At 32.1% G+C, this 72089-nt stretch overlaps 1 protein-coding gene across 1 annotated transcript; it reads right to left on the reverse strand.

The window, feature by feature from the left end:
• Positions 1-21702: 21702 nt before the first annotated feature.
• On the reverse strand, positions 21703-49155 carry LOC145314621 (latrophilin Cirl-like). Its single transcript, XM_080154613.1, has 8 exons — positions 48838-49155; positions 43318-43429; positions 42459-42548; positions 30496-31646; positions 27382-27808; positions 26948-27110; positions 23480-23659; positions 21703-23318 (listed from the first exon to the last, which is right to left on the reverse strand). The coding sequence occupies exons 1-8, from the start codon at positions 48908-48910 to the stop codon at positions 21966-21968; spliced, it is 3549 nt and encodes a 1182-aa protein (XP_080010739.1). The 5' UTR covers positions 48911-49155; the 3' UTR covers positions 21703-21965.
• Between the last annotated feature and the right edge of the window lie 22934 nt (positions 49156-72089).

Consider the following 72089-nt stretch of genomic DNA (forward strand, 5'->3'; position numbering starts at 1 on the left):
GGAGCAAAGCTACTGTATACCTAGTCCGTATGTCTTCCATCCCCTCCTCTATATTCTTATGATAGATACTCCTAGTTTCAAAACTGGGTTATTATAATAAGGTTCTAGGATTGAAGCTAATCTATACCTAGTCTGTATGTCTTCCATCCCCTCCTCTATATTCTTATGATAGATACTCCTAGTTTCAAAACTGGGTTATTATAATAAGGTTCTTGGAGCAAAGCTACTGTATACCTAGTCCGTATGTCTTCCATCCCCTAATCTATATTCTTATGATAGATACTTCTAGTTTTAAAACTAGGTTATTATAATAAGGTTCTTGGAGCAAAGCTACTCTATACCTAGTCCGTATGTCTTCCATACCCTCCTCTATATTCTTATGATAGATACTCCTAGTTTCAAAACTGGGTTATTATAATAAGGTTCTAGGATTGAAGCTAATCTATACCTAGTCTGTATGTCTTCCATCCCCTAATCTATATTCTTATGATAGATACTCCTAGTTTCAAAACTGGGTTATTATAATAAGGTTCTTGGAGCAAAGCTACTGTATACCTAGTCCGTACGGCTTCCATCCCCTAATCTATATTCTTATGATAGATACTCCTAGTTTCAAAACTGGGTTATTATAATAAGGTTCTTGGAGCAAAGCTACTGTATACCTAGTCTGTATGTCTTCCATCCCCTTATCTATATTCTTATGATAGATACTCCTAGTTTCAAAACTAGGTTATTATAATAAGGTTCTTGGAGCAAAGCTACTATATACCTAGTCCGTATGTCTTCTATCCCCTAATCTATATTCTTATGATAGATACTCCTAGTTTCAAAACTAGGTTATTATAATAAGGTTCTTGGAGCGAAGATACTGTATACCAAGTCCGTATGTCTTCCATCCCCTCCTCTATATTCTTATGATAGATACTACTAGTTTCAAAACTAGGTTATTATAATAAGGTTCTGGGAGCGAAGATACTCTATACATAGCCTATGTTGAACCTTAATCAAGAATAGAACGATAAATTACCATTAGTATAATTGTTTACCCTTGTGTAGATTAAAATCTTTGGTGTAAAAGTTTTGAAACTGAAGTTTTTTTTACAACCAAATAATTATCTAATGAAGTCTCAAAGAATTAAGTCAAGTAATGATTATGTCCAGTATGATTCACAGTTCAATCTCCCCTCTCTCCCTTGCTCTTAGAAGCACAGCTGCTACATTACCAAATACTGTTAGCCCGTACATCCGATTAAAAACTACACACTTTTAAACAAGTACCTAATCTTTAAAAATTTGATTTAAAAAGATAAGCTTCTGAAATTTAATTTGAAAGATTCCCTAGAGCAATAACCTCATCTACCATTTAACAAACTTAGTCTGTTTCATTGTTTATGGATATTGTCATCCTTGTTCAATTATGAATGTTCAATGGTTTAAAAGTGTAGATAGACAGGCCAAAAAAATGATTAAATGGCCAACATGTAAAAAAAGGGTTTAGGGACGTTACTCATACAAAATGATGGATATACAGAAATTTTTTTAATATGTACGTTTACAGTAGCGAGGCTACTCAATAATTTTTGAGGATTGCAGTCTGTAATGCAATACAAATTAAGTTAATGGGACTATCTAATAGTTTTTTTTTTAAATGAACTAATAGCCTTTCTGGTAATTTTAGTTTTAATTTGCTTTAATATAGTTCCTCATTGTAAAAGGATTTCTTGTGAGTATTTTATTATATTTTTATATTTTCTACCAATACTTTGTTTATCATTCTTAGAGATGTATGTACTGTATATCAATATAACGAAGCAGTTTGTGGTGAGTATAAAAAAATGACGTCATACAATACAAATTACCAATAAAAGACCAATATAAATTTTAATTGACCATTGGTAATATCATGTATATATACTGGCCTATAATTGGTCATTTGTATTAAATTAATTGTATGACGTCATTAGTTATAGGCACTATAAGCAGCTTCTATATATCCGTTTAGTGCTGCTTCTACACTTTTATTGTAGGAGGGCTTCATTTTTTAAAAGACATTTCAAAACTAAAATTTAGTTAATTTTGTTTGTGAATATCGAATAGGCAAAAACAGAATTCAATCTACTTTTACAAGCAATATAAACAAAATTATGTTGGTTTTCTGATAGAAAAGGGTATGATAACATACAGGGATATTAAGGGATAAGACAATGGACAAAAAAATGTATAAAACCCCAAACTAATGATAAAGAAAATTACCACTTCTATTGATTAAACATTATTGGTGGAATATTTTGGAAACGTTAGTTTGCTCTGACCAATCAAGTAGTTTTTAATTAAACAAATAAGAGAACATGCCTGTAAAAGTTTGGGTACCAGTGTAATTAACATTCAAAAGTCCCCTTCTTTTTTGATGATATGTGAGTCAAGTAAGATGAAACAAATCAATCTACAATTCTTTCCTCCCCCCAATAAGAATAGAGGGAAGGATGAAATATAAATTTTTCCCGAGTGTTCTATCCCTATCTAATTTAAGGTATTTACATTTAAGGTGTGTGTTCACTTTCGCAAATGTAGAATATTATTACAACCGAACAAAAAATGTATGATATCATTACAACTGCACAAAATAACACTTTATCTTTTATTCACTGAAAATAAAAAGCTTCCCTCTAATATCTTACTATATGAAATCTTCTTAGAAAAAAACTTAAGGACCGATTTAGGGAAGATGCATATGGCTTATGGGCATGGTTTTAGGCTATTTTACTGCCTTATATCCCTTTTATGATAGGCACATATTATTGATCATAGACGGAATGGAAAGAACACCTCTATGAAAATTATGTTGGTTTTTAATAGAAAAGGGTATGTCCTGGCCTGACCATAAGTATTACATTAAAACATACATATAATCATTATTAAACAAAACAATTTTAGGGATGCTTCACATAAGTTATAGGGTGGTTTTAGGCTTTTTATTTTTAGGGGGTTGAAATTTTAATGCCTTCCCTCTTCAAAAAGCTAGGAACGGGACATAGTAGCTAGTATTAATTATAAGAGGAATGGAAAGAACTCCTCTTTAAAATTATGTTGTTTTTAATAGAAAAGGGTATGTCCTGGCCTGGCCATAAGTATTACATAAAAACATATAATCATTATTAAACAAGGACAATTAAATCCATAAACAGCACACCACAAACATGCCTATGTAAATCTAGATAACGTAAAAACAGTAAATTGTTGGAAGTAAAAATATTTCAAGATCAGGCAAAAACTCATTTATTTCAACAAAAAAATTTAAATCCTATTACATAATATAGAAATTTAAAACTACTAAACTGATTGGGTTCACTTTTATAGGGAAATTTTAATTAGGTTCTTGATGGTTCCAGGATTTAATTGGATTTAAGACTTTTTTCACAAAATTGATGGAGAGACTGCTTGCTGTCGGGAACAAACCGCGTCACACCAACTGCGTTAAAAATAGTGCCTACTGCTGCTATGTCTGGCACGTGTCAAGTGATACTAAGAGGAATATCAGTAAATACCTTAGCCCTTAAACAGGATCAGATTATTACCATGCCAAGTTCGGATTTCCAGACAAAAGTCATGCAATCAAAGGATTGGATGTTACGGGCCTCTAGCGGCAAGTAAAACGTTTTCTTTTCAATTTTTTTCTGGATTTTGACAATTTCTCTTGGGAGCGCGGTAGTACCCTCACCCAAAATAGTTCTAAACCTGTCCAGGACTAAAGAGGAGATACACTTTAAAGGAGAACTGTTTAGGTTCAGCGGTTAACAAGAATCTCTGTTACACATAGAGCTCATTTTACTAGCAGCTACGCCCCTAGAGGCCTCTAAGGGCACTTAGGTGTGAGGGAAAAAGTCGACCCATACTTTTTCAATTTAAGATTTTAAAAAAGTAAAATAATTTTTTTTTTGAAGGGAAGTCATGTTTTCTTGGGAAGGTGTAGATACCCTCCCTGAAAATAGTTATAAACCTTCCTTGGACCTATACAAAGCATATGAAAAGGAGAACCATTTAGGTTTAGCGGTTAGTGAGATCCTTTGGCCAGACAAAAAGCTTACTACTTTTTATAATACTAGCAGCTTCGCCCCTAGCCTCTAGGGCTTTGTCCCAAGAGGTTTGATCGAACCAATTTTTCGTATTTTAGATTTGTTTTTAAATTTCTTTTGGGGAGGGGGTGTGGTAGTCGACCCCACTATTTTAATTTTAGTTTTTAAAAGAAAAATTTGGGGGGGTATTTTTCATTTTTCGGGGGGTTGGGGGTGTCCCACCCCCCAAGAAAATAGTTATAAACCTTCCTGGGACCTATGAGAAGCTACCCTGTAAAGTAGAACCCGATCGGTTCAGCGGTTAGCGAGATCCTTCGCTACAAACAAATATACAGACAAACAAACATCGTTCTACTTTGTATTATAGACTAGCGGCTACGCCCCTAAAAGCCTCTAAGGGCACTGGTAGGAGGGCGAAAAGTCGACCTCATCCCAGTTAAATTTGAGTTTTAAAAGAGTTCTAAAATATATTTTTTGTGGGGAGGATGGCGAAGACACCCTCTCCAAAAATAGTTTAAAACCTTCCCAGGGCCTATAAGAAGCTTCACTGTAAAGGAGAACAATATTGGTTAAGGGGTTAGCGAGATCCTTCGGGACAGACAAAAAACACTTACTACTTTATATAATAGGATTATTATAGAAAATCAAACGAATCCTTGTCTGCCATATTCTCTTTATTTTCAGCCCTTTACATTCAATTATAGTTGTAAAAAGGAATATATATTTATATTTTTTTTTTTTTTGGGGGGGGGGGGTTGAAACCTTACATTACCCCAATCCATAAGCGAAGCATTTGGTAAGATATTGTTTCTAACTGTTCACTCCATCTAACCATTGGATTTTCATACAACTATTGCGGTGTGTTGATTTGTCAAATAACCGCTAACAAATAATTATGCCGAAAACTTTACAATAGGCAACTTCTATGGTGATGGATACTAATTAAACTCTTTCGCAGTATATATAAAATGTACTAAAATTTATAAAGACCTCATTATATTTAAAATATAAATATAACTCTTTAAAAAAATATCTTTGTTAAATTAAATTTTATATATAGATAAGTAATGTTTTTTTTATAAATTTACAAAAAAAAAAGGCATAATTATAAATAATACTAAAAAATATAAGACGCCTAGTGTTGATTTTTAAAACTAAATTACAATTTATTAAATTTATAGGTAGTCATCTCAAACAAATAATAATTACCTTGATTTTTTAAGGTTAGGGAGGGGGAGGGAAAATAGAAAAAGAGAGGGGGGGATAAAGATAATTTATAAAAAATAAAGGGGCGGGACGAGAGGGGGGATTAAAAATGGGCGTTAATAAGTTGAAAGGATTTAATTATACAAATGTAGGGACACAGAGATGGGTCAACTTAAAGTAATGGCAGTTTCACTTGAAGGGAGGGGACAATGGGATGTTTATTACATTAGTCCCCGAAGTTTTATAATAACGTTTTTGTTAACAACTTTTGGGGACTTTAGTGAGTTTTAATTATTTGATTCATTAAGTTGAGTGTTTAAACGTTTTAATCACTAATTATACTTTACAGAAGGGGTAATTTTGTGTATCATCATGGGGAAGTACATCGATTTATCGGCTATTGTCTCATCCCTTTAAAATTTAGATCTCTGCAGTTTCCCTCATATTACAAATGATCCATAAACAAACTTTTTGAAAATCCAATTGTGATTTCTTATTTTGTGTGTAATAATTGGTGATGTACATCAATTTAGATCCCTGGGATAAAACATTATGGGCGATTATTTCTAAGACTTCCAAAATATGTTTTTTTAAGGAGGGGGGGGGGGGTCGACTACGCCCCATTTTTATGGGATTGGGTTTAGCTCAAGGACTAGAAACGATGGCATTATGGGAACCGGTTCTACCCCCTACCTTATTCTCTTCCCCACTTTTCGTCATGTTGGAAGGGTGACGCAAATTTAAGATCCCAGATTTCATGATTTGAAAAAAAATTACTTTATATTATAGCGAATTAAATAATCTTGCAAGCATCGTCTTTATCTTATAGTAAAAAATAGTAAATCAAATAGCTAAAACTGAGATATCAAATTTGCGTTACCCTTCCAATATGACGCATGACCGCTACGACCGCAAGACGTTGCATTACTTTTTCCACTATCCATTTTTAATTTTGGTTTTAAAAGGAAAATTTATTTGGGGCAAAATATCACAAAATAGTAAAAACAATAATCTTTGTCTGTCCTGATGTACTACATATTCTTACTTGATAATATACAAAATTTATCTTGAAATTAAGGTCAATTAATTCAAAATTATCTGCAGTACTAAAACAAACACAAATTTATACATAACTGCAAAATCTATTCTAAAGATCGTCCTAACATTACATTTACTGAGTATATCAGGAGTTTCCTTCTTGTAATATATATCTTTTTATTTAATTATTGTGTAGCTGATGCGCTATTTTTTGATAATATTTTCATATTTAATTCACTTGATTTAAAGAATATGGATTGCTAGGACAATTAGGTATAATATTATAAGCGAAGCATCTCCGTAATTAAGTTTAAAAATCTAAGTAGGTTTATAAGCTTCCTATATTTATAGTATTTTTGTTCAAACTTCCAAATAAAATTTAAAATCATAACCTTTGTTAATGTTCGTTTATTTGCCTTTCTGTTATTTAGAGCATTGTTTTAATGGATGTTGCCATCCTTTTTACATTTAGAATACCACTAGGGTAATTCAGTAAGGGAGTAGACATTGGAATATTATTTATACTAGTAACCAAAGTTTTACAATGACGTTTTCCTATTATTTGCTAAAAACTTTTGGTACTTTTATTTAATTTTGAAAAGTTGTTTCATAAAGTTGAGTAACCAAACATTTCAACTAATTGTTTTAATTTGAAGAAGGGGAAACTTTGTTTTTTATCAATGGGATGAACATCAATTTATGGGCCATTGTCTTATCCCTTTATATCCCTGAGGGTAATTTGTGTTTAGTTTTGTTTCTATTATATAATCTATCTGCAATGAGTTGTTCATACATTCAAACTAAATTAATTATATCTATAAGTAGCGCAGAAACAATTATCCATTAATACTTGAGATTTAAACAGAACTGTTATCTATAATGCAGAAAATTTGTAGATAGAATGTTCACTTCCACAAACGCAAGAAAAAGCTATTAGCACTTATTTACATGGAAAAGTAGACTTTGATACAGTAATCATATTAAAAATCAGGGACAAGGAACCAGCTATTTGAAAAACAATTTAAAGAGAATATTTTCCTTCTCCCCACGTCCCTATTTTGGCCCTTTTCTTACCCAGTTCCCTATAGTTACAACACAAAACAAATTTTACGCCAACTTTGCGTTATTAAAATATACAAAGAGGGAAGTCATTTTCTAGTAAATCCCGTAAAGGTGTGTGTTATAAGGCCTAAAAATAGTAGTAGAACGATAAGGTGCTCTATATATTTGTATTCCCTATTGAATAGAACAATAGGGAATTTTTTTTTTTTTTTTATAACCGTACCTGGAATATCTTTAAAAAATAAGAAATTTCTATCAAACGCTTTGTTTGGCTCAAACTGACAAAAATTTAAAAAAAATATAATTATAATAATAATGTTTTCTATAGGTACAAGGTAAAGGTTAAGAACAATCTATACCATTAAACAAAGGAAGAATCCATTCTTTACAGGTTGATTTATTCAAGGTGACAAAAATTAGTTTTATGTTTGTGGAATTTCATGTTTGTTTGTTTTGAAGTAGAAGGTTTCAATGTGCATTGTTTCATTTCAATTTCACTACAGCGAACAACTACATTTTAGAACATTTTTTTCTGTAAATTAAACTTTCATTATCAAAAAACTAACTTGTTTTTCAACTATATTTTGGTCAATCTTTATTATAAAAAAAATATTCTGGCTTTAAAATAGGATTTGAAACTAAAAATGACATACTACACAACAAGCAAAGAAAGAATATGACATGCAACCTCCACTTTGAATCTCTTACCTTCTTATATAGATTGTAAATCCAGAGTGACCACTCAAAATTTACAAATATATAGTACATTTATAGTACATAAAAATTTTCATATAGTACCATATAGTACACAAAATTTAAACTAATATAGTACCATATAGTACCAAAATTTTAACTAATTATGTAGTAATACCATATAGTACCAAATATTAAGAATAGTACCTATATATCTTATTAAATAAAGTAGTAAGGGTTTTATGTCTGAAGCTTAAGATCTCATTAACTACTGAACAATTGGGTAAGAAATTTTAGGTAAGCTTCACTGAGGTCGTATGTAGGTTTTGGGCTATTTAATTTTCATAATTATGTCCTGGGATGTCCTAGAATCTAGGTACTTAGCTGCTAGTCAATAATACAAAGAAGCTTGATGTCTGTCCATCTAAAGATTAAGAATTTTGTAACTGCTGAACTGAATGGGCACTACTCTCCAGGGAATATACATACTGGTCATATAGTGGTTTTAAGCAATTTTTGTGGGGTTGGTTAATCCTAACCCCCTCAAAACAAAAAGAAAATGATATCCCCCACTGAATTTTTTCTTGTAAGTAAAAAGTAATTGCTGAACCAATTGGGCTCTACTCTTCAGAGAATATTTGTACTGTTCATGTGGTGGTTTTGAGCCTAGTGTGGGGCGAAGCCGCAGAGAAAAAAAAACAAATAAAGGGGATAGGAAATCCCCCTTAACAACCCCCCCCCCCCCGAAAAAAAAAAAATTTCACCCAAAAAATGGGATATTCCTAGTATTTTAAACAAAAATAGTTTTCCTTAAAACTGAGGACTTTTTAAAATGAAATAATAAGGTTTTTGTAAAATAATGAGGAAGCATTAAACAATTTTTTTAATTGGTGGAAGAACCGAACACTAGAAGACTTTTTTTCAAATATGTCCTAAAAATGGACATTTATTGCGTAATAAAGGGACTTTGAACGAGAAAATTTCTCATCAGATTATCAAAGTATGTCCAAGATTGTGGAAAAATTTCCGGACTATATAAATGTGCGGTTACTTGTTTTTTTTTCCTTCTATAGCTAACACTAAACTTTTGACATAGTTCTCTATTTTTCACAACAGTTAAGCTGACTTTTAATACAATCCTTGCTTTAAACCAATGTATAGTTACTTAGAAATTGATAAAATAAGCAATTATTTTTATTGAATACCAAATACAATAACAAAGCTAGAAACAGGTTTTTTTTATTAGTATCCAAGTAACTTTAGATGGCCCACCTCTAATTAAAAAGGGGGGAGGCGGATGTGCCACTTTTTGAAACCAAAACTAAAAGTCAAAGGAACTCAACTAAAAAAAGAGTTACAGGTCTGAGATTTTGCATGGCAGTTGCTTTATAGGGTTACAATATGGAACAGTGAAGAAACGTCGGCACATTCGCCGAAAACCGCCGAGAAATTGCAAAAAAAATTCGGCGGGAAACGGCGGTTTTCGGCGGTTGCGCCGCCGTTTCCTCACAGTTCCATATTGTACCTCTATAAAGCAACTGCCATGCAAAATCTCAGACCTGTAACTCTTTTTTTAGTTGAGTTCCTTTGTTGACTTTTAGTTTTGGTTTCAAAAAGTGGCACATCCGCCTCCCCCCTTTGTAAATAATAAAGGTGCAATATTTATTTATAAACAGTCTGATAAAAGTGTAAACGTTTTTGGTTGATCAGTGTAGTGAAATGTGCTTAGAAAATGTTAAGATTTGATAATCAGATGAGAAATTTTTATGTCCACACTCCCTTTAAAGATGTCGTACACAAAGGTATTACTTAAAATTTACAGTGAGGATCTAAACCTATACATTTTAACGACTCAGAATTACCAATTTTTTTTATAATTCAATGGGCGTGCTGTTCCAACCAGTTCCTTTCATGATATAATGACTATTGATACTCAAAAAAGTGTTCTGGTTGCTTTTGTTCAGCAATATGTCAGTTTTGATTTTCATAAAAAAGGGAAGGGTTCCCTCTGGAGGAGAAAATTTTTTCTTCTTTCAAAGTATGGCTTTATTTACCTTCCTGAAGAGTAGATTAAGAATCAAAAAATGGTTTATAAAAATATTGACCCTTGAAAAGTTATCCTTAAATAACTCAAAATCTGCTGCCAAACGGCTGAACGTACAGATCATGCCCGCACACTGTTTTAAGCGGCATAAGAAGGCCTACAAATAATCTGGAATAGCCATAAATCAATAATGCATAATTATCTCGCAGTGCTGAGAAATGCGCGAAAAAGACCTATTTTACGCGTTTTTTCTTCAGTGAAGCTTTCCCTGTGCATATGGATCTTGGCTATTCCAGATTATTTGTAGGCCTTCATAGGCCGCTTAAAATGGTGTGCGGATATGATCTGAACATTCAGCCGTTTGGCAGCTAGCAGCTTTTAAAATTCATAGATTTTTAGAATTATTGCTTACCAGCAATATTTTACCGTGAACTGCAGTAGATCCTACTCTTCAAAGCAAATTCAGGAAGGTGTATAAAGCCATAACAAAAATTCTTTTTTTTTATGAAAATCAAATTGACATATTGCTGAAAAAAGCTACCAGTGTCAATTGTCATTATATCATAAAAGAAATGGGTTAAAATAGTGCGCCAATTTTTTTTGCATTTTGAGTCGGTCTACTATACATACACCTCCAAGGTCCTACCCTAACCCAGCAGGGCATTCTTTACTTAACCTAACTTGGTCATCTAGCAATATACAGGAAAAGCACTAATTAGAAATTTAGTCTATGTATTCAGCCACTTCAGCAATCATAAAAATATGAAGAACAAAAAGAGTTTTATATTTTATAAGAAATAATAAAAATCATTGAAGCAAAAAAATATATGATCAAAGTGATTTTAAGAGCCATTGCATATTTCAAAGCTTATAATTTTACTTTACATACCCAAATCACTACTCTCTTTATTATTATGTATTAGAGCTGAAAGTACATTGTAATATTACAAACAATATTATAATACTTTGGTTGGTAATAAGTTTTAAAATGATATTAAAAAAATTTCATTTAGTACCAAAATTTTAACTCATATAGTACATATAGTACCTAGTTTGTCATATAGTACAAAATTTTGACTATATAGTACATAAAGTACATATAGTACACAGTGGTCACCCTGTATATCTGAATGTTTTCAAAATTGTCTGTATGTAACTTGTTGTGTTGGTTTGTTTCACTAAGTCATTGTATTAATGATTTGTTAAAGTTTCATTTTAATGTTCACTGCTCGTACAACCTGTAAAGAATGGCTTCTTCCTTTATTTAATGGTATAGATTGTTCTTAACCTTTACCTTGTACCTATAGAAAACATTATTATTATAATTATATATTTTTTTAATTTTTGTCAGTTTGAGCCAAACAAAGCGTTTGATAGAAATTTCTTATGATAGATATTCTAGGTACGGTTATCAAAAAAAAAAAAAATTTTCTCTATTGTTCTATTCAATAGGGAATACCACTATATAGAGCACCTTATCGTTCTACTACTAATTTTAGGCCTTATAACACACACCTTTACGGGATTTACTAGAAAATGACTTCCCTCTTTTTATCAATTTCAAATAAAAATAATTTGGTGAATCACAGCCCCTAATTAAAAATAGTTTGATATAATTGGTAAAATAATATCTAGAAAAGATATGATAAATTACAAAAAATCATTATAAAATTTTGAGAAATTGGCTGAAAAATAAATTTTTCAAAAGTTAAATTGTATGAACACTTTTGCAATGAAGAAGCTAAGAGTTAAACAATTAGGTCGCATTGTCTTAATAGGGTTGCCAAATTTTTAAAACTTTTTTTTCTCTATTAATGATCGATTAATTGGCGCAGCATCTCTGAGAATATGGTGTGACAGTCCGTCTGTAATAATGCAATTACGTAGCGAAGCTACTCTATAATTCACTTTGTCCGTCCGTCAGTCAGTCAGTCCGTCAGTCCGTAACGCTAGGGGGGAAATGGGATTTACTCAGCTCCTATAAAAGATAGAATGCTGAATTTTTTTGACAACATTCCCATTATTAAGGAGCACAATTGACTATAAAACATCATTTGTGGTCGGACCGATTTTTAGCAGGTTTTAGGCTATTTTTATATTTTTCACATTTTTCTCCATATCTTCAGTGTTTATGGTCCGATTTTCAAAATTTTTTCAGTTACAGATATCAAAATTAAATTTCCTGTCGTTTAAAGAAACAATCATGAAGGCCATACTGCCTTTTTAGCAGGTTTTAGGCTATTTTTATATTTTTCACATTTTTCTCCATATCTTCAGTGTATGGTCCGATTTTCAAAATTTTTTCAGTTATAGATATCAAAATTAAATTTTCCGTCTTTGAAAGAAGACAACCATGACGGCCAGACTGCCTTTTCAGCAGGTTTTAGGCTGTTTTTTCATATTTTTAACATTTTTCTCCATATCTTCAGTAGGGTGGGTCGATTTTGGAATTTCACATTAGTAGACATTGGCAAGGGTTACTGGGCCAATATAAAACACTGTAAAACTCGAAAGAGGTTTTTTAATCCAAAAACAACGGGCGCGCGGGGGGTTGAAAATGTGCCCGCCCCCTTATAAAACCAAAAATTGAAATTCCTTCAAACACAGGCATGTTGCATATCAAAATGACCGCATTGAAATGCTGATTACAGATCTGAAAACTGTTTTGAAAAATATTGATTCAGTCTGAAATGATTTTCAAATAACCTACTAAAATGAACAATTTTGACTAATCAGCTGTTTTTAGGTACTTAATGAGATCTTATTCGAACTAGGAGCAATATTTTTCAAAACGAATTTTAGATTAGTAATCAGCATTTCAATGTGGTCATTTTGATATGCAACATGCCTGTGTTTGAAGGAATTTAAATTTTTGGTTTTATAAGGAGGTGGGTACTATTTATACCCCCCGCGCGCCGGCAGCCATAAGAGCCAAGTCACTTTGAAACTTGAATGGGGATTATCATACATATATATGACTTCCACAACTGCCTTTTTGGCAGGTTTTAGGCTATTTATAAATATATTTAACACTTTTTTCCATATCTTTAGTGTATATGGTCCGATTTTCCAAATTTTTAAAGTTTTTAAGGATTTAAAAAATAAATTTTTTGTCGTTTTAAGAAAATAACCATGGCGGCCAGACTGCCTTTTATCAGGTTTTTGGCTATTTTTATATGTTTTACATATTTCCCAAGATCTTTGTTTATTTTGATCCAATTTTCAAACTTTTATGGGATATCTGTATCAAAATAATTTTTCCCATTGTTATGAGCATCTTTAATATAATTTACTTTGACCATCGTCATCATACAAAATAAAACAAGGTTTTATATTTATTTTATCCAATAAATCTATTCTTGATTTTAGTAAAAACCTTTTAAATCTACCTGTACGTATTCCCATCTACGATTTTTTGTGCTTCGCTACTTTTGGATGTTGTCATCCTTGTAATTTATCAGTCAATTTTTAAAATAGTGAATTATTTGAATTAAACAATATAAAAATAACATTTATACATTACTTAAAGCTTTGAAAATTTTAACAAGGACAATTATCAGACAAGTATCATTAAGTTTATCAAAAACTAGCGTATGCGCTTCTAGCATCTAGTGGCTTTGCATTAAAAGTGGTAAGAATTGGAACAAATAAATAGCCCAAACCATCTATTTATAAAATAGCCTAAAACCATCCTAGGACCTATGAGAAGTTTCTTTATACATGCTAAACCATTCAGTTCAGAAGATATCGAAATCTTAAGCTAGAGACAAAAAAAACCTTGCTACTTTGTATAATAGAATTGATCACATATTTTAAAATTAGTCAATAAATAAGGAAGACATTAAAATATTTGAACTTACTAAAACCAAAGTAACATATAGAGTAGTTTCGCTACTAATACAAAAATTAAGATTATTTAAAACCATTATTTTGATTAATTTGATGTTATTTAACGTATTTTTGACTTCATAAGAGCATTTGTTTTATTTATTTTAATTTAACATTTCCTATTAAATGGATTATTTTATTTATTAGCAGAGAGATAGAGAGGGGACAATGGGCTGTTTATTACACTAGTCCCAAAAGTTTTATAATAATGTTCTCTTATTCGTTGGCTTAACAAATTTGGGAACTTTTACTGAATTATGATTGATTGGTTAATTTATTTGAGTGTTCAAACGTTTTAACCATTAATCTTACGTTACATAATAGGTAATTTTGTGTATCATCATTGGTATGTACATGAATTTATTGACCATTGTCTTTTCCCTTTAGATCCCTGATTTATTAATAAAGCTGCTTTATAACTCCTTTTTCCTTTTACAGAAGGGCTCTTAATTTATTTGGATGCTGTTAGAGATACTCTATTTTTGTCGCGTTATGATTCCTCTACTCAATAACTCAATTTGTATGTCCGTTTAGGTATTATTCTTTGTTTTGATGCCTCGCTACTTGAATAATTTGTCATCCTTGCTTTTGTTAAAAATTTAAATCCTACATAATAATTCATAAAAACAGAGATTAACATGAAAATCTTTTTTTCTAAATAAAAGAAATGAATATAAAAAAAAATAATAGAATATGTATTTTGTATATAGAAAATCTTATTATAAATCTTATTCTTTATCTTAATTTTCTTTGTAAAAGGAATGAATAAAATAATGAATATTATTTTATGTATTTAATTAAAGCTATTGTTTTAATCCTTGTAATAAAGTAACAGGATGTTTGTCTGTTTGTCTGTACTGAAGGATCTCGCTAACCACTGAACCGATTGGGTTCTTCTTTACAGGGTAACTTCTCATAGGTCCTGGGAAGGTTCATAACTCTTTGGGGGGAGGGTACCACTACCCTCCCAAGAGAAATCGCCACTAGAAAAAAAGTACCATCCCCCCAAAAAAAATAATTTAATTTTTTTAACTAAAAATAAAAATGAGGGGCGTCAGCCCCCCCCCCCCCCCAAAAAAAAAATCTAAAATAAAATCCCAAATAAAACAAATGGTTATCAAATTCAACTCCCCCCGCCTCAAGTGCCTCTAGAAATATAAAAGAAGTAGGGTGTGTTTCAGTTTGTGCTAAAAAAAACTTATAAACACTGGACGATTAGATTCATCTTTAATGGTTGGGTGAATATTGTCTAAACAAATTTCTTTCTTTCTAAGATCAAAAATGAATTGGCTAAGGGAGAAACATGCCAAAGAATTTATGATACCTGTCTAACTTAACTAAAAACTAAAACACTTGTCTTTATAAAATAAAAAAAGTTATTAGTCTAAAAAGTGCAAAATAAGCTACCTTACCTTTCATATATAATTTCTTAATTTCGTTGTCCCAAATAAGTTGAGAACATAATTTATTTTTGGTAATTTCTTTCTTTATAAGTGGAGCACTTTTCTCCCGTTCCTTGATTATAAATCTTTAAAAAATATGAGTATTACTTTTTTTCATTATGCTTTATTTAAAGTACTAGCGGCTTCGCCCCTAGCCTCTAGGGGCTTTGCCCACAGAGGTAATTTAAAAAAAAAATTGGAGCTGCTCCAGTATCAAATTCAAAATTTAAAAAAATGGGGGGGGGTAGGTGTATCGCACCCCCCAAGAAAATAGCTTAAAACCACCACAGGACCAATAGGTATATTCCCTGAAGAGTAGAATCCGATCGGTTCAGCGGTTACCGAGATCTTAAGGGACAGACGGACGGACAGACGGACAGACAGACAGACGGACGGACAGACATACATCAAGCTACTTTGTATTATAGATATCAAACTTGTTGATGTTATCTTATCAACAAAAAACACCAGTCATGACGTTAATAATAGGATGACTAATATCACTAGAAAGTTTAGTGTTGGTCACAATGTTTACGTTAATATCAGGAAAATTAGATATTATAACAAAATGTCAGAAATTAACTCTTTACATTCAATGTCAATTTGTTACCAATGGCAAATAATTTTTTATTAAAAGCGGAACTTTTCTGTAATTAGGGTCGGTCCGTCCGTCCGTATGTCTGTCCGAGATAGTTAGCTTTTATTCGTTAATTTAGGCATGCTATAATTGTCCTATCGATTTCAAACTTTGCATGGTGATTCCTGTAGTAGTTAGGTACGACTTAGAAAGCGTAGCAACTCTATAATCGTTACCAGAATGTCCGTACGTCCATTTTAAACATGTTGATTTTTTACTTTTTTAATAACAAATTTTTATGTGATAAAATCATCCGATCGATCTGATTTTTTGATTACTGATTCCTATTACAATAAGGTACAAAGTATGAGCGAAGCATCTCTATAATCAAGTATTACAAAAGTCAGTATGTCCTTAAGAAGTTTTGCAACAAATTTACGTATAATTTTGTCAAACCTTATATTTTCATATTTTGTATATTCAGTTCTGACACTCAACAATAGTTAATGTTCGTCTGTCATATCGTTTCAGAGCTTCGCTTTTATGGATGTTGTCATCCTTGGTTGATAATGATTAGAAGTGTAGGGTTTGTATCTAAACTTTATTGCGTCATACTAGTGACGTAAAAAATGGTACCTTCTCCTGCTATGTAATTTGCATCACAACTATAGTAAGAGTAGTGGAAATGTCTGAGCCCATAAACAGGTAAAACTTATAGACTTCCGATCGAAGGTCGTGCTATCAAAGAGTTGGTTACATCGAGAAATACTATATTCAATTGGTTCAATTGCAATTTAAGTGAAATCACCTATTTTTTGCCCAAGAAAATGCAAATGAAAACTTTATAGTTTGGCACTTATTACGAAACTTGCTTGAAAACAGGGACTTAATATCCAACGAAAAGTTAACCAAAAACAAACTATTCAAACTAACATTTATATTAAGGACTTAAAATTGTAATATTAGTATTAATTACTTTAAGAGAAAATGCATCCCTAATACAGCCGTTGATTTATCAACGAATTTTAGTTTAAATTCCAGAAAAAAAAACAAAATATATGCAGAATATTTTAAAAGCATTTTTATTCCTTTTCTTAAAAAGCAAGAGACAAAAAGGCTTTGCCGTTAAAAGTCCAATATGATATGATGTTCATACAAAATAAAGACAATATTAGCAAAGTATGGAAACATATGAAAGTTGTTTGATCACAACAAAATATATTAGGTTCACAGACTCCAATTATTGCCGATAACTAAGTCTTTGATGGCAAAGTCTTTGTCTGTGAGTCCTAATTATTTTTGACAATATTAAAAATGTGCAATTTTTTACTTATACCTTTCAAACAAAATACGGACTTTATCAGGGTAGGAGGTGACATTAGCTTTGACTGTAAATCATACTTGTGCCCAAAGTTAAAAAATCAAGGTTCCTCGATTCTTAGCTTAAAGACTTTGGCGACTTTTATTAAATCTTGGTTGGTATGTAAAGTCTAGCTTTTTTCCAAACTTAATAAATGTAAATGATTTTATTCTACAGAGGGGGTAACTTGATTTATCAAATTTTGGCTCATTTTCTTTTTCCTGGACTTGAATAGGCTTTATACTTAAGCTGCTAGTTGTCTGTTTTACAAGGACACTCGGCCAATATCATGTTCCTTTTCTTTTTCATTATATTGTCCTACAAGTGGTTTTCTAGGTCATATTTTAGACACTTTTTAATTTTATAATATAATAGTGCATTTTTAGTAGTGATGCTTCTCTATAAATTAGAGAATCAATCAATCTGTAGGTTTGTCGGTACGTATTTTAGACGGTTTTCTGCTAAATGTGACGGTGATTTTTTATATATTACGTATCAGTAAATCTTTTAGTAAGTCCTGTGATATTGAATATCGGTTATAACTATTGTATAATATAATTCAGGGAGGAAATGGACATTGAGATGTAAATTACACTGCTCCCCAAAGTTTGATAACTCCTATATCTAAATAGTTCACTTAGAAACTTTGAAGACTTTTATTATATCTTGATTTGGTTGTAAAAATCTTCAGTGTCTGAACTTTTTCACCAATATTTTAAATATACTAGATAATTTGTGTGATGTAATGAGGTGTATATTAGATTATATCAATTAAAATCTGCTAATGCTCTGCTACTTATAATAAAAGTATACTTGTCCTGTTATATAATAATATTGCAATTTCTAACACCATTTGTTATAGAGATTGCAATATCAAGTGTCCTTATCATTTATTATTAAAAGCAAATTTACTCTGCATTTAGGATAGATCTGTCCGTCTTTGGATAATTCTAACTTTACATTAGGATTCCTGTAATTCTTAGGTATATTATTGGAACAACACAACTCTTTAATCAAATTTAACTATTATATAACGTCCATTCTAGTTTTTTTAAAAATATAATTATCATATTAAGCTTATTTTTGAAATCGTGATTACCAAGACGAAAAAGAATACTAGTTTGAATTAGGTTTAAAATATAAGCACAACCATTAATTTAAGACATATCTACGACATATTAATATGATATAATCAATATTATGTGTGGTTTAACTATTTCAGACTTTTTGAGTTTACTTTTAACGATGTTTTCATCCTTGTATTAGTTACCTTTGATATTAACCTACTTATATACCAGGACAAGGACAATTATGTCCATAAAAAAGCTAAACAAACTAGCTATAAAGATTGCAATGTCAAGAGTCCTTATAATTCTTAATTGGTCACCAATTGGCCTACAAATATATCAAAGGTGCACCATTTTGTCCATTAGTTAGAGATTACATATGTGTTGAAACAAGAATGACAACATCTATAAGTAGTAAGAGATATAAGTTTTCCGGAATTGTAATGTAGGGAGTAGATTTGAAATCTGCATCAAATTTTAAGGATTTTTTTTTTAAATTCGTTTTTTGTATAATTCTTTATCTAAAAGCGGAAATACAAATTAAGTTAATTAATTTTGGCATCCGTGATTGGTGGATTTAAAAAATCTGCGCTCTGATTGGATGTCGTACATCATTCAACCAATTAGAGCGCAGGTAGTTTAAAATCCACCTATCCTATTGGTCAAAATTAATTAACTTAAAATGTATTTCCGCTTTTAGATAAAGAATTTTACAAAAAACGAATTTTATAAAAAATCCTTAAAATTTTATGCAGATTTCAAATCTACTCCCTACATAAAAATTCCGGAAAACTTATATCTCTTAATAAGTAGCGATAATATGCCCAAAAAATCAAAAAATCCTTTAAGAGACTTTTTTGGGTCATTTGTAGTATGAACGGACAATACAATGTATATTTAGACTAGACGCGCACATCTTTAATAGCAGCCAAGAAAATCACAATTATCCCATTGCGCAACGGACTAACGAACAAAAGAAAGTGAATTATAGAGTAGCTTAGTTATAAATAAAAAAAAACTTGCTCTTATTCTATAGGCCATATAGGTTTGACAGACACCTTACTACTTTTAGCAAAATGTGTTATTGTTTGTAACTAGCGGCCACGCCCCTTTCATCTAAGGGATCTGTATTCGAAAGGCAAAGAGGGGTTTTACAAATAAAAAGCTTTAAACCATCTTAAGACTTAAATCTGAAAATAAGATAGCCGAAAACCAACCCAGGGCCTATATGAACCTGCCATAAAATGGAGAACTCAATCGGTGCAGTAGTTATCAAAATCTTAAGCTACAAACAAAAAAGCCTTACTACTTAAATATATATTATTATATGTATATACACATTTAATTTTTTAACTATTTATTGGTGGAATACATATTTTTCTCTATAAAAATAGATCATCAGTTCCAATTAAGATGTATAAAATAAGAGTTAAAAAGATAAATGTCCATGCATTTTGAATCCTTTTTAAAGACTAAATGAGAAAGAAGTGTTAGAAAATTGTGCCCCCTGCGGGGTTTTTTTTTACTGCCTATATCCTCTTGGGGTTGGGGGGGAATTAGCATCTTTATATAAAAAGGGGGAGGTGTTTAAAGGGAATCTTTAAATAGACAAAAATAGGTCATATTTATCATTTGCAGTTTTACAAATTAATACATATTATATAAAAAATAGTAGAATGGATGTTAAATATAATTGTTTGTTAAGACCCGAGGCTTCCTAGAAATAATTTCTTGACGAATATAAAAACTTCGTTGGCCTAATTTTAATGCATTCTTTAATGTTTGCAAAATATTACACCAAATTTCTAGTAAACGAATAGATTACGATTTTTTAGTAGCGCAGCTACCCTTTAGATATTTGTAAGTTCATCAAATAAAAAGATCACTATGAATTTCTTGTTTTATTGGCATTATTTAATTTTGTCTACATTTGTGTTACATGTATCAATATTAAACCCTTGCAAGATTTTGATTAGTAACAAAAATAGCCTAAAACCTGTAAGATGTTTGTAGTTTCCCTATAATGGGAATGGGGAAATCTTAACATATAGTCAAAAACCCTTTCTTTATATAGAAGCGTATAAACTTTCAGTGTTCTATGAAAAAGAAAATGTTAAGCTTTCCATTGCATTGATTAGAATAATTTAGCTGTTTTAAATCCTAACTTAACTAGAGCAAATGTTTCTCAGAATACAACCAACACTTTTTTATATTTTGGAGTAGCTAATCTACAGCTAAGGTATTTCCATAATATATCTTATCTGGACTTTTAAAAAGCTTCATTGTTACGGAGAACCCTATCAGTTCAGCGATTAACAATATCCTCCGCTATAGACAGACACACATTCTGTTACTTGTACTACTTATAGACTTATTTGTCTCTGATAAGTAAAAACATCCATAAAAGCGAAGCTCTAAATTCAGAAGGAAGGACAAACGAACATTAACTCATGTAGAGTGTCAGAACTTAAAAAGCAAAACATTCATTTGCAAGTCTAAACAAAATTGTACATAAATGTGTTACACAATAACGTGTATACTATACATGATACTTTTATGATTTGATTATAGAGATGCCTCGCTTATAATATTGAACATTGTACTAGGAATCATTATTTCAAATAATAGTGTTTAAATCATACATAGAATTGTTGTCAAAAATTTTTAATTCAGCACGCATTTTGATAGACGTACAGACTTTCTGGTAACGATTATAGAGTTGCTACGCTTCCTAAATCGTACCTAACTGTTAAAGGAATCATCATGCTAAGTTTGATTTTGATGGACAAAAGGACGCACAGACGGACCTATCCTAATTATAGAATAGCATCGCTGTTTATAAGAATAACAAAATACATTTTTTCTTACAATCTTTATTTGATGAAATATCACAGAAAAATTAAGACATACAAGAGTGTTTTTTTTCAAAGTTACAGGGTTATCAACATTTTTAACTATTATACATTTATTTTTATTAAAAAACAACATTAAAATTTTGAATTCTATCTTTTAAATATCCAAAAAGTATACCCTGCACTTTAAAAAACCTCAAAAAAATATTTTAATACAAAAACTAACATAGTTTGATTTTTAAGCAAAATTTTATTTTTAATGCTAAAACTTAAAAGAAAGCCTTTAAAAGTAATAAGTTTAATTACATAAAAAAATGGTAAATTTTTACCTTATATTATATGTAATTCAAGCTAATTTTCTTGCTCCCGTTAAAATTAATATACAAATTATAAATTTCCATTTAAATATGATGAATTTTTTATTTTAATAATTATAATTGTAAATCACAGCCGTTTAAAATCAGAAAAACTGATAAAACTAATAGACAAGTAGTTTTAATCTACCCGCCTTCCATTTAATAATGATTTATTTGAAAGATTTAAGTCACTTTTTGCAGTGTTTTTTTAATTTTTTTCACATTTTTTTCTGTCCAACGTTCATGAATGTATTTCTCACTTTTTAGTATAAATTTTCACCGCCAGTCGTCGCCAGAGCAAAAATCTCTAAACCTCCCTCTCTGAGTGACTAGTTGAAGAGGGGGTTGAGGCGCCACCGCCGCTTTTGTTCCTACCGCCGGTTTGCTGCTGCTTCTGGTCAATATGACTCTGAATTTTGGCCATGATATACTCGGATGACTTGACCGACACGGGAATGCGGCGGAGGTCCGGAATTTGAACCTGCTGCTGCAGATGTTCCTGCGCAGGGGCATGCTCTGGCACATGCGCGGCTGGCGGCCCATTTGGGGGCGGCCTACGGAGACGTGTCCGCGTGGAAAATCCGCTAACATGGCTGCCCAACTGATCCTGCGACGAGGCAGTCATCAAAACCGGTTTTTGTTGCAGGCTGTTGAAGCGCTGCGGCGAAAACTGAATGAGGTTGACTGAATTGTGCTCCGGAAGTGTTGTCAAGCTGCTGTTGACAAACTGTTGTTGCAACAGCATTGTTTGATGCTGTTGGGAGGTTGTTGGCAATAGCGGGCGGCTGTCGCTGAACCTGCTGGAAGATTGTCGGCTGCGGTCGGACATAATCTTGCTGCCGTCCTCCTCGCTGAAGTCTGATAAATTATGCATGTCATTGTTGGTGTCAGTATCACTGTTGCCACTGCCCTGTTGTTGTTGTTGTTGTTGTTGCTGCGCTTGTTGTGGCTGTGCTTGTTGTTGTCCTTGTTGATGACTCTGCACTAGCTGATGCTGCTGATGGTGGTTTTGTACTAGTAGATCCGGCTGGAATCGGCCCAGCGGCCGTTTGGGGTCAATCTCCCAGTAAACGTGTCCGTGCGGGGAGACGGCGCGGAAAACAACCTCAGACGGAGGAAGCATTTCGGTTTCTGTCTCGACATCACCGCCGGCGGCTGAATCTGACCGCACGCTTGAGTCAGTTGTGCCGCCATTGCTGCCACGATGATGACAAGGTCCCGGATGGCCTCCAAGACAATTTTTCTTCTTTTTCAAAGTATTTGTCAGTTGGCTGAGCTGTGGGCTCATGCCGCCAATCACCGCCGAGCCGTTGCTGCTTATAACCGAGGCAGCGGTGGAAGTTGGCGCTTGTTGGGGCATTGCAACTTGATAAATATGATTTGAGGCGCCGTTACCGCCGTTTAGGATATCCTCTTTGCTGGCGCTCATACCGTTACCGCCGCCTTTAAGCATCATCCTGTTGATATTATCCACTAAACTTGTGCTATAGGGGTTTAACGTAATATGGGTGCCTGGTAGCGGGTAGAAGACACCGTTACGCCCGTTCACAGGCAGAGTGGCGGCGTTACTACCCATGGGTTCGAATCCCTCGTACTGGCTGCTGTTTGAGTAGCTGGTCACTGGGGTTAAGGTGCCGTTGTTCAGGATATACTGAGATACCTAAAAAAAAGAAAATTGTAAATTAATCACTTTAAATGACAAGTTCATAAAAATTGTCTTTATGTTAAAATAAATTTACACAGTATATTACTTTCTTTATTCCTCTACCCTTTCATTTAAGACCCTTTATCTAGAAGTCCTAATTATAAATACTAACTTACCCTTGCTTGATCAGGGAGGGCAGAGCCTAATCCTGGCGGTCCAGTGACTCCAGTCTTCTGCAGGTGGTGCAGCTGTTGGTTGTTGTGGTCCACCCCCTGGAAAAAGCTCTGGCTCTTGTCCAGTTTCATAGTCTTCTTTTCTTTAGAGTTACACAACGCTTTCTTCACATGTCCACGCCACTAAAAATAAAGATTTTATTAGATACACAAAATTAACCCTTTTATAGATTACAAATAGTTGTTGAAACGTTTGAACACTCAACTTAATAAACCAACCAATCAAATTTCAGTAAAAGTCCCAAAAGTTGTTAAGCTAACGAACAAGAAAACGTTAATATAAAACTTTGGGGACTAGTGTAATAAACAGAATTGTCCCCTCTCTCTTTGGTAAATATGACATTAAGAAACTTTATTTAAATTCCATCAACCAAGGCCTGTATTTAATTAACTGCATATTGATAAATGCTTAGCTAAGTTATAAGGCCAGCTGTGCCTTTAGAGGACTAAATAAATATTTATAGTGCATCCTCTTCTATATATAGATAGGATAGGGATATATAATATCATATACAAGGTAAATTAATTTCATAAACAGCGCAGCAATTACAAGCTAACAAATTTGAAGATATATAAGGTTTAATAATGTTTCAATGCTTTGGCAGGTATTATCAGTAAATCACTTAATATGATATTTTCATTGTCCCAATCCCTAAATATAGGCTTTGAATGCATTTCAGGGATAAGGGTATATGTAATTAACTACCAAAAAATAGCTTAAAACCTGCCATGGATCTATACAAAGCTTCAAAATAGAAGACCTTAGTTGCTTTATGATTGGTTTAAATCTGTAAATGTTTTATAATTATTTAATTTTGTCATTATCCCTCCCTAAACCCTGAAAATGAAAGTTATCTGAGGGACAGAAAGAAAATAATCAAATTAACCCAGAAAATATACACAGGCTCACTTTACTAAATTGTATTAACTGTTGCTATGTCAGGCGAATGACAAAAATAACAAGATTACAGCGTTGCCATGAAGATTAAATACCAAAAGACAAAGGTAGTGCAATAAAAGTGTTAAGAATTAAAGAATTAAGCAAAATTGTCAGTCATTTTACAAAGTAGTTGTACATTTTAGTAAAGATACTCTATAATCATCCTTTTACACAAGGTTAAGCTTTTCTGATATACTATAAAAGTTTTGGTTTTCCAAGATAATTTTATTAAGATTTTAGCTTCAGATAAGTTTATATCATTTATTACAGTTTTGCAACGTTTATTTTTAGAAAACTTTAATAATATACTATAATTTTCTACTATCTATTAGCTAGGTATCTAAGTGCAGTTTTAATGCCAAAAAAACTGCCCAAAAAGACAACTATTTATAACAACATATTGTCTGGTTATGTAATCTAAAAGGTATTGTATACAAAAAGTTTAATATTATTGTTTTTATCGACTTTTCGTAACAAAGCCTTTTGGTTTTTCTGACTTTTTTTAAGGACAAAGCTACTCTTTAATCAGTTTATGTTAGTAGGTATGTTCGTCACAGTAAGATAACAATTGTCATTCAACAGACCACATAAACATACACACACACTCACACACCCACACACACAGATTTAAATTTTACAATATTTTACTACTTAACTTTTACATTTACAGACAATGCAATAAGATTAAATTTCTCTAATAATTACAATATATAAAAGTTTATTGTTATTTTTTAATACAAAAATGTTGCTTTTGAACAAAATTATTCTTGTTTCTTAATTGTATTGTATATCTTTAATAGGAGCTAAGAAATAAGATTTCCTATTTGTTGTGCTTAACTAATAAAAAGTTACACACTTTTGGGGACAGAGATAATTGTTAGGAAAAATAAATATTAGATCACAAGGATCTTATTGGATAAGACAGTAGTTAATAAGTTGATGATGATAAACATAATTACCCCTTCTGTGTATCAAAATTATTGTTTAGATATCACTAATTTACACCAACCAATCAATATTTAATATAGATAGATACCCAAAGTTTTTATGCAAACGAATGAGTTAATAAAACTTTGGGTACCAGACAATAAAGCTAATTGTCTGTCAGACTGTTTGTCTCTGTCCTGTAAAGTTTCAGACAGATAGACAAGACATACATTCTCTTGGTTGGTAACTTTTTACCCCAGTGGCAACACATAAAAGAAATAATTGGCGTGCACAGACTTTGGGTGGGGTAAAGAGGTTCCATATACCCCCTTTTTAAAAAAAAATGATTAAATAAGCAAGAACTCTAATAAAACAGCATAAAACCTGCCCTGAAGTCGAACTGTTTCTTAATTTTACTGGACTCAGATTCAAATTCTTTTTTGTTACTTATTAAGTTTAATATCTATTACAATCATTTACCCCCCCCCCCCCCCCCCCAATTATTGCTAAGTACGCCCTTAATGGTTTTTGGGGGATCAACTTTATTTTGTTGTAAAGGATAAGAGAGAGAATATAGCTCAGAGACACAGGGAATGGAAGAAAAAAATAATAGTTCCCAAATTTAGAAAATACAAAGTCATGCCTCTTAATAAATGAAACATGAATAAATGGCGGATATTTTTTGAGGGAATAATAATTTATCCTCCCATGACCTCTCCCTGAATCCCTGAAGGAAATCCTTTTCTTTATCAGAGAAAACTGAAAGTGCCTCACTAATGCGAGAGAGAGAGAATAAATAAAAGTGGTGCTTCAATTTTGAAAAAAAATAAAATTAGCTAAGTTATTGTTTTTTTAAATTTCTATTGCTTTTTGAAATTTTGATAAGCTGTTTTTCATTGCTAAACTAAATGAATAAAACCTATTTATGGTTTATATTTTTTTTAATTTTTGTCATTTTTTAAAAAATTGAGGACGCCCCTTAAATTATCTATAAAAGCAAAACACTCTATTTTCTTTATTTTTATAAAACAAAAAGATTTTTTTCAATGGGAAACAATCAAAAGTAATGACAAAAAGAAGTGTACAAAGAAATAATCAATTTTCAGATAAAAAGAAGCCAAAAAAAGATATCTTTGTAAATGAGGCTATTAGTTTTATATCCGGAGAAATGCTTATTATTGTACAATATCCTATTAACCTTACAAGTTTTAAAGTAAACAAAATCGAAGCACAAAGAAATCATAGATGGACATATGGACAAAGTGTGTCATAGAACAGATTTTCAGTGGTCATAAAAAAGAGAGAATAGGCGACTATTAAATAGTATAAAATCACAAAACCTTTCCAAATAATAAATGTTTTTGTCTTTCGTATGACCGACAAACTAACGGACCAAGTAAATAATTAGGTTTGTGCTCTTTTGTAAAAATCAGCAGTATTGTCTTAAATAGCAGCCGAGAAAATCACCATAGCGGAGGGACTGAAGGCCAAACAAAGTGAATTATAGAGAATCTTCTCTACGAATAAGAAAAAAGCCAACATACCTTCATAGCCAGAACAATGAGTATGAGCAGGACCCCAACAGCAACAGACGCGGCAATGATCTCCACGTGGAAGTCAGGTAGTTGTACCACAGTCGTCACAGGATCCTCCTCCATCAGCAGGGCATAACTGGTCAACTGGTGGCATTCACACACAGTTCGAGTTCTAACAAAAAAGGAATAAATTTAAAACTGTATTTTTTTTATTCGAAATTACCACTTTTATAGATTATAATGAGTGGTTAATACGTTTGGACACTCAACTAAATGAACCAACCAATCAAAATTTATTAAAGTCCCCAAAGGTGTTAAACCAAGGAATAAGAAAGCGTCATCATAAAACTTTGGGGACTGGTGTAACAAATAGCCGATTGTCCGCTCTAGCTGTGATTTTACAGAATTTTAAATTTCATTTTTTGAGAAAATAATATGCATACCTGTTATAAGTAACAACCCTGCAGGCGCCATCCGTCCAATCTCCGGCATCCCTATCCCAAGCCATGCAGACTGGCCGGCCCATCCCCTCACTCCTCGTATGGACCAGGGTAACAAGCACAGGCTGGTGCAGGGCGGCGCCGCGCCCATCCGCCAGCGTTGCGCTCACAATACGGCTGTTCAACACCTTGCCGAACCGGGGCGGGAAGTAATCAGCGACTATCGTCTCCAGCTGTTTGTATGAGAAGAATATGATCTTGACTAGCCCGGCGGGGCGCGTGTTGCGCGCCCGCGCGTAATGCTGGCGCAGTGTGGCCCCAGGGATGAAGATTGTGTCCTCTATCTGGCCGAATGGTTCCTCATAATTGTGGATGGGGAGCAGGGTTCCGTTCCTCACAAATCTTGTGTCCAAGATTGAAATTGACATCACTGAAAATTAAAAAAATCATTATTAAGACGAAATATATCATTTTTACAGCTGTATCATACATAGATAGCACGAGCGAAAACTGCGCATTAAACTACAAAATTACCTAGAATTGAGGTTGTAATAAAAAATAAAAACTGCTTAAAATTGTTGAGAAAAATGACATGTTACATTTTAGTTGCAATGATACAGGGATTGTACAATAGAAGATAAATTATTATTTCTCCAAGACACAAGTCACGATGTTCTTTGTTTGTGGTGCTCGAAATAATTTAAGGGAAAGATAAATTATCTTTCATGGCCATATCCCGGTATCCATGTATTTTTTATTTGATTTATGTTGTGAGTGCTTAATGGTTAATGTTTTATAGCTTCCTCTAGTTTTCATTCACTATATTTCACTTTTTATCTCCTTTTTATATTATTTTTTTCTCTCTTTCTTAGCATAGAGATAAACTTTTGCTTAGGCGAACCAGTGTCAAAAACCTTCTAAATTTATTCTACTATTCTATTTTCAGCCAAGTTCATAATGACAAAGCAGGGATTGGAGGGATATGGTATTGAAGAAATAATAAAACTATAAATAATTGATATATTATTACTTGGATGTTGCATCAGTTTTTCATGTACTCTGATAAAGTAATACTCTCTGCTGGCTAAAATAACGATACCCATCATCGACCCCATTTACCCATACCTTCCCCCCCCATACTGGATGAACAAACTGACCAATAACTAAGGTCTATATTAACAAACTAAATTGACGACAAATTTTCCCCTGTAAATATATCCAAGTATATGCTATATCCATACTATAAACATTATCTCATTCAATTATGAAAGGCATGTTTTAATTTTCTGCAGTTGCCCTTTCCCTACCTCCCTGGATGACAGCAAATTTGAATACAAATGGTAAGCTGTTTGGAAGTGGGAATTGTTAGGCAAGAAAAATTTTTACTTTTCTGCCTAAATAAACTTAGTTCTAGGGAATTAGGGTTGTTCCAGATTTTAAGCCTACATCCAATTTTCTAACAAAAATTTTTAGGTTTTAAACTCACTTTGGGTGAAGATTTATAAATCTTTTATTGCTACGTCTTGTATATTTTAATGTATAAATAAAAATCAAATTTTTTCTAGTACAAAATAAGGTTTTTGATAAATACTTTTTTATTGTAAATTTTTAAAACAACCCTAGTTTATGTTTTCATTAGTGATGGGAATCCGAATCCGGAATCCGAATCCGGAATCCGGAATCCGCCCAATTTTCGGCCAATTTTGGAATCCGAATCCGGATCCGGAATCCGTTTTTTATAGCGGATTCCGGATTCTAAATTGGTAGGCTAAAATTACCGTCTTTTTTCTTACAACTCCCTCTGATAGAAGGCAAAGATAAAAAAAAATTTCTACATAACAAATTTTAATAATTACTAATGTGATGTAAATGTTTTAGTTATGCTGGAAGTCAACACTTTAAACAAATCAAGGCTTCAACCAAGTAACATAGTGATAAATTAACGAAAAAAGCTATCCCTCTGTGACGGACGGCCTTTTAAAATACTGCTAGAATCCGGAATCCGAATCCGGAATCCGTCAAAAATAAGAATCCGGAATCCGCAAGAATCCGTCACTTTTTTTGACGGATTCCTTCAGAATCCGGAATCCGAATCCGGCCCAAAAATTCGACGGATTCCCATCCCTAGTTTTCATACTATTATGCAAAATAAGTGTTTTTTCATAACTGAAAAAATAAAATTATCTAAAATTTAGAAAATCTCCTTAAAAATATTGAAAAAATCCTCGAAAAGTAATTGTAAGCGTTTTTAATAGATTTTGTTAATACTCTTTGTTGTTCTTATATTAACACTAATAATACCACTGAGTTCAATCTAAGAGTCTGTAACACAAAATCTCTAAAACAGCAAATTTATCTGTATTGTGCGAATGGTTTTAGCTTGAAAGTCAAACCTTTTATTCTCTTTCCCTCCCAAGTAGAATTCAAATTTATTGACAGGGGAAAACAAAAGCAATGTTCTTGAGCAGGGTAGCCAAATTTGATAGTTCAAAATCCCCAAAATGGTAAATTAATCTTCTTTCATAGCATTTCTATATATCCTAATTTTACTTTAAAGGATCTATTTTGGGAACATTAAATTTAATTATCTGCCATCGACCTTGCCTTACATTCTGACAACATAATTTTTCGTCAAAATGAGGAAATTTACTTTAGAATTCGGCAGCCATGGCCAGAAAAGGAATATTTATATTTAAATGGCCTGATATTTTTACTTTTATGCCATTTAAGACTTTATAAATTTGCATAAAGCCATAGTCGAGCTATTGTGTACCACGTTGTTTATGTACATTATTTTTACATTATTGTGTATATTTGTTGTTCCTCTGTTAGACTTGGAATCATTTTGTTGACATAATTTATATCGACTACATTACATTTGTCGAATTAATGACTAACTTTAAGCATGGCTTCTTAATGTATAATATTATTTAATTTTTGTATGTCGCTATAATAATAACACAAAAGACTAACAGGGGATGTGTACAATTGTAATAACTTGTGTATTCTCAAAAAGTAGGTCGAAACAACAAAAGGAATACTAAATAGCAAGAAAAAGCAGAAAAGAAAATTAAAGAAAGATAATTAGAAGAGAAAAAGAAAGAAAAATCAACTTACATATATTATAGGATGATTCCATAAGTACTTGGGGTTGACTAGTGACATCAGCAAAGATTAGGGCATTGTCCTCCATCCCCTGCAGGACACCAGCGGCTATCTTCATCCTCTGCCCCTCATCCAAGTCAGTCCAGGCCTCCAGGTTGCGCGGATCCAACAGGTTGGAGCCAGAGCGGACAATGTTTAATAAGATCTCTTGAACCGTGGCCTCTTTACGGTACATGGTGTCCTTTTGTTGTTGCAACAAATATTGGATGCGGTTGGCGACCGTTTTCATAACAGCAGCGGCGGAATCAATATCGCCGCCGTATAACTTTTTGCTCCCGGTTAAATGTGCAAGGGATGAGGCGATAACGGTTTCAGGGTCGGACTGGCGGAGTTTAACTTCTAGGTTGGTTATGGCGGCTGATTTGCAGTCGCTCATGTCGGGTTGGGCGGTGTCCCATTGGGCGGCACCGCCGTACAGCTCAAGAGGACCGGAAGGACGGCGGGCGCAAGACCAACGGGCCAGGCCGGTGGCACCATTAGGACAAGGTTGGACCTCCATGGAACCCCGTTTAGTATACTTCCAAACAAGGTTTCTGGCCTTTGTCGACGGACAATAGTCGGTTAATAATCCCGGCGGGACATTTACGTCACTGTCTTTCAGTGGCGGCATCCATAGTTCCTCATTGATCACAGTATTTTCTTGTTCAACCGCCGCGGCGGTTGATGGTTCATTGATGGATATTTTTTGTGCGACCACCGATGTTATCCTAGTGGTAGGAATTGTTGACGGCTCTTGAGTGGTTGTTGTCGTAGTTTCTGTTGTTGTAGTCGTTGAAATCGGCGTCGTTATAGGAATCCTTCTCGGCGTGGATGTAGTAGTTGCGACAAGAATGGGAATGCGGGAATTCGCTCCGCCAGAAATACTTCTACTGCCGCCGCTGTTGACATTAATAGGTTGAGCGGAAAGTTTCAAATTACTGGCAACCCCCTGCTGCAGCCAACCCTCGCTAGAATTATGCTCGTACCAGTCGGCTGGATTGTTGGTCCCGCTCCCAGAGCCGACACACTGGTAGTGGATCTCCAGGTACTTGCGGGTGCCTGGACAGCTGTCGTCAAACAGCTGGCTGCTCACTGGAACTGTGCAGCTGTTTAAATTGTCACATCTGAAAATAATAAGAAATTGTTAGCAATTTTATCTATAAAGACAGACAGACTGACATGATTAAAAAGCAGCTTCACTGCTAAAAACACAAATATTACCAAAATTAAATTACTGATATTACCAGTCCCGCGATAATAAATGCTTTTTCATTAAAAATTTAGAACGTCTATATCAAATATTTATAATAGACGTATTTTAGAATAATCAATAAGCTTTTTTAGTATTAAAACTGAACTTTAACATTTATTTTAATCTTTAGAATATGCAAAAGCCTTTTATGGCACTCTAAAATGGCAAAAATTTACACATATTTAACCAAAAACCGGTCTATGAATAGTCTAAACTCATAACTCTGCTAATATTTGATATAGTTAGTACTGTGGAAGAAAAACATCATTTATTATTAATCCACCAAAGAGTCTTTTTCAATGAATAAACACTAAAGTTTAGAAAATTAGGGTTTGAATCCCATAGAACTATTCAAACATATTTCTATTAATTATTAGCCCAAATAGAAAATGAAGCACGTAACCTTTTGGAAGAAAAACAATCCTATTAATAAAACCGCCTAAATTTTTAACTTTCAAGTAAAGTGTGGTGTTATTGAACAAGTTTGAAACTTGGTGTCAGAAAAACAGAGGGGAAACTTTGTTAAATAAATGGTAAAAATAATTCAACTTAAATGTTCTCTTAAAATAACAAGGATGACAACATTCATAAGTCGGAATATTAGATTAAATTAAAGATTTTTTGCTTCAATATTACTAAATTAAAAAAAAATTGATACTATTTATACAGAAGCTTTGCTTAAAATTCTGTGTAAAAAACAATATCTAATTTTAAGTTTAAAAGATGTATATTCAATATTGTAGTGTCATCAAAAAATTTAAAAATGATGTATCTTTTAAAAGAAAAAAAATGTGGGTCATATTTATTTAAAATAATGTGTATTTGAGCAATTAAGATCTCAAAAACAACAAAATAAACTTGTGAAACAGTCTAATGCATTTAAATTGAAAATGTTGGTATATTTTATTGTTTCGCTACTTATACGAACAAAATTATTCTTGCCTTTCAAAATATACTATCTAAAATGCCTTTATTTTGTTATTTGTATGGTAAAAATGAAAATTGATAGAGATAGATGTAGAAAATTTGACATAAATTTATCCCATATATCATAAGTGTTTGTTCGCATTTATTGTCAAAAATTTTAAAGGCAAAAAAAGTAATATTACGTATAAAAGCGATATTTAGGCGTCAATAAATTTTCTTTAGGTGTGCCTTCCCTGAAACCCATGGAAAAAAACTTTTTACTGTAATAAAATGAAACTTTAATATGATTTTATTGACAGAATAATTTCGTTGTTAAACTTTTTTTGACAAAAAATACTCTTTTTGTTATTAAACAAGGATGACAATATCAATACTCAATAGGAAGTACATTCTTGAGATTTTTTGCAACAGAGGTTATCAACAAGAAAAGATTTTTTTTATTATTAAAATTTATAAAAAAAACTATCCCTTTTTCGTGAGTTAAATAAGAAATAGGTATAAAGTTAATATAAAGCTAATTATGACTTTATATTAATGGTTAAGGAAGTTATTTAAAAATTAAGTTTTTATCTATGACCTTAGCTTAAATAGGTTAATTAGAACATATAAGAACAGTAATTATCCAATAGACTTATGATTAATAGATGTAAATGTCCCTTTTTTCCTTTTTTATCTACATATTTAGGCTACAAAGACAGAATTGCGTAATTTTTAGATAAAGGGTAAGATTTTTAAAACTTTATTTTCATTTATTTTATTATTATCTGAAGAAATTCTATTCTAATTTTAACTCTATTGTTCAATTAAGTAAAGAATTATTACCCAAAACTTTATTAAAGTTAATTTAATAATTATCAACCCAAATTTTGGGGGTATCTTTGTAAATCATTTTCAAAAACCTCCTTTTTGAGATCTCAATCCATCCTTTTTGAGGCTTTTATAGGGATCTTGGCCAAATTCAAATTGACCTTTATTATATGCCATAAAAAGTATTTAAACCTGTTCTTTTAAAGAACATAAATAAGGATTAGCTAGAACAATCATTAGAACAGGACAGAATAGTTATTCATTGCATCGTATTATAGACATCTTTCAGCGGATATTAAAATATAAACTGGTATTAGTTGTATGATTTTTATTTTAGTATTCATCGAAAATTGTCTATTATACTATAAGTATAAAATACATAATTTTTCAATATGGCTGTTCTAATCCAGTGGATATCAATCGGTTTCGAAGTCTTTTGCATTTGGCTTATACCCGTCTTTGGTTTCGTTTTAAAGACAATAAAAGTGAAAATTGTAAAATTAGGGAATAAGACCGCAGGGGGAAAAGAGTTAAAATTAGACTGAGCACAAACATTATATGCTTAATTTTTTTCATAAAAAAAGTTTTTAAAAACGGTAGAAAATTGTAAAATGTTGCATTCATACATGATTCCTATATAGATTAAATTTATAACTAAATATACTATTTCACTTCTACGCGTTTTTAGCGGTCTACAATTTATATTTCTATTGTTTTAGTGTGTGTAAAAAGAAAGAAGAGAGAGAAAAGGCTTTTTGGGTGAAGGATAGCCAGCTAATAGATACCCAGATACATAGATAGATAGATAAAAGCGTCTGGTAGCAATAAAACGTTTTTAATTTGAGTTTATTTAATGTTACTTAAATGTGGTAGCAGTCACGGATGTGAAGCGTCCATGAAAAACCGCCAAAAATGCTGTTTTTAGAGTGCCTTAAATTATCATTCTTTGACAAAAAGGCAATTTTGACGTTTTGGTAAAATATATTAGTTATAATCTTAAGAGGTAGATAGGTGATAAGTTCTCAAATATTGTAAATAAGTATACATCAATAAGACGTCAGTATTGAAGAAACATAAAAGTACATTTGTTTTGTGACCATAGCAATCTTTTTAGGTCCTAACACAGTCTAAAAATGAACAAAAAATAACTTAATGATAACAAAAAGAAGGTTTTTTTTTAATATATATGAAGTTTGTTTTTTAAATATCGTAAAAATCCAATTAAATTCTCTTTTATAATACCAATAAAAGTTGGCTTTATAGTGGGGGGGACAAAATTATTTTTAATTCTAACTTTTATTGTTTAAATTAGACTAAATATCTAAAATTTTAAACTTTTTTTTTAATTTAGATAATTGTTCTGTTTTAAATGAAATGTAGAAAAAAACAAATTAAATATGAAAATTAATTTTCCCCCATTTTTGATGCTTTTTTAATGGTAGGTTAGGTGATGTATCTAATGGTCCAAAAAGATGGTGTATGGTTACTATTTGGGGGATTTTTAGGGGGTTGGGGGAGCTTTTTTTTGTTACATATTGGAGCTATCATCATATAAAAATGACAACAGTTGGCAAATGAAAACATAAAAAGGGGGCAAAACAAGGATGAAAACATCCAAAAGAGACCAAATTAGTCTTATTATATAAGTTTTTCTTCAATACTTGTATTTGAAATTTAGTCTTTGGTAGTTAACAATTAATGAGAGTTTAAGGATATTTAACTAATTTAACGCCTTGAATAAAACATTGTTTCATTTTTATAGACTGACAGACTGTTAAATTATGAAGTAGATTCGTTCCTAAAATGGATGTTGTAAAAAGAAGGGGGGTGTGGGGCTTTTTCTGGCACACATACAAAAAAAATGACAAAATTTGTTGAAAAAACTCCCCATATTTCCCCTAATGGTTCTTTTAAAGGATTTTTAAAGCTAGCCGCTCTTTTTATATACATCATATATACCCCTGTTAAACCAAGAGGAATTTCGTTGACATATTTGTTAAATTGAATTTAATAAAAATGCCAAAAACGGACTTATTTTCGACTTAATTTTTATACTAAATGAACCAGTAACCTATGTCGATATAATAAAAGCAGCAAAAGTTCAACATGGGTTAATATAAATACAAGTAAGCTAAACATGTATAATGTATGTTTTTATATAAATTTTATTCTTTTTATTTGGTTGGTGTATAATTTATCATGCCCTTTCGGGGTTGACAGCCTAAATAAATTTTTACTTGTGAGTGTTTCCAGAAGCAAAGCTGCTCTATAATTTGTATAAGACGTCTGTACGTCCATTTAAGGCATTAAAATTAGAAAAATAAGCTGTTTAAACAGACATCTTTGGATACCTTGCTAATAAAATCTTGATATAAGTTATGGATGTTGTCATCCTTGTTTTTTCAACTAGGTTATTTATCTTTAGACATTTAAAAAAGGATTTTATTTATTTTCTTCTTTTAAATCTTTCTTTAGTAAAGGGTGTTTCTCTTATGTCATGTGTGTAATTTTTTTCAATAGAAATTTTAATCTTTTTACTTATGCTTTTTGGAGGTTACATTTTTCTGCTTTTTATTTAGGTATTAGAGTCATTTCTAATGCTTATGTACAATGCTTTAAAAGGCATAAGGGATAGAAAAGTAGATAAATAGATAGACGAAAAAAAGAAAATTACAATCAAAAGAGAGGATAATTTTTAGGGGAAGATTTATTTATCTATCATTGCCCTACCCCTGCTATCCCTGCCTACTTGACTAATGTGGGTATTATAAAGATTGGTTGGCCTGAAGGGCAGGCCCGCAAGGCACCAGTATCACAGCTGTTAATAAAGGTAGTCAACTTATCTTTTTTGGCTATAATGGAAATTATATTTTTTTAAATATTAATCAAAAAACTAAAAAAGTCTTTTTAAATAAGTAGATTAATTTGCCTTCCAAATACCCTAACATAAACTACCTCTATAAAACAACAGTTTAAAATGACCACCGTATTATAAAACTTTGATATCAAGTAGACTTAGGCTTACACTAATGTGTTGTGATTGTCTGTGTGTCTGTTTGTTTGTCTGTGTGTCTGTATGTTTGTCTGTAAGTATCAAGTATATTTGTATGTGTGTATGTGAAAGCGAGATCATTGTTGTATATTTGTATAAAAGCAAATCTAAAACAGCATTGTTAAAAAAGACAGCCTTACTTACAAATCGTGGCTTTAAATATCTTTTTACATACAGAACTTTTAAAAAGTATTTTTTTATACCATGCATTTTGGATTTTTGGATATAGTTTAATTCATTAAAGTAAATATATAACTAATTTAGACCTTACCAATTATAGAATAGCTATACTGCTTAGAATATATTTTTGTCAACCCCATTTCAGCTGTCAAGCCAGAAAAAGCAAAACCAGAGCAAAAAAGGACTTGTAATCCAAAAACTAAATGTCATTATCTAATAAGCGTTAAAAAGTAGAATAGAGTTTTAGAAATATTGCTTACTGTTGTATAATAAAATCGACGAAAATATCAGAATGTCGACAGTAAAATACATCAACGTTTTACAGGAAGATCTTTTTTGTGTGAATTCTAGTCCCTGTGGCGAGTTCTAATCCCTTGAAGGTTTACAATAGCAAATCTGTTCTGGCCAAAAAATGTATTAAGACGCCTTTTCAAGATAAGTCATATATACTTAGACCAAAAAATGTTCATAAAAAATTACGAAATTTTATTGTAAAAGGCAATTTCTTTCAAATTATAAAGACTGTTTTGCTAAAATAGAATAGTACCTATATTGTATAAACAAAATAATATAACTCCAAACCAATTTTTTACAACCCCCCCCCCTGTCAACCCCTCATTGATCAAATCAAAAAAGTTGGTGTGCCAAAAAATCTTGAATAAATGGGTAGTCGCCAAAAGGTCCTCTAATTATAGTTATAGTATAGTTTTATTATTGTTTTAAATCTTTGTATATTCTGTTTTTTTTTTTTTTTGAAAAAATGTACATGAAATATGCATAAAATTGAGTAGAAATATTGACATTATTTTACAATTTAAAAATCATGTCATTGTTTTTGCCTATTCCAAAAAATGACATAAATTTTAGTGTTAAAAAGCAATTAAAATTTAGAGTACGGAAAAATTGTTTTTATGGGGTGCGGGTTTGGAGAGGGGGTGGGGGGAGATCACCCATAATGAATATGTGTAAAAAAGATAGATAAAAATAGACAGATAGATAATATAGATAAAATTAGAGATGAGATAGAAATAGAGAAAGAGTGAGAAAAAGTTATAGATTCTCAATAAAATGATGAATATTTAAAAGATCCCCCCCTCAAGAATTTTCATTGCCCAATGCATTTTTCGCGGGGAGGGAGGGGTATCCCCCCAAAAAAATTAAAAACCACAATTAATTTTTTTTGGAATAATTTAAAAATGAACTTAATAAATCTTTATTTTTGATATTCTACAATTTATTTATCAGAATACTAATTTCTATCACTGATAAAAGTGCATAATATAAGTTAAGGTTATATTGCAATCAAAATTTCTAATTTGCTTCGCTTCACCCCTTGTTGCAAATTACCCTCTTAGTTCCCCTTACGTATTTACACTTGCTAATACCTAACCCTTTGACTAAATTAAAGTTCCTAGCATTCCGATTTTGCATAAGTTGTAATTTTTATAATTTGTTACAGTTTAATAATCATATTTTATCGAATTATGGTGGTTTCTTTTATTATTAGCCAAGATATTCACCAAATCTTTATAATATACAAAATATTTAGCAATATTTTGTTTTAAGTATAATTTTATACTTGTTATTATTTATAGATTTAATAATTTACAGTCTATTTTATTGCTAAATTTCTTAAAGTAAGCAAAAGTTTTAAATACCTTTCTTTTGATTAATAGATTTACGTGTAAAATTCATTTTTAAATTTTCTATCTTTCCATCTATATTTGGTAAAATCTATCTATGTATGTATGTCGCTAATAGACAAGCAACTTTATGGGCATGTCAAAATTAAGTGTGGCCTGATTTTTTGTCCAAAATGTCCCCGAAAAAATGCAAAAAAAAATCCACAATTTTATGAATGCAAAAAATCCACAAAATCTTTCAAAAATCATGAAAAATGCAATAACTTTTAAAGTAAATAATGAATTCTTTAGGTAATTCTTTTATATTAAAGACAAATTAGCAATTTTTGGGTATATTTTTAGTTTCTAAAACGTATGAACACCATTATACTAACAACAAACAAGGCATGATAAGTGACACTGTGTTGAAAAGGGTTCAATTATTTGCATGCTCTGGGCTCAAGAGTATTTTCAAAAGGCTTGAAAAGTCCCCAAAGTCTTATTTTAGCGTTTTTTTATTCGTTGGTTCAACAACTTTGAGGACTTTCAGTTAATTTTGATTGGTTGGTTCATTAAGTTGAGAGTTCAAACGTTTTACCCACTGATTGTAATCTACAGAAGGGATAGTTTTGTGTAAAATAATTGGAGATATACATCAATTTATCGGCTATTGTCCTATCCCTTTATATCCCAGATTTTTCACCCTTAAAGTATAAAATCCTGTCCTTTAAGTGAAGTAAAGCATTAAAAATTTTGAGAGAAAAACTAGGCACAACAAATTTTTACAATGGCAATTTTTTTCTGCCCAAATTAGCATCATTTAAAAGATGTCATACGACAATTTGTTGCCTGAAAAGTAGAGCAGCAACAAGGGGGTGAAGTTAAAAATTTTGACAATAAAAAAGTAATAAATTTAAATAAGACCAAGATATAAATTACCCCCCAAAAATAATACAATAAGAGTGAGAGAGGGACCATTTCAAGTAAATCTTGCCAGGGGCGTATTTTGTGTTTCAACTACTCTTAGTGTCATCAGGAGAGTGGGACTTGACCCCCCCCCCTTAAATCATGAAATTAACCCTTCTCCCCATTCCCCCTCACCTAAAGAAAACCACTAACCTAGTATTTACCTTTCCCAAGCTTTTAGTGTTCATACAATACACATAATATTAAGAATAATTGACTTTTTAGTACACCCCCACCCCAAAAAAATCTCCTCTTTGGCAAAATAATTTTAAGAAAGAAAAAAAACACTTTTTGAGATATTGATGATCACCAATAGATTTTTGCTATTTTGTTATGAATATCTCAGCCATTATTTGAGGTAACACCCTCTGGCAAATGACCCACTCCTGTATTATCCCTATAATTTAACCCAATTTAGCCCATGGACTTTTCAAATCCACCCCCCCCCCTAAATTCTCATCCCATCTCTCAGATAACAAACAGGGATCATAAGGGATAAGACAATTGACAATACATTGATGTATATCCCCGATGATGATAAACTAAATTACCCCTTCTGTAGATTAGAACTGTTGATTTGAAACTTTTGGAAACAAGAATCAACCAATTAATAATAATAAAAGTATCCATAGTTTTTAAGCTTTTAAAATATTGGGCACCAGTATAATTACAATGTCTAATGCCCCCTCCCTCCCTGCAGATATCACCACTTTATAGATTCACCTGAACAAACGATTTTTTTTGTAGATTTTTAAAAAGACAGCTTCATAAAAGATTTCATAAGAGTCATTTTCAGAAATAAAATCACTATCTTAAATAAAAAAGTCATGGAAAAAATCTAAAGACAGCTTTTATTAAAGTAATTGAAATAGCGAAAAAATCCCCAAAAATCTTTGGGCCAAAACATTTTATTTCTCTTTGTTCTTAAATGAAAATCAAAATTTCTATAAATTGAATAGATAAGAATTTTAATCTTCATTGTAATGGGATAATTTTATAAGCTTTTTAAATAGAATTAATTTTAATTTAATATTTTTGATAATAAATAAGTCAAAAGGCAAAAATATTTATATGTATTCTCTGTGAAGCTTCTTTATAATTTGTCAATGGTCGTACGTTCGTCAGACAGAAAACCTTTAATGACTTTAATTGCCTTGTTCATTAACGAATTTCTTTATTTTCTTTTATTTAATGTTTTTAACTCCTTTATTTTTAAAATAAATTATTCCTAATTTAAAACGTAATAACTCATTTTGGCATTAAACATATTTTTAAAGAAATGTTCTAAAAATATAGAAAAATATTCATTTTAGCAAAAATTGTAGAAAGAGAGAAAGAAAGGAGATAAAATTAAATGTAAGAATGAAAAATAAAAGTTAAGGCAAGAATCTGTTAAATTTCAAAACATAATCCCCCATCATAATAAGCTAAAACAAACAAACTGCTGTTTTGTGAGGCATGTGAAGTCTATTTTGAGAACTATTGGAATCAAATTACAAGCATATTAACTAACTCACTCGCACCCCCCATCTGGGTATCGTCACTTTTTGGGAGGAGGGGCTACAAATTTGCAAAAAAATGTCAATGTGGTTTTTCTTCATTATTTTTGATGATAAAAGGAGAAAATTAATAAAATAAACTGTAGAACATAATAAATAAAGTTTAAGTAAGTAGTATCTAAAGACATCTAGCTATTTTTAAAGTTCTTTGGTCTTTCTAGTTCTACTGTTTTAATTTTGTAGCACCATTTTAACACCAGACCCCCACACTTACACACACATACACACACACACACACACACACACACACACACACACACACACATGAACTATTTGAACTTTGAATACTTAGCGTGGAATATTATGGTGTTATTTGACCCTTAAGATCTCTGGTGTGCCTCATGTGCACCCCCCTGCTGGGAATCAAACACTGCTCCCACGGGGCCATAATAATTCCCCGACACGGGGAAAGGTCATATGAAAATAATTTTTGCTTCCCCTTTTATACTTAAACCCAAGTTCTCATAGTTTAGTACCCCCCAAGAAAATAGTTATAAACCTTCCTAAGACCTATGAGAAGCTACCCTGTTAAGGAGAACCCGATCGGTTCAGCGGTTAGCGAGATCCTTCTGTACAAACACACAGACACACAAACATCCTGTTACTTTATTATAAGGATAATTTACAATTTTTGTTCTAATTAGGTTTTATTAGAATTTTCCATTTTGTATGTGGATAGAAAGATAGAAAGCCAGATAGAAAGATAGAAAGCCAGATAGAAAGATAGCCAGACGTATAAAACAATTCCCAAGGGTCGGGTCCCGGCTATAATTTCAATTAAACACAGAATAAATTATGTTTCTTAGTATAATTAACTTTATCATGTTAATTATTTGCTTAATTATTCAATTAATGATGTATTTTATGAGAAATAAAAATAAAAGATATAGTGTAGAATATTATATATAGGCAGCTATAAAGTTGGATATACAGAAAGAAAAATGGATAGAAAGATAGAAAGTTAGATAGACAGATAGCCAATAGTTTTACGACCAGTAGACAGACACTTAACCTGACCACCTATTTTTTTTCCAATACACCTAATTTGATGTCTTCAAGATAGAAAATAACAGCTAAATTTCAGCTTAAGCAAACCTGCCACCCCACTGTCACACTATTGTTACTTTAAGACCCCCAAAACTGCCACAAAATAGCCACTTTTAATTATATAGTGTAACATCATAAACTGTATATATGCCAAGAAGCCTTTTTAGTTCTTAACAAAAGCTGGGTCTAATATATAGCTTCAAAAAGTTGACAAACCCAACAAAAGAAAGTTTGTACAAAAAAATCATGTTAGACTTTAGTGTTATCATTGCATCGTTGTTATAAATTGAATAATTATAAGAATAGCGTTAAATAAAGTTCTTAGTAATGCCCAATTACATACAAAATGTCGACAATAAAGTAAGTCAACACAATATTAAATGTTCAACACGGAATATTATTAAAGAAATAGTCTAATCACCAAATGTTTTGTTTGTTGTGCAAATAAGATCTTAGTAACGGCTAAGAAACCCAATTTTTAGGGACACTATCCTATACGTGAAAATAATGAAAAAAAAACTTACTTTTTCTTAAGAATTTGACTAGTATTTAGTGACATGCAGTTGACGCTCCAATGCGTCTGTCCATCCTCGTTACACAGGGCTATAGAAAATCTGAAAGAAAGAAAAAAGAGTAACGCATGCTGTAATAGTTATTAATGCTTTGTATTAACCTAGCTTATCAAATGGGAGGAGAAAATGCCTCAAGAATTTTCTTTTTAAAGATTTACCACCCTTTGATTGTAGGACCTTTATGTGAAAATACCAGCTATTGGTAATAATGAGTTACAACTGTTTAAAGGCATTAACCATTATATAGCAGCTATAGAAATTATTTTTACGATTTCTGTTACTTTTCAGTTTCCAAAATCTTTCTTTTAAGTACTATTTATTAAGAACTAAAATAGTATGAAATTAATACTGAACAAAAAATAAACTTTTACATAAATATATTTATTATATATTTATGCAATATTTAAGCAATGTTGACGTTAGAAATAATACAAAGGCTTCGCTATAGGATTAAAACATTATGTAAAAATTGTAAATTTATAAAATTAACAATGACAATTTTGTTCAATAACCAGCTAATTGTAAATTGACACAGGAATCTAAAGGGATAAGATAATAGCCAGTAATTGATGTACATCCACAATGATGATACATAAAATTACATCCTTTGTAGATTACAAATAGTGGTTGAAACATTTGGACACTCATCAAAATTCAATAAAAGTTCCTAATGTTGTTAAGCCAACGAATAAGAAACTGTTATTATAAATATTTGGGGACTAGTGTAATTAACAGCCTAATATCCCTTCCCTGCGAATACCATAGTTATAAAATAGCTACGCTATTTCAAAAAGAGATTTAATGACTGTACCTGCCATAATTAGCTCTGACAATCTGGATGACCTGTGACCGTTCACACTGGACGTGCAGCCTCTCTCCCTCGCAGGTGTAGCCCGTCCGTATGTTCGACACGGCATACTCACCTATGGATAAATATATTCTTGTTATTTTAGAAAAATTTCATTAGAGATAGATAGATCATTTGAAAGATACAATTGAAAAACAATAAATAGATTAATGCATGTATAATTACTGGGATCTTACACTAGATTCTCATGTTCTATAATAAAGTGAACTCTGTAGCAGCGGGCTAAAATAACGATCCCCCCATCCCCCTCATTTACACCATCCTCTTTCCTCCTACTGTATAAACGGTCCGACCAATAAATGCGGAGGAAAATTGCAACCTAAATTAATAGATTATAATTAAAACTAGTTTAATAAGAGCATTATGATATATGACAGCCTTATTTGAATATTATATAAGTAAATAGATAGATATATGGATAGATAAATGGATATTGACAACCTGATTTAAATAATTACATAGATAGATAGATAATTACAGGCTAAGGGCCACTACTGTCCGTCTGTACGTCCGTCGCGATAGAAGACAGAAAACCCCCGCAGGGTTTGATTTGTTCGCCCATCGATCATGTGAGATTTGACAATGAAAATTGCTTATTGGGGTTTGTTTTGTTTATTCGGAAGGGTTTATTAATATGACGTCTTACAATGTACACAATTTTATAAAAAAAATAGCAAAAAAAAAATCATTTATGTTTTAAATAGCTAATAAACTCATTTAAAAACAAACAACAATTTAATAATTTCTTATATTTAAAGCATAAGATTATGCAGTAATCGTTATAAACAAAGAAAAATAATAGCAATATAAATAGGAATTATTGAATTTTAAGCACATTATTAAATATCTGGGAATCATTTCTACAGCCTTTAGCTTTACATTCATAAAAGACGACCATATATCAATTTGCTATTGTGTCTTTGCTAAATTAACAATCTGCTGAATTATTCGGACACCTAATAATAATAATAATAATATGCCTAAAGCAGTGAAGGTAGTGAGGCAGAGATTAACGTCATTTGGAGTGTTTATAACATAAACAAACCCATCCTATATAATCCAGCATTTAGTTTGTTTGTTTCTCAGAAAAGGAATAATATTGGGAGATTAATTTGAATCTTTCCTCAAATTACACTGGTACCCAAAGTTTTATATTATACTTTTCTTACTTGTTGCTTAGAATCTTTGAATAATTTTTGAAAACAGTTTGTAAAATTTTGTTTATCATCATTGGGGATATTATACCTTAACCTTCTTGAATGGGGTTATGTGATAAAAATATAAAATTATATAATATTTTATATAAAAAAATAACTGTTTATATAAAGCTAGTAAACGCCAACAACTTCTAAAAACAAAGGGGACTAACCCTCTGATATAACCTATTGTTCTTTCAATCAACAGTCAAACAACGTTTTGTTTGCTATTAGAGTTATAATTAACTTTATAATTGATACTTAAAAGCTTTGGAACGGCATATAAAAGCAAGCTATCCAAAAATCACTCTTACCCCCCTCTCAAAAAAAACATTGTTTTACAGCAAAATTGCGCAATTTGTTGAAAGCCTGTTTTCCCCCTATGATTAGTCTAGAACTTGTTGGTCTATCTGTTTGTTGTGAGTATGTCTGTTGTCCATCTCAGTATGGTTATATATGTCGTCTAAAGCCCATATATGTCAATTAAAAAGCTAGATTTAAAATAAAGTTAGGCTCAAAAAAATAACAGCACTGTAAAAAAAAACATTTAAAATTTAATTTAAAATTTGAAGCAAGTCTGCAACTTTTCTGCCATCCAAAATTAACTCTAATATTTCTCTAATTGTAACAATTACAGCATACTTTTAATGATCTTTAATTAAACAATACATGTTGTCTAAATAGTTATCATTTTAATCAAGTAAATCTCAAAACTTTTTATCAATTTTTTAAGAGTGCGCCTATTATTTTTCTCTTTTTTACCAAAACAAAAAATCAAAAGGCTATAATCAAAAACCATTTTCTTAACGGTTTAATACCAACTTGAAAAAGATTTCTCTTTTCATAGATTTTTTTCATTGTTTAAAATTTTAAAGGAAGCAGTTTGCTATTGTTTACCAAAAATTTAAGATTTTGATATCAAAATCGGCTTTTTTGATAAAAGACAATATTATTTTATCATTATTTTAGAAAGCTAAGCTTTTCGCATATGTATAATGTCCGCATTGAGTAGTTGTTCAATTGAATTTAATGTTTGAAAGACGATTCCTAAAACAAAAGGGTATAATAATGCAAGAATCATCCTAATTGTTTTAAAAGTTGAGGAGTTTAGTATGATTAAAGATGAATGTTTAAAGCTATTTTTATATTTATTATTTATCATTTATTGTTTATTGCATTTCTTAATATTTATAAATCATTTTCTGTCAATGTTTTGTGACAAATTTGTCTGCTATGTTAATTATATTTCTATATCAGAACAAGGATGATATAAATAAAAATAACGGAGCAAAGTAATATTAGGGTTATTTTGTTTGTCTATTAAGATCTTGCCAACCACTAAACAGATTAAGTTCTCCATTTTAGGGAAGCTTTACATAGGTCTATAATTGGTTGTAGTCTTGGGATAGTTTTAGGCTATTTTTCTTAAACCTCCATAAAACCCACTTGGAATATAAATCCTCTGGAAGCTAGGGGTGCAGCCGCTACTAAATTATAGAGAAGATACTCAAAAACCAACATTTTTGTGTGGTGACTCAAAACCAACAAAACAAGAAATAGAGAAAAGTATTTTTAAAAATAAATAATTAATCAGAAATTTTTTTTTGAACAAGATATTACCCAGTATCAAAATTTTAGTATTTCAATCGTTATCTATCCTGAATTACTAAAATCCTAGCGACTACGACCCTAGTATTTAGGGGCTCTGTATTGGAAAAGGGTAAGGATTGAGAGAAAAAAAGGCCTAAAACCATCCAAACGGATTAAATCTATAATTAAATTGCTTAAACCCAGTCCAGGACCTATGAAAAGCTTCCATAAAAAAGAACTCAATCAAATCAGTATTTATTGAAATCATAAGTTTTAGACAAAAAAATTTACTAGGATATTCCTGAAAACCAGCCCATATCCATTAACAAATCTCTAAAATTGGCCTACATATCTCTTTAAAAGGTTTTGGTTATATTTCGGAATGTCAAGCATTTTTCTTATCTCTCACACACTCCTTAAAAACTGATACAGGGATACATCAATTGAAGATTAATTGGTCTTCTTCCTATTAAAAGAATCATGATTTTGTCTTTGTCTATAAATTGAGGGAAGCATGGAGATATGATTACTTTATCTTATTTAGTATTTCCTTTAGTTATCAGATTTGTTGGGCTTACATCTCGATATTTTCGAGCTATCGACGGACTTTTTTCACATATTAAAATTTGGGGAAAATCAATTTATTCCCCATTGTACTATCCCTGTTTCCCTGCTCCATATCTCGTATTCTTATTTCCGGATTTTTTGGGGGGCTTTTTGGGTTTGGTTTATTTATGCCACATATATTCATAATTCAAATAAATATGTTTCTTCTATCCAGTTAAACTTTTGTGCTGTACTTAAATCAACATAAGACTGTTGATATAATTCCATTATTAGAATAGCATTACAAAAAGTTTCAATTGAAGAAATATAGTGATTTTATGTGCTATCTTAGTTTAGAAATAATTCCAAAAAATAGCAACAAAAATAGAACTTTGAACTCTCATTTGATTTACAAATTGTTTTTTTAGTTCCATCGAATTAGTGAAGAATAGTTATATATTGCATCGTATTATAGACACCTTTCCTTGGATAGTAAAATAAAGAAATATAAGATTAAACAGCAAAACTGAATTATATTATATATGAATATATTATGAATTTTATTTAAATATTCGTGGAAAATTGTCAGTAATACGATGCTTTACATGATCTTTCAGTATGGCTGAGGACCGGTTATAATCCAGTGGATATTAATCGGTTTCGACGCCGTACTGGAAAATAATATTACATATTAATAGAAAATTTACATGATTGTATATACTCCCATTTGAAAACCAACCCTATCTATCATTTCTGAGGAGGGGTGTTTTTTTTACGCGGGGGGAGATGGTGGGTTTTAAATCCCCCATTTGATTTAAATTTGAATAGAAATACAGTTCTGATAACTTTTTGTTAACACATATTTAAAAATATGTAGCAGACAGGCATTTAGGAATTATTAATAAGACTAGAATTCTGCACTATAGTAAGCTTGATTAAAAGCAGATTAAGCTCAAAATAAAATGTTTACTAATTTGAAATAAAATGTCTCTTAAACCATTTTTTCTTTCAAAGGGTATTAATTTTTAAATTTATTTCACTACTTAACATAAAATATTATCTATTTTTTACAAAAAAATACGTGAAAACATCAAGTAAATGAGTAAAAATAAAACTATGAAAAATCACGAAACCTCAAATTTTCTTATCTTACAAAATATAATATAAAATTTACTATAATTAAACATCTATGAAAAGGCTGTACCGATTTGGTTATACTTTATATGTAAGCTTTATACGTGTCTTGGGTTGGTTTTAGGCTATTATTTAATGAGGTTAGATTGCGCAACTTGATGCTAGGGGCAAAGTCATTGAGATAACCTTTATGAACATAAAAAATAAATAAAAGAATCATATGAAAGTACATGGTTTGAAGCATTAAATAAATAATAAAAATGAATAAACAGACAGACAGACATATAATAGATATATGTAGATAGATAGAATTTAACTAAATTTTTAGTCATTCAAAATTTGCAAAACAAGTAAATTTAAATTTTTTAATATTTTAAACGCCGGTTCCCAAAATAAAATGTATAACAGCTCAAATAAAAGCAACTTTAGACTGTAAATTTAATGAAATTGTATGATCTTTAATATTTGTAAAAGCATATAACTATGTTGAAAGGCATGTAAAAGAAGAAATACATGCAAACTTTTAAAGTTGAAACACTATGAAAATTTGACGGATTTTTTTTTGCAAAATTTGATATTAATTTTTAATTTTGAAAGCATAGTCTATTATTTAAAACTAACGGCTGTGCCTCTAGCATTTAAGGGCTGACAAATAAGTCTAAAACCGTCCTAAGACTTAAATCTATCAATAAAATAGCCCAAAACCCTCCCTGGGCATAATTGAAAAGTTTTATTGCTAAACAATCACTAACTAGTAAAACAAAAAGACATTGCTTTTTAGAAAATTTGTATAATGGTCCTATTATCCTATAGTATCATTTGAATCGTGTAAAATTATTAGAATAGTAACTTCATATTTATTTAATCTATAATATTAAAATTACTTTAATCTATTCATTTCTGTTTTTAAAAATCTATAAAAACTCAAAAATATATTAAATTAGAAAAAAATAGGCCTGATCTATCTATTACAGGCCGAGATAATGCTATAACTTACCTTCATGTGAATTAATTTGTGTAGCAAAGGAGACTATAAAAGTTAAACACAGGTAAAAATGGAATAAATCCATTTTTAATATTTTATTTTTTAAAATAACTTTCAACTTTAATAACTTTTAAATTTCATTTTAGCTAATTCACTGCTTTAAAAAGCATTAATATTTGTTGATAATAAATATTTTATCTTCTAAAAATCACTGTTTGTTTGTTGTTTTAATCATGTTTTTTGTTTAATTCACTTTTTCAAAACCATTTTGAAAAATTTTGCAAAATTTTAGTGTATAGCTTCGCTCACTATCATGTATATTTCAATACTAAAAGAGAAGAGAAGAGCAAAGAGAAGGCGGGACGGTGCGACGGACGGACGGACGGATGGACTAAGCGGAGGGGTGTTGGGGAGACAGAGTAAAGGCAATCAAAGGGAAGTGGGGGAGGTAATCAAAGGGACATGGGGGGAAAAGATAAGAAGGGTTGGGGAAAAGATATAAAGGGTTTGGGGGAAAGATAGGGGGAAAAGTTTGGGTCTACCTGTTTTACTATTTATCTTGTTGTAACCCTTTTATTTTTATATTTCAAGGCATATAGTTTTATTGGTAGCGTAGATGGTCTATAATTTGGGTCTGTCCGTACGTCCATTGAATGTACAGACTTACGTTTATAAACCTTCGCCTTTACCACAAATATAAGATCAATATAAAAATACCTATAGCACCAAAGGAAGATAACAATTTTTGTAGATGGCATCAAATTGAAATTATTTGATGAAACCAATTGAACCTTATTCATGAGAATAAGGGATATTTTTCCAGGGGGGGGGGTGGCATTGGGCTGTTTATTACACCAGTCCCTAAAGTTTTATATTAACGTTTTCTTATTCGTTGACTTTACAACTTTGGGGACTTTCATTGAATTTTGATTGTTTGATGCATTAAGTTGAGTGTCAAAACGTTTCAACCACTAATTGTAAATTTGTAATATACAGAAAGGATCATTTTGTGTATCATTATTAGGGATGTATAATGTATATTCATTAAGATATAGGTCATTGTCTTATCCCTTTAAATCCCTGATTTTTACGCTATCAACATGCTGTTTGAGAATCTATTTCACCTGATATTAACTTCGTATCTGTAACAAATTATTTTTTTTATTTTAATTTTGATAACTAGCGTTTGCTCCCCTTTCATCTAGAGGAGGAGAGAGAGGGCAAAAAATAGCCTAAATCCACCCTATGACATAAATTTAAAAATAAAAACGCCACATCCACATCACAATCTTTACCCCATCCCCTCCCCTAATACTGGATAAACGAACTGACGATTAAATGAGATCCATATTAGCAATCTAAATTGACGATAATTTTTTCCTCTGTCAATATATCCACGTATAATTCAGAGATGGGAAAAAACCAGGTTTTTTTTAAAAAGATCAAACCAGTGTATTTGGTTTAAACCGGTTTTTATTAATAAAAAACAGGTTTTTTTGTTTTTTTTTAATAATTTTTTTGTTTTTTTTTAATAATATCCAAATTAAAGTATTCTAATTTAGTATTTTAGTATAAAGATTTAAACTATTAAAAGAATTTTGAATTAGGTATTTATGTTTTTGACTGTATTTTTTACATTATAAAAAGACTAGCGGCTAGGCCCCTAGAGGCCTCTAGGGGCACTTGAGGAGGAGAGAGTCAAATTTAATAATTGAATTTTTTATTTTATATTTTGTAAGAAAAAGTAAAAAAAAAATTTTTTTTGGGGGGGGCGAATATTTTTTATTTTTTTGGGGGGGGGTTGCCCCCCCCCCTCATTTTTAAATTTAGTTTAAAAGTTTTTTTTAAAAATTTTCGGAGGGGGGGTTGGGGGTGTCCCACCCCCAAAGAAAATAGTTATAAACCTTCCCGGGACCTATGAGAAGCTACCCTGTTAAGGAGAACCCAATCGGTTCAGCGGGTAGCGAGATCCTTTGGTACAAACATACAAACACACAAACACACATACAAACATCCTGTTACTTTATTATAAGGATATAACTGGAAAGATAGGCCTTTGTATTAAAAAAAACACATTTAAACCATCCCACCTTGGTTTTTTTTGTTTTTTTTAGCCTTTTTTTTTGGTTTAAACCACTTGATTAAAACCACGTGGTTTTTATTTTGCCATCCTTGACGTATATTCTATATCCATTTTAAATGTATATATTTTTCCCACAGTATAAATGCTAAAAAGTATAAAAAGAAGACAATATGATGTGGTGAAATGTAAATTAAATCAATAAAAAAGTTTATAGCGGTTAAAAGCTGCTTAAAAGCAGTCGGACTGCCATTGCTGTTCTATACTTGAATATGCTCTATAATGTTGGGAATGTTATCAAGAAAAATCAGAGGTCTAGCTTTAATATCAGCTGAGAAAATCTTATTTCTCCCATTGCGTTACGAACTGACGGACAGACATATTGAGTTATAGAGTAGCTTCGCCACTAAAGAGTATAAAAAGAGGACAATATGATGTGGTGAAAAGCAAAATACAAATTTGATAAAAATCAGTCTGTTAAATAAAATTTTGTTTACTCAAAATGCTGGTAATTCCCCCATTACATCTTCAGTGGACAATTTGTAACCCCTCCCCCCCTCAGAACCTTTTTTCCCTAAATGAGGACAAATTAATCCATAAGTAGCGCAGCAATAACAAGTTTTTTTTTCGCGGTTTGTGTTTATTACAAAATATGACATTTTATTTAATCCTAATATTGATAGGTTTCTGGTAAATTTATCATTATTAGAATATGGTTATACTACTTACTTGGTTTTTAAAATGTAGTAAACACGCTCTCACATCCCTTGGCTTCAAAAACATTGGGTAAATTATTAAATCTTTATTTGTTGGGTAACGCCATCAGTGTCCAAATTTTTCAACCAATAATTTTAATCTGCTAAAGGGGTACTTTTGTCTACCAAATATTTTATTGAAGAAAATAAATTTACTTCCATTGTCTCATCCTTTAAGATCCCTATTTCAGCCATAACTGCTTTTATTCAATGTCTTTTAGTCGACATAAATCATTGAAATTGTTAGTCAACACAATGGCACAACGTTTAATAGGGAGGGGGGTGGAGGAAGTATTTGGGTGGTCCACTTTAACTATTAGGGATTCTACCACAAATTCTGAAAGAAAATTGTTAAAATTTTTATTTTAAATGTTTTTACTCAGGGAAGAAAATAAAAGAAAAATGGTTTATTTTTATATTGTAAAATAGACATTAAATGTTAAAATAAGTTAACAACTGAGAACCATAATGAAATTTCTTTTTTAAAACAGGGATTTGAAGGGATAGGACAAAAGACGATAAATTAATGATGATGAAAATTACCTCTTAGACACTTAGAAAAGGTTTAGACACTGCTAGTCTGCTGTTTATTACACTAGTCCCCAAAGTTTTGAAATAACTATTTCTTATTCGTAAGCTTACCAACTTTGGGGATGCTTAAACATCCAGCCGATTTTTAAAGTTGTCAAACGTCGATTTTCTTAGGACTGATTAACAGTTGGCTGACATGCAGCTGCCGAACCCTGCTTTTCTGGTCATCAAAATAATCATTATAATCATTTCTCGTATTCATTCGAATCCGGTGGATAGGAACCGGTTCTCATCCATACGAAAAAAAACTATGTCTAGCACCGAATTATATCCAGCTTTCTACGAATATAAAAATGTACAATCATAAGATTAAAACTAGTTTTTTAGCCCCGAGGTGCCGAAGGCACCGGCTAAAAAAAAACTAGTTTTAATCTTATAATTGTACATTCTATATCCGCGGAAAGCCGTTTATAATACGATGCGAGAAATAACTATTATTGTTTTCCTTATTGTACTGTGTGTGCGAATGGGGCGTTTGTCCATATTTAGGTATGGAGACCGCTCTTCTATGAGTACTACTAAAACCTAATTTTAATGCAATACACATAGACATTCTCATCGTCGGTTCGCTTGTTTAGAATGCTTAACCCTCTATTCCCACAAGTATAATACGAATTTGGTTGAGCTGGTGGAAGCTCAACAAAAGACCCACGCGAAGTATTATGTTGCTTTAACCTAAGAATAAACGGTTGGTTTTGATATTCGATCAGAATTATATAAGTATATTAAGTATTAAGGAAGGAAAATGTTTTTATAAAGTGTATTTATATTACAAGTGCATAGGTTAAGTATGAAAATATTTACAGGATAAGTGTTAAAATTATAAGTAGAGTAGGACAGAAATGTGCCCTAAGTCCCAAGCAGTGAATTGTGCTAAGTGTTAGAGTTCTAACACAAGGCATAAGCTCAATTCATGCTAAGTACCAAGGGGCCTAAATTTAAACTACAATGCATGCCAAACAACTAAGTCATTACCTTTTAAAGCCAGAAAGAGAAGTTGATGGTAGGAGAATTCAAGAGGTACATGCTATAACATTAGCTCTGGACCAGGATTTTAGTGTTTGTCTGTGCAATTAAATGTCTGTGTGTTAATATGTGACGTAAATCAGGCATGGTTGTAGGCATACATATTTGTACTGGTTGTTTATATGATTACATTAACAATAAACATAATATCTTTAATAAACATATACTATTAGCAAATCACATACAGATTACCATGAATAGGCTAGCGTTACCCATATATGGTGTCATATAGGTAAAGATAGGCCTATGAATGCATAAATTGATACAAATAATGCCTTGGGCCTAGCTAAAGTAATTGTGTCTTGCCCCTGAGTGCTACTAGATAATTGCAGGGCACGTGTCAATCAAATATTCATAATATGCTCTATAAAGTGTTGACTTTATATCAAGCGTAGATAGATGGTTGTGGATGCGAAGCATTTCTGTAAAAGTCTCATATGTACGTTCAAAGAATTTGAAAATTGAGGATCGCATCTCCAATGGGGGTAAGTTGTTAAAAAAGAAAAAAGAGAAAAAGAAAAAGTTTAGTAGTCCCAGTATATAGGCATGTATAATAAACTGTAAATGTATTCCAAGCTAAGTTAAATACGCTTTCCATTAAGAAAGTAAGCTTTGCGTATTTTCATAGCTGGGTATACAAGATGATAAACCTCCCAAATAGAATACATTCTTTTCTTGAGGGGTTTAGTTTTATCTAACATTGTCACATCAATAAATGTTTTTGCGTTGGTTGTTCTGGATAGTTCAGCTTCTTCTGATGATGAACTAGGTGGTGAAATGCTCTCTTTCGAAGTGTAGGTTGAGGTTGGGGGTGAGGTAGATATGTAGCCAAGGGCATCCACTTGTGCTACCTCATTGCCATTCTCGTCCAAGGTGATTGAGTGATTTTCCAGATCATAGTAGAGTTGGTTGAGGTCATTGGTAGAGAGGGATAGTGTGCTGCTGGAGCTAATGTCACTATCGGTCTCCACCCTACTATCTTCTCTGGTATTCAGGGCTGTATTTAACAAGAAATTCCTGATGGTGATGGACAGGTTCTCCGAGAATCCATCGTACTCTGGTGTGGTGATAATGTTGTTGTTCTCGTCTATAACATCAAGGTGTTGACAGGAACACAACCGCAATCCGTCCAAGGTAGGGTGGTGGTAGGGCTCCAATACTCCATGATCATCTAGGTTATCTCCAGGCTGGTCCATGGTAGATCCTAAAAAGAGTTAGTGCGCGTGCTCCAACCGGTTCCTTGGGGTATCCTGGCTATGGTAATCTAAACAAAAGAACTTTTAATAATCTTTTATTAATCATTTTATCCCTGGGATATTCTAGAAATTCTTTTCGTTACAGATAGACCTATAATGGATTGATTAGTTATCTCTATTTCTGTTAAATATAACTGTTTCCTGAATGTAAACAATATTTTATATAAAATTTATAAGTACAATTAATATTTACATATCGTATTAATTTCTTTGGTTACATTACTCGTATATATGTGTAAGTATAAGGTTTTACTAACAGTAGTTGGTAACCCTTGTTTGTATATTTTGTATATGTACATATGGTTTATACCATTGTTGGCATTAGCTGTATTTATTTTATTTTTAACACGAATAAATTTTAATCATTTTAAAGACTAATGTCTTACATTACATCGCTGTCAAGTATACCTTTTAGACTTAATATCTACAAAATATATCGTTCGACGTCCGTAATTAAATTTTACGTAACAATAAGTTGTCAACCCTTTGTTTATGTTTGGGCGGTCAAAAGTGATAGGGGTTGGATTTGAGCGAGGTTATAAAAAGCTGGCGGCCCAGTAATTATGCTCATTTTATCAACAATTGTCTTTGCGAGCGGAGTTTGCGTTCAAGTGTTTAATTTTACCGCTAATTCCAAGAGAATTTATATAAAAGTGATAAAATATAGTAACCCGTTTGTTTTGTATAAATGTTTTTATGTTATAGATTGTTGATATGCCCACTATTGCATTCGTTAGCCTCTATTTAAGACTCAAGAATCTTATTTTCTTCGTCGATAAGACCTTTATCACTATATTTTTGATCGAAAGTGGGTTAGCAACAATATGGGTATATCTTCAATCCACGACAATTTTGTTCTATATAATATTTGCAGTTTTGATAGGACATATCTAAATCATCAGGTAAATTGACGTACCTTGTTTTGTTTACGTTTTCTGTCTGCAAAAGTTAAATTTGTTTATTGTAAGCAAAACTTATATTGACACAGTTATGTTCCATCACTTTATTCGTTTTAACATTTGATTACAGCGTCCCTTTTTTGTAATCAAAATTTATTGAATCTTGACTTAAATCTTTTAAAACAATTGTGCTATAGGTTTTAAAAATAAGATTTTCGTTTTACTTAATTCAGTTATAATGACGCTAATTGATAGGTTATTTACGTTACAAGTAACTCAACCATATTTATTTTAAAATGGTCGCTTACAAAAATTATATTTAGCTAGCTTTATCGTAGGTACTTTTAAAAGTCATTTAAAGTATTCAGATTTAGCTAGTACATAAGTTTTAGTTACTTGATACATCATAATGAAAATGTTTTTGATAGCTCATCGATAGCTATTTTTAAACGTTGAATCATGTAAAATTAATTACATATTCTTTAACTTAATTGAATCTAATAGAACAAAGTTTTAATGTTCGAATAGCTTAACGATAGCTATTTTTAAGCGTTGAATCATGTAAGATTAATTACATGTTCTTTAACTAAAATAAATTTTACTTATAAATGAATAAATCAAAGTTTTAATGTTTGAATAGCTTGATGACAGCTATTTTTAAGTGTTGAATCATGTAAGATTAATTACATATTCTTTAACTTAAATAATTTTACTTTTAAATGATAAATCAAAGTTTTAATGGTTAGGTAGCTCAACGATAGCTGCTTAAGATACTAAAAATATTCGTGTGTACAGTCTTTTTCATAAAATTAATTTTACTATATTGCCTTTCAGAATCACTAGTCCTTTATTTTAAATTTACATCCGCTCATAATGTATATTCCGGACAGCCTGGACGCGCATCAGAATATTAAGGAAAGATTCGAGGAATCGATGAGAGCGGCTGCGGCCACTCTCGCCAATTCCTCGCTTCTCGAAACCTCCTTAGACGACTCGAGTTCAGTGTACAGCGACGCGTCTGGGATGCCAAGCCTTGCTGACGTTGATGACTATGGGAGTACGAGTACTTTTGATACTGTAGAGTCCGAAAGGGATCAAGGGGAGATGTTTGGCAACGAGCATCTCTCACTGATGCTTAGTAGAACGATACAAATCATCTGGTCTCTCCTCAATTCGGTGATGCAGAACTCCTGCGGTGACATTGGTGACGATGTTGCCGGAGGTGATTCTGGGTCTGCCGAGTCGAGGAGAGACCAGAAGACGAGTCTGGACGCACTCAACATGGATGGCTTAATTAACATGTTGTTGGGTTTAGGCTTGTTTTCTTGTGCTCTCATAGTGGTCTTCTTCGGCGCTGTAGGGCTTGAGAATCTAACTCGTTTATATAACACCTCAGACAGGTCGCTGGCTCGCTGGATAAGAGATGTATGTACGCGCCTCCGTGATATAGGCGTCCGGACCATTGAGCTTCTTCACTGCGGTAACAGGACCAACAGGACTAGATCTGGAGTTACGTCGCCAACTGTGGAGCCGTCGGATACAGGCATGTATGAAGCCGCGTCCTCTGTGATGGATGATATTCTGTCAGATATTCAGGTGAGCTTTTCTTCTGTTGTATATATCTTTTCTGTTTTGTACAGCATGACCCTCGAAAAAGTATTTTTAAGCATCTGCAGCCTATATTTCTCAATAAAATATTAAAAGATTCATATGTACTTGTTCTCTATAATTTTCTACATCAAAGGATATCAAAATATTTTTTTTACATCAATTAACAGCCGAGATTTTTAAAGCCAAAGTTTGGAAAAAGTGCTTGAGAAACTGGATATTGCTAAATATTTCTTAGTTTTTTATTAGTATACTAGCGGCTACGCCCCTAGAGGCCTCTAGGGGCACTTGAGGAGGAGAGAGTCGAATTTAGTAATTCAATTTCTTATTTTAGATTTTAAAAGAAAAAGTAAAAATAATTTACGTTTGATGTTTGTTTTTCGTTGAACTCTCTTTCTAAAATTGAGAAATTTAAAAAAAAATTAATTTCTCTAGGGAGGGTGGTGGTACCCTCCCTCAAAATAGTTATAAACCTTCCTGGGACCTATGAGAAGCTACCCTGTTAATGAGAACCCGATCGGTTCAGCGGTTAGCGAGATCCTTCGCTACAAACAGACAAACACACAAACACACAGACAGACATCGTTCTACTTTGTATTATAGATTACTTTTTATCAACCAGTTAAAAAACAAATAAGAAAGAAGAGCAAGTTTACAATTGATACATTTTTTATTGCATTTAAAAACGTTACTTTTACATATAAAAAACTACTTTTCAAATATACTGAATACATTTTTCTTATAACCATTTTCCCTCAAATCTTATAATATCTCCCACTTATTAATATGACCTTAAATAAACCCCTCCCCAATTTATGCTCATTACCAGAAGGATTAGCACAACCTTTACCAATAAATTCACGCCCACTTATCAAATTAATCTAAGACACATAAAAATCATTTAAATTATTATATGTTTAATAAAAGTTTGTAGCTGTAACTTTTTGGTTTTTTAACTTATTTTGATAAAATAAAAAGTGTTTGATTTCTGTTTATGTAAACTTTCAATTTGCTACTATCTTTTATAGGATTTCTTTCTGTAAGGGTGTTTTTGCAATTTACACTAATCTAAAATTGCCTTTTAGAGCAAGTGAAAAAAGTGCTTTCAGCATGAAATAAATTTCTTGGAAACATCTTTATATAAGTTTTTAAAAAAGTATTGAAATTATGAGGAAAACACGTCATTTCACTTTAAAAAAACATTTTTCTTGAAAAGTTACTTTTTCCTCAGCCACTTTTTTAAAACTTTGGCTCAAAAAATCTCAGCTGTTAATTGATGTAAAAAAAATATTTTTATATCTACTTATGTGGAAATCTACAGAGAACAAGAACATATACATTTTTTGATAATTCATTGAGAAATATGGGCTGCAGATGCTTAAAAATACTTTTTCGAGGGTCATGCTGTATATTTTTTTTGTATAGCCACCCGTTTTGTCTAATAAAGCATCATGATGTTGCAGGGTTGTTCTGTCCTATTCTCACTTCCTCAACGTTGACTTTCGGCTCTTCCATATATATCGCTCACCGTTCGTCGTCGTTTTGTGTCACCAGAGAAATCCGCTCGGTTACCGCAATTAAATTGAGATACCAGTTAACATTTACTAAAATCTTAATTAGCAAACTAATATTATTTCTCTCTAGGAAGGTTGAGAGTTTGCTCGTGCCGCACGTTTCTCATTGGGGTTTTAAATGTTAGATCAAGACTTTAATGTTTTCTTTTTGTTTTAGGCTCCCTCTGCTAGTCCATCGACTCCAGCCGAAGTGAGATCCAGAGTTGGGCTGTTTGCTGTACACCGCCTGTCTGCCACTGAGGATCGAGTTACTGGAAGTAATGTGCCTGCGGGATTGGACACCCAGTTGGGAAGTCCTGGCTTCCGTCCGTTGATCTTTGATCAAACAGAGCGTCTTCATGTAAGTATCCATGCTTTAGTTTTTCTATATTAATTTTCAGAAAGAGGCTGTATATTCGTACACGTATCTAGAGGTATTTGCAACTAAAATTCTTTTATTGGTAGAATATTAATCTTAAAATGTGTGGTTGCATAAGCATTTTTGAACCGTTCTAAGATTTTTAATTCTATTATAAAGTGGGTCGAATCGCTACCTAATCATATAGCTTTACAGGATTTTAGGCATTCTTATTTCCTGATTTTCCTAGATTCTTAGTTGGTGTTGCGATTAAATTAATAAAATCTATTATGTTTTAGGCGACAAATTCAGCTAACTTGGAGCAGCATTATACAACCATGCTAAGGTTTAGCCCGCCCAGTACTGGAGGGTCTGCAGAAGGATCCAGCTATAGTTCATCTCTATGCCTTAGTCGCATTGATTCCCCATCTGCAGCAGTCCTTTCAGCGGTAAGTTTGCTAAATTCGTTTAATATTATTATTCGCCAAAATTACGTGACTTAAGGTAAAGGATTTGGTGACTTTAGCTATGCTTATATACAATAAGTTATTTTAACTATAGTGTTTATCCCTTTCCAATGGTTAGCATTATGACTTTAGAGGGTTTAAAAAAAATTTCCTAAAAGTATCAGGATTGCTCAATTATCTATATGGGTATACATTATTATATTTCTCCCTGATATTTGTTAAGATTTTCTGTTTTAACTAATATTTACTTCCCTATTTTAGGAAGCGGAAAGTACACTTCCTCTGGTGGACGTGTTCGAGATCGATATACCATCCAGCCAGTTCGGTTCTATGGGTAGTGAGATTCGGTTCCCATTGCCGGAGAGAATTGTTGGAGGTTTAGAGCGGCTGTGTCTTACAGTTGAGACTCCCACCCCATCTCTTCCGCCAGAGACTGCCTCCGAGACGGCTAGCCTGACTTCAGTTGTGCGTTCGTCGGATAATAGCAGGGAGGAGTCCGATGCTGAGGGTGTCCCTCGGCGACGGGGTTCTGCCGGCCCTAAGCGTACGCGTTGAAGTGGCGAATGTTAGCTTGGTCATAGACATTGTAATTTTACTAGACAAAAACTGCTCAGACATGTGTGACAAAATTCTTAATCTATGTAACTAGTCAAAATAGTGATTACTATTTAGTAAAATATATTAGACGTTATGACTTTCATACTGTACAAGACCAAATAATTTACACCGTTGTTATTTTGTTATATAATTACATGTTAGCTTGTAAGGAACTTAGTATGTAAGGAAATAATGGTATAAGGTTGTATTTTCTTTTCCCCTAATTTAAAACTTCGTGTAGTCTCAATTACTTTCTTCATAAATGAACTAAATTTCTTTTCTCAATAATATATTAACAATTTTAATTTCAGCCTTATATCACAATTTATTCATTCTTGTTAGCTTTTAAGGGTTATGTATATAGATATTTAGTCGAACTTGCGCCTCAGTACCTTTTCTCTGATCTTTCATTTATATCCATCCCTGTGCATTAATCGTGAATTTTAATTGTGCTGTGATATATATAGAGGACTTGTAAATAGCATATATTTTTTTTTTATAACCAATATCTAAGTAGACTGAAAGACTGACGTTAGACAAAGCTATTTAAGTATGCTTATTCAAGTACTTTTAAGAGAGATATGTAAAGACTGTTTGTAAATTTTAATATTTGAGCAATTAAAGTAGTATCATTGATCGGGTAATTTCATTAAGGAAGAATTGTTTAAATTATTAAGTTTTAGAGTAAATATCATTCCCCTTCAAAACTATAGAACTTTACATCCCTTTAATTCTTACTACAACAGCCGTAAAACTTAAGTTTCGGGGTAAAATTTTCTTAGGCCTGTCATTAAAGCTAAATCTAAATTTTATTTCCACCAAATAGAATTTTCCTGATTCGAGTAGAGTCGTTGATAGGCTATGTGCCTATATATATATATAAGTTTTTACATTTATTGCTCAATTATTTTTAATGATCTCGGAATTTTCTTATGTGCCAGTATACAGCTTAAGTCCAAAAAAAAATATTAACTAAATTTGTTAAAACTTGTCAGAAATCTTTCTTATTATCACAATTTTGTTTCCAAAGATTTGTTAAATGGGAGTTTATATCCTGTTTTAGAAATTGTCTTAACTTTATAATTTTCACCAAAAAGAAATATTTGTCAAAATTTTTTTATACCTTTTTCTAAAGATTATCTACTTTTGTTAAAATAAATATAGAGATTTTTAAGTAACATACATACTTTGTTAATTACTGGTTTAACATATGTTGTGTAAAATTACGTAGCTACTCTATAAGCGTTACTCGTTCGTTTGTCACGTTAGTAATGATAATAATTAGATAAAATTGTTACCTTTATGAAGCGTTTTAGCTTAGTTTTAAAATTTGCTTATTTTATAACGATTAAATAAGTAATATCATTACCTGCTATGTTCTTTTGGTATCATAGTTACTTATATATGCGATTTATTTTCTTACCGTTTCTATCACTACCTTTTAGGGTAAATCCTACAATAATAACGTAGAATTTTATAAAAACGTACAAGAGTATAAGTATGATATTGTATAGGTAAGTACGAGAGTATTATATTTTTCCGTTTGGCAAAGTCTTTTATATCATTGGGAATGTCCGTAAGTCTTTCCATCTGGATACATTAGAAGTCAAGTCATAGGAATCATGTTAACTTGTATGTTTATCTGACTATTCTGTTTGAGTTTCTAGGTCGATAACTAGCGGTAGTTGCGGCGGGGTGACCTCTCCTGCCGTAGATTACCGTTAGGTTATGATGATGTGCATCTGGTCGTTGAGGGATAAGCGTTCTACCGCATATACGCAAACTCCTCTGAAATACTCTTAATATTCTTTTCAAGAGTCTGACTAGGAATGTAGTGATCCTGTCTAATATTATGACCATGATAATTGTTATCGACACGTATATAGCTATTTCTTCTATATGAGCGAAGATAGTTCTAATGGTCAATGGTTCTTTAGGTTTTGGTGGGCACAGTGATTCCGATGCAAATGGTAAAGTTCGTGCCGTGGTCTGTCGGTCGTAGCCTAGTGCGAATTGTGTGATCGTATCTCCCAGTGTGAGATTATAAGATCCTCCTGTTATAATAAAAGGAGTGGATGTAATAGTTATTGATGCATTCTCTAAACTGCGATTAGTATTCTCACTCAAGCTAGTAAAGACAATTCCATCTTGCACATAAGCGTAGGGATAAGTCTGTTTCGCCAAAGGGCAGTGCTTGGTTATCAAAGTTTCATTAACGCTAAGTAGTCCCTTAAGGCACTGGTCAGCTTCAACCGGTAGATAAGCGTTATAGTAAGATTGTCTGTATACTCTTTTGGTTTTATCCAAATAATAAATGGAATCGATGTAGCATTCATCAAAAGGAATTGGTGCGTATCTGTAGATTTTTATTGGCTCAGAACTTAATTCCATGGATAGTATAGTGGTGAATGATGTTGTACCACCACTTAAACGGCTTTGGACTTCCAATCCAAGATTATGAGTATAGTCCAAGTTAAGCTCTTGCCTTACAAAAGTTTTAATAGAGTCTGTGATATCCGTCTTTGCAAGATCTTGAATTAGGGTAAGTCTGAAATTTAAGTCTGCTTTAAGCTCTTCTAAGTTCGTGATGGCTAAGTTGCTCAGGCTATCAACATAAGAGTATTCTGCTGTCTGCACAAAGTTAGCTGCTTTGGCATGAAGAGTTATACCACTTACGATTTGTGGTACTATCTCTGCAAGTAATAACTGTGTAAAATCAAACTTATCATGATCTAGCTTATAAGAAAGTTTATTTACGTTATTAGTCACTTCAATGCGGTTAGAACTTATTAAGGGAGTTACTGTTTCAATAGCTTCCTTGATTTTGCGGATAAGTTTTATTACTTCAATAAGCAAGTCCTTAATCTTTTTGGTGTATAACTTGCCTATAAGTTTAGTTTGTGCTGAAGTGAATGTACGTCCATCGTAGCTAATGTCTAATTGAGTCTTCAGGCCATCATAGATTGCTATTTCAGGCGCTGTATTGCCTACAGATATATCAACTTGAATGGATTGAATTGCTACAGCTGTGTAGCCTATATACTCTCCACTTTGATAGTGAGTGGGTATCAAGTCTGTCATTGTGTTTGCTGTTGTACTATAGTAGTACATACTTAGTATTATTAATATTATCTTAGGATACATTGTTAAACAGCTAAGTTTATTTAATAAATGCTTATATCCACAATCAAAAGTTAATTTTCTGACTGATACACTTACACTAATAGATAAGGTCTTCACTGCTTGGAGTTCTATGATAAACTAACTTATTTTTCCAAAATCTATTTATTATCCCACTTTCGCTACTGCTAGATCCTGAGTGGGCGTTTCCGGTTTCTAACTATAATTAAAGTTTTGACATATTTTTTGTATGTAGATTGGTTATAGGCTTAATAACTAATCAAGTTCATCTCAGTTCAAGGCATGTATATATGGGTTGTCTAATAATATTGTATTGTCTGTGTAATTTACATGGTTCATATTGGGTATTTTAACTCAGTTCTGTATATATTGGTTATGTAGTGCCATGCGTATATTTGTACAGTTTGTATTACTCGTTTGACTCTGTTTAGGTTATACAGATTCAAAACTTATACATATACAATTTTCCTTTTATATATTTGTGTGCATAAATATTTTTGAAGGGATCGACTTATTTAGTCGACGTGTATTGTATATGGTTGGTCTCCCTCTGTCAATAGAGAAGACGTAAATTTTACCACTGGATACATAACCTTGAGTGGGAAAATTCTACATAAATTATGATATCTTTGTTATCAGATTAGAATAACATACTATTATATTGTTCTCGAGTTTACAGGGTAAATGGAAATGTAAGATTTGTTATTGGAATAAACTTATATCTCTTGATATCTGATATTTATAATTTATGTTCAATGTTTTGATAGATATGAGTTCTGTACGTGTCCAGAATTATAGGTTTTGTATTAATTAAATTTGCATTTTGTTATAATGGTAATCTTTCCGCTGCTTATTTGTGCATAAGGAGATGAATGTGCACCTATTTTGGTCGCAGATTTTGCTTTAGCCGGAATTATAAGCGGAAACGTATTCGTTTGGTTAATTATCTTTTAGTCCATGAGTTTATTGTAAGACTTTATAATTACTGTTTTGTATCCTTTATGAAAGTGTCAAAATGTTAGTCAATTGGTTTGAAATTCTTTGATTTTGAAAGGGTATTTAACTTGTCTGTATTTATATCAGATCTCCTTTCAACCATGTTTATTTTGAAAACTTGCAATTTATTAATACTGTGAGAGGGTATGTGTAATGTTAGGACTGGTCTTATGTGGAAAGTATTGCTAAATTAATTCCACGAACCTTTAGTAAGTTTACCTTATGTTTTTTATATTTTTTTTTGTAATCGTATATTTAATTAGCAACTAAGGCATATTTTGATATGTTTTGGTATCTCTTAAAGTAGACCTAGGGGAATTTTATTATTTAAACTTTTAAATGCCCCTGTTTATTAGAAATTGCGTACAGCATATAATGTCGCTTAAAGAAAGAAGAGCAAAAGTGTTCTCTTCTTATAGTATGAGCTATAATTTAGCTCATATGGTTTATAACTTAAATATTTTATGGCATTATTATTAGTTGTGTTTGTTGTTATAACCGTTCAAATTTACTTTGGTTAGAAATGTAATATATCAAGTTGCATTGGTATTTGGGTTATATTATAGTTCTGAATGAATTTTCGCATGAAGTTTTAAAGTTTTAAAGACGTCTGAGTATAATATGCAAAAAAAACTTAATTTTGTCTTGGCTGAAATTTTCTTTGAGGGTAGGCAATGGATTTTGCCTAATTACTAGATCTTAAAATAAAATCATTGATGGGTGAAAGTGTGTATTACAATATATACTGTTGCTGTGTTCTCATAATAAAAGCATGAAAAGTATAGTTTTGTTCACACAGGTCCTAATCAATAGTTTTGGCTTTATCACTACTATGTACAAATTAGATATGCTTTTGTCGCAATATGGTTTTGGGCGTATATTTCAGGCATTATTATGGGCTGATAGGTTAAGTATCCGGAATATTTTCTTAGACCTAATGTTAACCACAAGGTTACTTAAGGATTATAATTCATAGGGTTTTTAGGCTAACAAAAATCTTAAGTTCGGGCGGTCCAATACTATTTTCCTTAGCTTGCAAATGCAACGATAAGTGTGGTATTTTATTACCAGGAACGATATAGTATTGTATGATCATGTAAGAGTTAGACCAGGTGGTAAAAGTGGTTTGTGAGTTCTGGCAATGCAACTTATAATAAGACTATTGCATAAAAGCTAGAAGTGGTCCCAGCTTCATTTGACAGGTTATTTTACATGTCAATATGCTAATTAAACTACTAAAATTGGTCCGGCTGCCAAAACTCTATTAATGTCCTCTAAGTTTCACCCTTGTGCTAGTATTGAGACAAAAGCTCTATTTAACCTGAGAATATGAGTGAGATCGAATATGCTATTGGTTCGTTTACGCATACTGTTGTGAATATGCTCATAAAAAGTCTTATTTCAGTGTGAGCTGTAAGTCCAGATATCTCTTGAAAAGCTCGATGTTCGCTTTCAATTTATACTGTGATAGGCGTGTGAACTTAGAACCAAGGAAAAGTTACAACTTTTCTTAAGCAAGTGAAATTTTCTTAAACTAGTTTTCTCTCTTTTATGTGCGTATTTCTCAGAATATTTAAAATGTATGCTCAACGATTCAGATTTCGGTCTTAGATAGTTCAGTCAATTTAATGACATTCCCTAAGTATACTGGATCCTGGGATGGAGGAGTGTACTATTTAAGTCATGTCCTATATATATAATTTTTATACCATTTTGACTTGTCTGTCTTAGGTTGAATTTTAGTGTAAGATTTGCTTCACAAGTAATAATAGTCTTTAGACGAAGTCCCAGTGTTATTTCGGCATTGTTGATTGTCCAAAATTGTCTGTGAATGTATGAAGATTCTAGAACTATGCCATAAAACATTAGCTATATTACTATTCAAGTTTTTTTTTTTTTTTTTTGATTTGAAATATTAGTGTGTGAGGTTTTCAATCTTGACCATACACCTTAACCTAAACTCTACAACATCATCTAGGTTGTCAATGAATTTACTGTATTCAGGAGTAGATGAGACTAGAAATGTTATTAGCATTAGGATGATAATCAGATTAAAATCACTCATAATATGTGAGTGCCCTGTTCGATAGCTGTATGATTTAGAGTGTATCTATCAGCTTGATAAGTTAATCAATGTGATTATTGATTTTGTGTTTCAGATTGGTATAAGAGTATTGTTGGGTTGGTTACTAGTAACTAGAGTGATCTAATTAATAGCTGGTGTGTTTCGGGCTATGGCAAGTTGAGCCAATTCGTCATCAGATTCGTCTATTTCTGGTAGCATAGGTAGTCCATATATAAAAGATCCTGAGAAGTCAAAATCAACGACTACCTCTCTGACAATAGATTGGTCGCTGGACTCTATGTAACCAGTGATAACTGTGTTGGTGATAGTGTGATTGGAGTTGTTGATTATTAGAGCTCTGCCACTGAGTTGTCCGTCATCATTGATAATGAGTTGTGTTTGTCCAGGTAAGATCTTAATTCCTGCGTTTTTGTTTGAAATATGATCGTCGCTGAGGATCACTTGTGTTCCAGGTGCTAGGTTGAAAAAGTGGTTGATATTCATTACTATCACTTGGGTTTCTTTAGCTTTGATCTGTTTAACTATTCCTGTACAGAGCTGGAGCTCAAGTTCAGAACAGAAGATACTGCTCAATGGTCCTTCAGGGTGAAGAGTAGAATACAAACACGGCACTAACCGGTGCTTATCTGTGACAGGAGTCCATGTTAGCTGTAGACTTCTAATACCATTCAGTCCAATTATCATAGGTGCGACATTCTCATGGTCTTCAGCTACAATTGAAAAGAGAATTGGGTAATGACGGCTTGAAAATGATGTGGGACGAATCATGAGAGTTACTTCTCTGGGTTCGGGGAACTTGTGATCTGCACATGTGACTGGTAGCTCATGACTTTCTTCCAGCTGATTTTTATCATCGTCCATTACTATGCCAAATAACTTGCTATAGTATCTGGCTGATATGAGGTTTTTATCTGTTGCTGAATCAAGTAAGGCTGTCATGCGTACATCATAGTCATATTTACAATCTATTTCTTCTGGCATACAACCAGAGCAATGAAGGTACAATTTTCTTTCTTCCTCCTTTGCTGGTGTAATGTTATCTCCTACTTGATCGTTAGACTCATTGGGAATTATTTCCGCTGTGGCAGCTTTGATTCCACTGAGGTTACAATCTTTAGATGATTCCTTAGCATTGGCTTTAGCCCAGTCTTCATATGTTTGCCTGAAGACACCACTAGGTTTCACCTTACCACTATGGTACAATTCCATCATGGCTGGCCTTCCAGGACATAGGTGTCGAGAGTGGTATAACTCTTTACCATATGTCTTATAACAGTTTGTGCAGAAAGCTGATGTCAATACAGTTGGGTATAACCTTCCTGTATCGTCACATAATAATCTACATCCATCAGATATGTTGTGAGAATATTGTCCACATGCTACACAGTAGCGTCCAGGTGATAATCTATAAGAAGCCTGATAATCCCGCTTGGTATTCCTTTGAAATTGCCTGTCCCTGTTATCCCTGTGATAAGGTTTGGGGTTGGGTGATTTTGTAGCCATTTCTCTAACAGTGGATTTTCTTCTATGATAATTTGAGATGGCCTCTATTTTGGCAATTTGTCTGTCTCTGTAGTTAGCTCTTCTCTCTTTAGATTTCGAAGTGTTGGTGTTGTGGGTTCTCTTGTGTTCTACACTCTTTGTACAGTTTGTGCAGAGATTCCTTCCAACTTCAAGTGAACCACTCGCGTTAGGTTTACCAAGTTGTATTGTGTTCAGTTTCTGTGAGAGTAGAAGTTCTTCTGCTGGCTCTGCTACTTTTGTCCGCCTACGGGAAACAGTTTTCCATGAGTCTGGTAAGTTAGCTTGAGTTGATAGTGAGGCCAGAGATATCGCATTCAATTCAGGGCTCATATTCCTCTCACCAATTTGTTCTGATTCTTCTAGATTGGATATTTGTATTTCCTCATACGCATCAGAGTCTCTAGTGTCTGTATTAGATGCAGGGGTTTTTATACCAGGTGTTGTCGAGCGTCCCCGACAAGGAGTGGTTTCCTTATCAGCTTCATCATCCTTCTGGTCTTGCATGCGGGCTGATGACATGATAATGGTTGTAAAGTCTTAGAACTAATTGTAAGTTCTTTTAAATGCCTGTGAGATGTTATACTATTTTTAAGATAAAAATAGCGAAAGTTCGAGAGGTGTACAAATAATGGGTATAGTTTAAAACAGTCAAGAATCTGTTTAAACTAACAATTCTTTGCTTTAAAATGTGTTTAGCTATAGATGGGTGTGGTATCAGCCTCACCTATAGTCGTTTCTACGTCGTATATATGTGCGTGTGAGCTTTTGATTGATATTCTAAAATGTGCGCTAATGCACCCTTATCCTTAATTAAGCTCAACTGTAGAAACACTCCTACTTAACTTTTATATAGGTTTATTTATGGAGTCAATTTGAGCTAGTTAGCTATTCAAATTGGTTATCAAGTTAAGTAATGTTTGCAGCGGAGTCAATTTGGGTATGCTTATATACTATCACAAATTAACTTTAGTTTGCTCAGGAGTCGACTTTCCTAGCAAATTATGGTTGTCGAGAAAAGAAACAGCAATTTATAATCCTTGTTGAATTCTTACTTCACTCTAAGGATATGTGTTTATAGCCTACGATCTACTTATTCCTGTAAGGCTATTATGAATATAACTTACTAAGGTTCACTCCCAAAGGATCGTCTATATTCTAATAATATTGCAACAATTTTGCCTGAATGTCAAAGATCTCGCCACCTCTTACTTATAGTTGTATTAGGGGTTTCCCTTCCAATCCTATAAAGTAATTTGCGCAATATTGGGGCTTCACTTATGACTTCAATTCTTATAACTGTAATAAGATATACAATTTAGATATACCTATATTTATATATGTAAAGATTGTTTTCAAAATTATCTAACCGGATGTAACCTAATTATAATTAGTAGTAATACAATATTCAAGTGCAAGTTTACTCTGAGGAAGTGTGAGATCCTACACTAGGTGGCCAACCTATAATGTGGAGGTTGTCAATCAAACTTCAAAGGAGCCTATCAACTTTGAATTAAACAATACTTATACTTTTGAAAACTAATCTAGCTGGTTTTAGTGCACTTCTTTCTAATTTATCTAAAGGTAATCTGTTAGGTTATAAAAACTCTGGGCTATATGTAGACACACTTGTATGGTACTTGGTTATAGTCTATGTGCTAGTAAGCCTAAGTAAACATACGTTTCTCGATATGTAAAAAAAAATTTTATGATTCCGGATATTTAAAGACAGTAGGGTACTTTTCCGTAGTACTTCTGCTACTTCTTTTAGAGACGTCCTACTCTCCCAAGGTAGGCTGCTGCAACCTCCTGCTGCGTTTGGTTTATAGAACTTTGTCTCTTAAAGTGTGCTATTCAGTACATATAGGGCCTATATTGTTGACTATACTTTTATATCACTAATGGTCACTATCACTAGTAATTAACTTGTCTTCACTTTCACTGCTGAATCCTGGTGGTACATGAAATAGAAATGTTAGCATTAACAAAGTAAGTAAAAATTTAGTTTTCATGTCCTACTTATTGTTGAGTGAACTGTTTATTGCATTTATGTATGTGTTTGTAGTGAAAATACAAAAAAAAATTCTATAAATTAAGATTGAATTAAAAACTTTCTAAGTCAAAATAAAATAGAATCACTCTAAGTCCAAAGTTGGAAAATTTTGACTAAGTCCAAAAAGTTTCTGATGAAATTATTCTAAGTACAAAATCAATAAATTTTGGCTTAGGAAAAAAAATTCTGAAAATATCTTAAGTGCAAAATTAATAAATTTTTGACTAAGTCAAAAAAAAATTTCTTATTGAAATTATCCTAAGTACAAAGTTAGTGACTTTTGACTAAGTCCAAAAAAAATTTCTTTTCAATGAAATTATACTAAGTACAAAATTAGTGAATTTTGACTAAGTCCAAAACTTTTCAATGAAATTATGCTAAGTACAAAACTAGTGAATTTATCCTGAGACAAAAGAAATAGAATTACTCTAAATCCAGACGTGGAATATTTTGTCCGAGATGAAATTTCCTAACAGTTCATTCACAAAGCTACTTTAGAGATTGCCTGTAAGTCAAAAGAAATAGAATCACTCTAAGTCCACTGTTGGAGTATTTTGACTAAATGCAAATCTCGCTAAGTTAAGGATTTTAAAATCATAAAGTATTAGAGTGTTAGAATTATCCTTCACCAAAAGAAATAGAATCTCTCTAAGTCCATAATTGGAATATTTTGGCTAAGACAGAATTACTCTAAAACAAAATTTTCTCTTAAGTGTGGAAAATGAAATTTGTTAATCTAGTTGGAAAAATTGCAATTATTACAAGTCCGAATTTTGGTAAATTTCCAACCAAGTTTCCAATTTCATAAAAATTACTATAAGTCCAGAGATTCGAAATTCTCTCTGTAACAAAAGAAATAGAACGGTGCTAAGTCCAAAAGTGGAGTATTTTGCTCAGAGCATCAGGAAATCTCTGGAATTATTGCTGATTGCATACAGTAATTTGTTTATACTTATATCATTCCAACCGATCGATGTTGAGAATATCTTTGAGATTTTGAGATATTTTGTTTTGACTCAAAAATTTTTTTTTTTTGAGGAAATAGTTATTTTGATACATCCGCATATAAATCAGAATTACATTAGGAATATAAGTCCTAGGCATGTATAAGTAAGTGCAAATCTCAGAAAATCGGTTCTAACGGCACAAAGTATTAGTACAGTTTAACTTGAGTATAAATGCTACAAGTTTGTAATAATCTTTTGGCCCTTTACTACGACTCAAGAGTACTAACTGCTTTCGGCATATTGTTTCAGAAACATGGCTCCAAAGACAATATGTATCCCAACTAACAGCGTTTCCCGTGTTCTATAAGATTTGCTCCTAAGTTTTCATTTAATAAGACAGTTCAAAATGGTCCTTTACAAATAGTATTTTGATAGCTTATAAATGAAAAGTTACTCCATGCTTGATTCTTAATAAGTTCTGGTTTAAGTATCAAAGATTCAAGTATTTCAACACTTAGAGAATTTCCGAATAAGTAAAAATCATACTAAGTCCGAAGATTTATATATATACTCCGCCACCTAGCACAACTCCTAGATTTCAAAATTCTGACTAAGTCCAGAAATCAAAATTTTGCACATAGCTCAATCATAGATTATTCCAACCCAAGTGTTTTACTAAAGAGAGGCGGACATGGAGGTGCCGGTGTGCTGGTATTCTCTAGGGCCTCTAGAGTGTCAACCAGTGCGAGTGTCCTTATAGGGCGGCGACCAATGGCCACAAATATGCTAGCATTCTCTAGGGCCTCTAGAGTGTCAGCTAGTGCAACTGCTCGTACACGAGGCTCTCAATTGCATTTGTGTCGTGCCTTTCAGTCCCTATCTCTTCAAACGCCTCATAGTCCTAACCTTGCTCTCAAATAGTTTCACAGGTTTTGGAAAATCCGATTTTGCCATAACTACAATTATTCGATTTTGGTAAAAATACCTGCCTTAGGCGGTTCGGGTACGGTAAGGAAAAAAAGAAAAAAAATTTATGAAGTAAAATTTTTCCAAGATACAACCGGTAAGTTGCACCATTGTGTGTGCGAATGGGGCGTTTGTCCATATTTAGGTATGGAGACTGCTCTTCTATGAGTACTACTAAAACCTAATTTTAATGCAATACACATAGACATTCTCATCGTCGGTTCGCTTGTTTAGAATGCTTAACCCTCTATTCCCACAAGTATAATACGAATTTGGTTGAGCTGGTGGAAGCTCAACAAAAGACCCACGCGAAGTATTATGTTGCTTTAACCTAAGAATAAACGGTTGGTTTTGATATTCGATC

The sequence above is a fragment of the Acartia tonsa genome, chromosome 3 (assembly GCF_053477335.1).
Source record: "Acartia tonsa isolate MP-2025a chromosome 3, ASM5347733v1, whole genome shotgun sequence".
In the NCBI taxonomy this organism is placed as follows: Eukaryota; Metazoa; Arthropoda; class Copepoda; order Calanoida; family Acartiidae; genus Acartia; species Acartia tonsa.

Excerpts from the sequence above, each read along its gene's own strand:
- LOC145314621 (XM_080154613.1), bottom strand. The coding sequence starts at position 48,910 with ATGGATTTATTCCATTTTTACCTGTGTTTAACTTTTATAGTCTCCTTT. Across the intron at positions 42,549-43,317 it reads GTCAGAGCTAATTATGGCAG|ATTTTCTATAGCCCTGTGTA; the intron begins GTACAGTCATTA and ends TCTTTCTTTCAG. Across the intron at positions 23,319-23,479 it reads CCCTCCCTGATCAAGCAAGG|GTATCTCAGTATATCCTGAA; the intron begins GTAAGTTAGTAT and ends TCTTTTTTTTAG.